The sequence below is a fragment of the Papaver somniferum genome, chromosome 9 (assembly GCF_003573695.1).
Source record: "Papaver somniferum cultivar HN1 chromosome 9, ASM357369v1, whole genome shotgun sequence".
Classification (NCBI taxonomy): domain Eukaryota; kingdom Viridiplantae; phylum Streptophyta; class Magnoliopsida; order Ranunculales; family Papaveraceae; genus Papaver; species Papaver somniferum.
The window spans coordinates 173471497-173543585 of record NC_039366.1 but is presented as its reverse complement, the minus strand read 5'-3'; the positions used below and the strand labels follow the sequence as shown (position 1 = coordinate 173543585).

General features: G+C 38.0%; 3 protein-coding genes and 1 pseudogene across 3 annotated transcripts; 2 read left to right on the top strand and 2 right to left on the bottom strand.

Moving 5' to 3' along the window:
* The first annotated feature begins 27441 nt into the window (after positions 1-27441).
* On the top strand, positions 27442-29200 carry LOC113308752 (NAC domain-containing protein 68-like). The gene is made up of 3 exons (XM_026557216.1): positions 27442-27729; positions 27860-28143; positions 28537-29200. Exons 1-3 carry the CDS (start codon positions 27549-27551, stop codon positions 28960-28962), a joined length of 891 nt encoding a protein of 296 aa, XP_026413001.1. The 5' UTR covers positions 27442-27548; the 3' UTR covers positions 28963-29200.
* A 289-nt stretch (positions 29201-29489) lies between these two features.
* On the bottom strand, positions 29490-31022 carry LOC113312887 (annotated as a pseudogene).
* Positions 31023-31633: 611 nt separating this feature from the next.
* On the bottom strand, positions 31634-36289 carry LOC113308751 (O-fucosyltransferase 3-like). The gene is made up of 8 exons (XM_026557215.1): positions 35620-36289; positions 34413-34480; positions 34146-34234; positions 33752-33914; positions 33355-33644; positions 32860-33064; positions 32582-32739; positions 31634-32375 (listed from the first exon to the last, which is right to left on the bottom strand). Exons 1-8 carry the CDS (start codon positions 35954-35956, stop codon positions 32123-32125), a joined length of 1563 nt encoding a protein of 520 aa, XP_026413000.1. The 5' UTR covers positions 35957-36289; the 3' UTR covers positions 31634-32122.
* A 454-nt stretch (positions 36290-36743) lies between these two features.
* LOC113308753 (transmembrane emp24 domain-containing protein p24delta9-like) lies at positions 36744-45976 on the top strand. Its single transcript, XM_026557217.1, has 4 exons — positions 36744-37020; positions 37138-37356; positions 45342-45418; positions 45505-45976. The coding sequence occupies exons 1-4, from the start codon at positions 36841-36843 to the stop codon at positions 45647-45649; spliced, it is 621 nt and encodes a 206-aa protein (XP_026413002.1). The 5' UTR covers positions 36744-36840; the 3' UTR covers positions 45650-45976.
* Positions 45977-72089: the final 26113 nt, after the last annotated feature.

Sequence of the window (72089 nt, the reverse complement as noted above, 5' to 3'; positions counted from 1 at the left end):
TATGTTGAGCATTTCCGACTAAATTAATCCATAAGGTCTTCTTGTGATTAATTTATTCAAGTTTTCTGGATACAAATTTATGTTTCATGTAATTTGTTAATGTCCAAAGAAATCCTTCTTTTCTTGTGAAAGTAAGGTCGCTCTTGATGTTCTTTCGGGAATGACATATTATTGGGGGGGGGGGGGTGTGTGTGGAGGTGTTAGAGCATAGCTCGGTCGACCTCGCATGCGTTGATATCTCAAGCATGTTTGTCAATGTTAGTGGTCAAAACTATGAGTCTTGATTTCTAGCCTACATAGCTAAGTCTCGGACTAGGATAGAAAAGTGTAGTTGAGCTCAAGGACTTCATGGCAATTCAACGACAACGACGAAGATCTACACAAGGAACCGTGGAACTTCATCAACAAAAAGGTATGTGGAGACTTGAACTTATCTATCACTCAAAAGTCTATCTATTCTATCTCCTACTTCTTATGAGACAAAAGTCGTATGCTATATAGACTAGATCATACACATTTGACATTTCGAGCTGAGCATTCATTGCTTATCTTTTATCTCGAAATCGTGTGTTGGTAAAGCATTTCGCTTTGATCAAGTTTATCTTAACCTAGTGACGAAAGTCATGAAAAGTTTCAATCACTTTGAGAATTGCTCTGGCGTGAATCGGTCTGTGAATAACGGATACATAACGTCCTCTGAGAATGTCTCAATGATTGAAATGAGAGTTTAGATTACATAACCATGTATTCCTTGAACCGAAGTTTTCGAACTTTTTTGATCAAGATAAATCGGGAGGATTGTGGAATTGGCTTTCCAAGTCCGCGGACTCAGTTCGCGAACTGGCGGAAGTTCTCTTTCCGAGAATTTCTGCTGAGATTGGAAAACTCAATCGATTAACTTAAGTCCGCGAACTTGTTTGTGAACTTAAGAGGTTATGATCTAAAGATGTGCTCTGAACATGAAACATTAAATTACTAAGGAATGCTTTATGCAAACCGTGGCTATAATGTTCATGAGCCGATTCAATCGAATCGAATCATCTTTGTTTCAATCGTGTCTTGTGTAGTTACATAAAATCTCATAACAATTGAACAACTCTTTAACTAGTTCATTTGAGTCAATTGAACTAGTTATGGTGAAGAAGAACAAGGTTAATATGAAATGCTCATATGTTTAACCTTTTGGGTTACTATGTTGAACCAACATACACGTACACGTTTGGGCATGGTTTTCACAAACCCAGTAAACGTCTACCCAAGTGTGTGTGACAAGCTAAGTTTTCGATCTAACGGTTGAGAAATATTAGCTTGAATCTAAATCAGTTTTCATCTAACGGTGAATAAGGATTGCTTTGTACCTAAGGCAAAACCCTGATTTGAAGGCTATATAAATGAGACATCTAGCATTGTGCAAAACTAATCCCCACACGTCTGTGTGATACTAGTGCGCTCGCTAGAGTCGATTCTCCTTTAACCTTTGGTTTTCTTCTCTAAAACCAGGTTAACGACTTAAAGACTTCATTGGGATTGTGAAGCCAGAGCGATACTACATTTATTGTAGTTGTGTGATCTGATCTTGCATCTTCTATCGTACGAGTACAATCGATTGATTGGCTTGAGATCGTGAGAGTTCTCCGATAGGTAAGATAAAGAAGTCACAAACATCTTCGTCTCACTGTTTGTGATTTCTCGACAAACCTCATGTGTAGTCAGTAAGGATTGAAGAGAGGTGATTGATTAATCTAGGCTGTTCTTCGGGAATATAAGACCGGAGTATCAATTGGTTCATGTTCACCTTGATTTTATATCTTAAGACGGAACAAAACCTAAGGTTTATCTGTGGGATACAGATTTATCCTTTGATAGACTTTTCTGTGTGAGACAGATCTGTTTATCATCAAGTCTGTGATTTTGGGTTGCAGCAACTCTTGGTTGTGGGTGAGATCATCTAAGGGAATCAAGTGCATAGTATCCTGCTGGGATCAGAGGCGCAGGAGTACAATTGTACCTTGGATCGGTGGGACACTGATTGGGGTTCAACTATAGTCCAGTCCGAAGTTAGCTTGGAGTAGGCTAGTGTCTGTAGCGGCTTAATACAGTGTGTATTCAATCTGGACTAGGTCCCGGGGTTTTTCTGCATTTTCGGTTTCCTCGTTAACAAAATTTCTGGTGTCTGTGTTATTTCATTTCCGCATTATATTTTATATAATTAAAATAATACAGGTTGTGCGTTCGTGATCATCAATTAGAAATCCAACCTTTGGTTGTTGATTGATATTGATTGATCCTTGGACATTGGTCTTTGGTACCGTCCAAGTTATTCCTTGTATTTGATAAAGACTCGATATTGTTTTTAGCTTGAGTAAAAATCAAATCAAGAGAGAGATATTAACTCCTTGAGATGCTTTTATCTAGATTGAGTCTGACTGTCTAGTTGATTCTCTAGCAAAGTATTTCGGAGTTAGTCCATACATATTGCTAAGCAAAATATTGGGTGGTGTGGTTAGACCCCCACTTTTTGAATTGGTATCAGAGCAGGCAAACACGTTTAAGACCTAACAAGTATGTGTTTGTGGCAATCTGAGTCTGTGGACAGAATCTCATACACATACCAAAATGCCTCATAAAGTTGTCAACTTTGTCAACTGTCTCGGAAATACCTCAAAGGGTCACTCCTTAGATGATTCTTCCGAATCCCGAGGTAAGAAGAATGTGTCATCTTGTGTTGATCATTATTCCTTCAATGAGACATTGAACACAATAGCTAATGCTGAAATGGAGCTCACCAGAATTTCAAAAAATTCTATAGAGTTTGTTGATCTCAAGGATCATGTACAGCTCATTGATGAATTTGCAAAGTCTATTGATCGTGAACATGTACTCTATAACATTATAGGGACAATCTCTGAGGAAATTGAGAAACTTCTTCAAGAAAAAAATATACAGCGTGAAAAGATTGGTGATCTTGAAAAGCTGGTTAAAGAAGGCTCAATTAGAGAAAATTTTTTGATCAAGACACATTCATCCGATCTAGACAGACTTTGTGTTGAGAAGGAGAAACTTGAAGCATCGCTTGTCTTATCCCATGGACAGTACAAATCCTTGGAAAAGGAAAACTATGTTTTAAAGAAATATTCTTCTGCACAAACTAATTCTCATGAGTTACTGTACAAAATGAAAGTTTCTCCAGATGAAGATTGTGTCAAGAAAAGTTTTCATAACTTACAATCTTCTCCGGTGGCTATGAAGTTTAAACAAGTGCCTGTTGTTTCTTCACCTCCACGAACCTGTACCTTCTGTGGAAAAGGAAATCACTATGTTATCCATTGTTTTGAAAGAAAGAAACAAATTTCTAAGCTCCGTAATTTGCTTCTATCAACTGTCAATGGAACAAATAGTCAATCGACTACCGCGGTGAACCAAATACCCACAGAAAACCAAAAGTTTTATAAACATGGATCTCTTCCTAGAAGTCGTCACAGATCACAGGTACATTCTAACCATTTAAACTCTTATGTTTTTAATGAATGTATTCCCCATGTTTATGCTTTTGGTAAATCTAAATCTAGAAAATGGTCACTTGACAAAGGGGGAGATTGTTAGAGCATAGCTCAGTCGACCTCGCATGCGTTGCTATCTCAAGCATGTTTGTCGATGTTAGTGATCAAAGCTATGAGTTTTGATTTCTAGCCTACATAGCTAAGTCTCGGACTAGGATAGAAAAGTGTAGTTGAGCTCAAGGACTTCATGGCAATTCAATGACAACGACGAAGATCTACACAAGAAACCGTGGAACTTCATCAACAAAAAGGTATGTGGAGACTTGAACTTATCTATCACTCAAAAGTCTATCTATTCTATCTCCTACTTCTTATGAGACAAAAGTCGTATGCTATATAAACTAGATCATACACATTTGACATTTCGAGCTGAGCATTCATTTCTTATCTTTTATCTCGAAATCGTGTGTTGGTAAAGCATTTCTCTTTGATCAAGTTTATCTTCACCTAGTGACGAAAGTCATGAAAAGTTTCAATCACTTTGAGAATTGCTCTGGCATGAATCGGTCTGTGAATAACGGCTACATAACGTCCTCTGAAAATGTCTCAATGATTGAAATGAAGGTTTAGATTACATAACCATGTATTCCTTGAATTGAAGTTTTCGAACTTTGTTGATCAAGAGAAATCAGGAGGATTGTGGAATTGGCTTGCCAAGTCCGCGAACCCAGTCCGCAGACTCAATTCGCGAACTGTTGGAAGTTCTCGATCGAGAATTTCTGCTGGATTTTCAAAAACTCGTTTGTGTGCTAAGTCCGCGAACTGGCGGAAGTTTTCTTTCCGAGAATTTCTGCTGAGTTTGGAAAACTCAACCGATTAACTTAAGTCGGCGAACTTGTTTGTGAACTTAAGAGGTTATGATCTAAAGATGTGCTCTGAACATGAAACATTAAATTACTAAGGAATGCTTTATGCAAACCGTGGCTATAATGTTCATGAGCCGATTCAATCGAATCGAATCATCTTTGTTTCAATTGTTTCTTGTGTAGTTACATAAGATCTCATAGCAATTGAACAACTCTTTAACTAGTTCATTTGAGTCAATTGAACTAGTTATGGTGAAGAAGAACAAGGTTAATATGAAATGCTCATATGGTTAACCTTTTGGGTTACTATGTTGAACCAACATACACGTACACGTTTGGCATGGTTTTCACAAACCCAGTAAACGTCTACCCAAATGTGTGTGACAAGCTAAGTTTTCGATCTACCGGTTGGGAAATATTAGCTTGAATCTAAATCAGGTTTTCATCTAACGGTGAATAAGGATTGCTTTGTACCTAAGGAAAAACCCTGATTTGAAGGCTATATAAAGGAGACATCTAGCATTGTGAAAAACTAATCCCCACACGTCTGTGTGATACTAGTGCGCTCGCTAGGGTCGATTATCTTTTAACCTTTGGTTTTCTTCTCTAAAACCAGGTTAACGACTTAAAGACTTCATTAGGATTGTGAAGCCAGACCGATACTACTTTTATCGTAGTTGTGTGATCTGATCTTGCATCTTCTATCGTACGAGTACAATCGATTGATTGGCTTGAGATCGTGAGAGTTCTCCGATAGGAAAAATAAAGAAGACACTAACATCTTCGTCTCACTGTTTGTGATTCCTCGACAAACCGCCTGTGTAGTCAGGAAGGATTGTAGAGAGGTGATTGATTAATCTAGGTTGTTCTTCGGGAATGTAAGACTGGATTATCAATTGGTTCCTGTTCACCTTGATTTTATATCTTAAGACGGAACAAAACCTAGGGTTTATCTGTGGGAGACAGATTTATCCTTTGATAGACTTTTCTGTGTGAGACAGATCTGTTTATTATCAAGTCTGTGATTTTGGGTTGCAACAACTCTTGGTTGTGGGTGAGATCATCTAAGGGAATCAAGTGCGTAGTGTCCTGCTGGGATCAGAGGCGTAGGAGTATAACTGTACCTTGGATCGGTGGGATACTGATTGGGGTTCAACTATAGTCCAGTCCGAAGTTAGCTTGGAGTAGGCTAGTGTCTGTAGCGGCTTAATACAGTGTGTATTCAATCTGGACTAGGTCCAGGGGTTTTCTGCATTTGCGGTTTCCTCGTTAACAAAATTTCTGGTGTCTGTGTTATTTGTTTTCCGCATTATATTTTATATAATTGAAATAATACAGGTTGTGCGTTCGTGATCATCAATTGGAAATCCAACCTTTGGTTGTTGATTGATATTGATTGATCCTTGGACATTGGTCTTTGGTACCGTCCAAGTTATTCCTTGTATTTGATAAAGACTCGCTATTGTTTTTAGCTTGAGTAAAAATCAAATCAAGAGAGAGATATTAACTCCTTGAGATACTTTTATCTAGATTGATTCTGACTGTCTAGTTGATTCTCTAGCAAAGTATTTCAGAGTTAGTCCATACAGATTGCTAAGAGAAATATTGGGTGGTGTTGTTAGACCCCCGCTTTTTCAGGGGGGGTTCTTAATTGAACTTGTGCTTAATTGCCAAATATTTGTGGGGAGTGCGGCTGTGGAATATTGTAGGAGTTATTTTGCATCTTTATAAATTCCTTGATGAATCCACTAAGTTTCGACTATGTGAAATCATCGAAACAAAGTAGATATGTTCTCTTTTAGTCACGAATTATCTCTTTGAGAATTTCATTATGATCCCATAGTTTTCGTACCTTTGCCAATTTATATTGACAAAGTTTTGATACAATTGGACTTTGATGCAGTGTAATAATACTATGACATTGGAAAACAATGATTGAGAACATATGCTTTTCATATGTTTTCTTATTGTTATGGCTAGGGATCTTCAACAACAATGATACTGAGTTGAACACGTTCAGAATCGCTAAAGTACTTGGAGTGGCGAAGAATTTAAGGAATGTTGAAGAGCTAAGGAAATCAAGCATGATGGATGAGAAGCTACAAAGTTTATTTATTTTGTAACCCATATGTATTGATAATTTTGTCACTAAAATTGACAAAGGGGAAGATTGTTAGAGCAAAGATCGGTCGAACTCGCAAGCGTTGCTATCTCAAGCTTGTTTGTCAAGTTTAGTTGATCAAAACTATAGTCTTGATTTCTAGTCTACTTATAGATATGTCTCGGATTAGGATAAAATGTGTAGTTGAGCTTTAAACTTCACGATGCTCATCGATTGAAGACGAAGATCTATTGCGGAGAGCTTGGAGGAACTTCATCAATAAAAGATATGTGGAGACTAAAAATTATTTATCACTCAGAAGTATATTCCATTCTATCTCTTAATGAGACTAAGTCGTATAGCTATATAGACTTTTATATTATAAACATTTGATATTTCGAGCCGAGTTTATCTCGCTTATCTATTTCTCGAAATATGTGATGGAAGGTTTTTACTTTAGCTACGTTCATCATATTCTTGACGAGTTTAGTTGGAAACAATTTATTTGTTGTAAACTAAATAATAAGTCAAAAGATGATCATGCGGAAATTTCCTTGAAACATCTTACATGATTTGTGTGAGACAATCATTTGATGTCGACATGGAAAGTTTCGTATTGAAAATTACTAGAAGCTAATAGTTTGTGTGAAACAACTATTGTCGTCTTCTAAATATGTTTCAATGATTAAAATGGGAGTTTAGAACAAAAACCTTTGTCTGGATACAACACAGTATGCGTACCTAGTATGCAAACTGTTTTGGTATGATTCAGGTCCGGGAACCTTGTTTGCATACCTAGTATGCGAACGGTTTTAACTGTTAAAGTCCGGGAACCTTGTTTGCATACTAGTATGCGCAAACAGTTATACCTGAGTTAGGTCTGGGACGGCTGTTTGCATACCCGTTTGCAAAGGGCTGGACAAGACCAAAGTCCAGAAGCTATAGTTTGCATACATGTATGCAAACTTAGTGGTTTAAGTTCTAAAATCGGTTAAGTATGTTTTTCATATTCATGAACTAAAACATTTATGAATTAAGGAATGCAATCTTTTCAAACCGTGGCTTAATGTTCATGAATTGATTCTTACGAATCAATCCGATTTTGTTTCAATAGGTTCATATATATTTCTATGAGATAGTGAACAATTGAACAACTCTATGTGAAACACAATCAGATTCATTTGATTATCTTTCATGATTGATTGATCATCATAGTTGATCTAGATGTGTTAGATGAATGTGGTTAAGACAAAAGTGTTCATGAGTATAATTTCGGTTAACTATTATTGAGCCAACTCAATATATACATTTAGGTACGGTTACCGATATCTAAATGAAGGTATATTTCATTTGTGTGTAACAAGCTAAGACCATCTAACGATGGAGAGATATTGTTTTGGTTTTAAGCAGAATTAGCTTGAATCTTAAATGAGGTTTTCATATAACGGTGAATATTGAATGCTTTGTTACTAAGCTATCTTTACTTTGATTGAAAGCAAACCATGATTTGAAAGACTATATAAGGGAGAACTGTAGCAAATGGAAAACCTAATCCCGGCACTTTCATGTGTCCTAGTTGCGACTAGAGTCGATTCTCCTTTAACATAGGTTTTTCCAAAACCATTATAGGTTAACGACTTGAAGACTTCATTTGGGATTCGTGAAGCCAGATCCAACTATTTTCTCTGTAGTTGCGTATAATGATTTTACTTGTTATATCGTATTGAGTATTATTCTCTAAGATTTGCTCGAGATTTATATCTGATAGGTAAGATATAAAAAGTAATCACAAAGCTCATCGTCTCATTCTTTTTGATTCCGGAGTAACTTCTTCTACTACCATATAGTTAAGTGATTAATGGTTTTCTGGGGTTGTAGTAAATAGGATTCGTTTCAGACTTGTGAAGGAAATGGAATTTTTAGATTTAATAAAAATATATATACAAAAATATTAACAATGGTGAGAGGTACTGGGACTAATGATTCGGCCAATCTTCATAACATAGGGCTCAATGATTTATTCTCAACAATAATCGCTCAAAACATATATGGACTCTTATTTTGCCAAAGTAGATTCTCAAAACATTGATTGTAAATGTTAAGCATGGAACATCAAATCACCTAAGCTAAGCATGACCCATCTAATCAAATAACACCCAATTTAATCAAATCATATTTCAATTAATTTTTAATGCAAAAGTCTTAAAAAGAATTAATAAAATTACCCATGTATGAAGCTCGGCCTCCTCCGTCGTCCCAGTGTTGGGGTTTAACTCATCATAGTAAAAATGCTCTCATAATAATTTATTATGGCTCAAAAATGGTTTACAAATGATGAGAATATGAGAAATACAATAAAACCAGAGAACTACGACCCTCAGTGACAAAATAAGACTGCTGAAGCCCTGTCGCAAACGCTGTGGAAAATAAGACTGCCTGATTACGACCCACACGTCTTAGTCGTTACTACTGTAAAAAACGACTGCTGTTGCAGGTCCGTTCTTCGCGTTCTTCATGTTCATCATCATCAGCAGCAGCAGAAACGGAGTTTGGGAAAACTCGAATTTCTTCTTCTCTGGCTCTCCCCAGCCCCCCAGACTCTCGACACCCTCTCTAGTATACCCAAAGAGCCTATTTATACTGTTTAATGCCTTCAAATCTTCACAATAACTCCCAGAAATCTCCATTAACGTCGGGAATATTTTCTTTGTATTTCATGCAGGATATGGGATTTTCTTCCCTGTTTAACTCTTCTACGCGTCTCTGGATTGTCTTAAATTGTTTGTATAATATCATGAGAGAATATCTTCCCAAATATCTTCTCCCAATCTTCACAGAGCTTCCGTAATTAACATAATCTTCTAAAATATCTCGGTCCCCTGTTTACTTCCAAACTCGGATTTCTGGCCCAAGTTACTCGATCAAATCGCTTGCATATACCCTGTCTAGTGTATTCAGGCCCAGCCCAACCGTTTCTAGCGATTGAATCTCGCTAAAATCCCTCCAACAATCCGACCCAAAATCAACAGCGTCTGCATTAAGTATTTCCGCCAAAACCAAATTCAAACAAAGAAGATGACCTCCCCCTATCCAGTTCAGGGGTGCGAATTGCAAGTGGTCACCCCTTATCAAGTGGGTGTCCCTTATCCAAAGCAGAGAGTCCGAATAACAAATGTCCTCCGGGGATGCTCCGCATAATTTTTCGAGCCGATTTTTCCTAAATTATTTATTTCCAAAAAAATACCTACAAACACACAAAACACCATAATAAGGACGAAAACGAGTACTAACAAAATACACAAAAGAGATGAAAATGGACACATAAATGCGTCTATCAAATACCCCCAAACTTATTATTTGCTAGTCCTCGAGCAAATTTATTCTAGAAAGGAAAATCATTTGAACCCCTAGGTGGCCCTAGTGGCGCAGTGTTGTCTCCGGAGGTTTTACCAGAGGTGTACCCACAAAACCTTAACTCCAGACCCTAACTATCTACGCAAAATCTTGGAAAGCACTAAAGAACCTCCTTGGTTGGCATACTTATTAATTATAGGAGGAAGTACCCTGATGCGAAATTCCAATTACTGTACACGAGTTTTCACTCAAGCATACTAAAATTCATATAAGTGATAGAGCTCTACTAAGATAGTTGCACTATGGACATCATATTCGGAGTCAAACTAATCACATGGAAAGATTAAGAGATGGATATATAAAAACATAGATGGTTTTGATGTTTACTAAGTGAACGGCGTTTCCCATATCTGTCTGAAGGCCACTGCCAAAATGAACCTATCCTAATGGACTGAGATACCGGTCTGACTAATATCAACACAACTGGCATATACAAGGGAACCAGTGGTCAATAACTTAAATCTAGATCAACAAACTGGCAAATACAAGGGAACCAGCAGTTGACTACACATAACAATAACCATTTTTTTTTTAACTTAACGGCATGAATAGATCTTTTTGATCCAAGCGCATGCTTCTTGTCAGCAGATTACACGATAGTTCCCACGGGTCCTGCATTCCACGCTTGCTTAGGCGATGGAAACAGGGAGAACACACGCATATTGCTATCCAAGTGTTAATACTTATTCCGATTGGTCTAACTGGTCCGGTCTTTTTTTTTTTTTAGTAACTCAGTCACTCTAATTCACCCTAGCAGTGGTAACAACTTGAATCGTGTGCCCCACCTAATCACGTAGAGAAACAAAGTTTAAAATGAAAAAAATAAAAAACAGAAATGAAAAGGACTCAACGAGATATGGTGCAACTATCATGTTATTTCTAACACCTGAGCTCTGTGCTTTTATGAATAGACTTTTTCGATGTTTCCATCTAATCAGATTGGTTCCTCAACTCCTATAACCAAGATGTTCCCATCCACTTAGATTGGTTAGTGCAAACCTTAATAGGCATAAATTTCTAGGCTCTGGAGTTTAATAATTGCAACTAAAAAGTTTCTCCCATACCCCCAAACTTAAATCTAACATTGTCCTCAATGTTCTAAAGATGAAACTAAAAGCATGAACAAGGAGAAACTGTTACCATTTGAGGTGAAAGAGTTAAGGAAAGATATTACCGTGTTGCATGAGCATGGGATACCTCCCAAGAAGTGCTAAGTTTAAAGTCTTCATCCAGACTTAGGAAAGGATTAGTCAACTCGAACCATAAAGTAACAGTCGAAATAATTGTGGGTCTTCAAAACTAAATAGAGCTGACCAAAGGAAACTGCAATGAACCAAGAAAGTGGACAAGAATAACATTCCCTTACCTAGTTTCCTGAAAACTATCGCTAATTGCGGTTCAGGTTGAGGTTCTATGAAAGGGTCTAAATAGAATATTTTCATTGGATGCGTTTCTTCATAGATGGGATCCGAATCACTAGGTCTTAGAGTATGTAAAAACTCAAATACGAACTTAGAATCACAAAGTAATAACCTAAATAATTGCGGATCCTCTAAGTCAATCAGATATGACTTACATAGTTGACCACAGTGAGAATAGTGGTCATTATTAGGAAAATGTGTCGATTCTATTAACCTAAAGTACTTAGGCTTAGTCTCAGAACTTAATATTCGACTCATTTGAAACGTTCCCACAGTTGGAAGAAAACTATTTGGTGGGAAAACAAAGTCAATCTGGGTATCATATCCTGGGCAAACCACATCAACCAGAGGATGGGTTTCTAATAACTGAACTCCTTCATGGACATCATTAGGCTCGGGAAAACGAGTATAAAGGTAATCTTGTAAAATGGTCGAGGCACAGATATCAAGTCCTAAGTGTGGGGACTTTCTGAGAGTTAAAGGTAAGGCACTAGGGAAGTGATAATCACCCCCAAACTTAGAGTTTTCAGTGTCTCTAGATAGACCTCTAAGTATTTCTTCAATTTCCGTATCTTCAGAGTCCTTAAAATGTTCAAGAGATTCTTCTAAGTTATTATCAGGTAGTGCATTTTTACTCATCTCTATGGGTCTATGTTCTTCTTCCAAGACTATTGTTTCTAAGTCGCTAGACTCTAAAACAGTATTTTCGAAATGAACCCGTTCCTCTAAACCACTATCGGCTTCGTAATCAAAAGGAAAATCTACATCGTCTAAAACAGTGGTATCCCTAATCAAATCCTCGTCCTTTTGAATAGGTGAATAATCATAAAAATTATTTGGATTTGAATTAGAAATAATATAATCACTATACATCTCAATTGGATTACTAGACTCCTGATCACTATGCCTACATATTTCAGATTCTTCGTCAATACTATCCTCATCACAGTCCTCATTATAATAACATGAAAAAGGTCGAACCTCATCAAAACAAGTAGTGTTACCAATTCTAACCTCGTCATCTTGATTATTTGAATAACTATCTTCATTCTCAAGGGTATTATTGGATACACTATATTGGCAATTCAAGTAATTTCGAGCAATTCTTTCGTTCGTCTCAGCTATCCGCTTGAGGTGGTCTTCTAAAAAAGGTTCACTCATTATTGTAGTTCTTTCGTTTATAATTATACTATTCATCTCAGCTAACTTACGCGTCGACTCAGCTAACTTCCTGAGGGACTCTTCTAAAGGAGGAGTAGGAACAGAGGGATCATAAAAAGGACTACTTTTCAATAGTTTGATTGTATCCTCTACAAACGAAGAACTCGTACTATAATCTTCTTGCTCGTAAGACTGATGCATGTGTGGATAGTAACTGGGATCACCAGGGTATGACCCATATCCTTCCAAAGGATGGCGTTCCCAACCACTATTCCCAACATGGTCATAAAAAGGATGATGTCCATATTCAAATTCAGGTCGATACTCATTGTATTGGCTTCTATCATACCAGTTCGACATTCTTAATTGCAAGGGAATTATACACAATCACAAACAAGGCTGACTCGACCAAATCAAACCTATAAAATCTAGCAAACAAAAAGCATGATGGCTCCACTTAGATTGTTTCTAGACCAGCTTCTATCTTTCGAAAGGGAATTCGTTGCAATTTGAGCAAACCCCTCTGGAATCAATCCGAGCTAATGTAAGTTGAATCGAGGCGAGGGAAGCTTAGTATATCTTTGATACCCAAGGCCTCACCGCATTAGAAGGCGGCACAGTCACACATTCAACTCACAGAAACCATCATGAACTTTGAAGTGTGCTTAAAGAGCAACCAATATTTTTCGAACGAGTTTCCTATTTAGCTCGTTACCCTATCGGTCTCGTTCTATTCCAAATTTTAAAGCTTGGGTTCGCGTTAGGTTTCGTTTTCCTAAGGCGGGCAAGAAGGGAGCGGTGATGAAATCCGAACCCTTATCTTGTATTGGCCAGGCCTTGCCCTTTACTAGGAATTTAAAAACAGTCCAAATTCGTCCTCAATCAATGAATCACCTTATGGAATACAATAAACCCGCTGACAGGAGATTCACGAGTGTTTCGATGGACTTACCTCCCGTACCAGACGGGGGATGAACCGTTGAAGTCGACTCGGGCCACGACTCCTATGTCATGTACGAACCCGAGGGGCCGAGACGATATAGTAATCGTCGTCCTTCCCTGCACACAGTTTATATAAAAAAAATTTTTTTAATAATAATACCCTTCTGTAGGGTTAAAAAAAGAATAAAGTCCAATTGTCTAGAATAAAGTCCAAATAAAGTCCAAAAATTACAAAAATTATGAAAAATAAAGCCTATTTACAAATCCTAAAAAAAAAATTATGTCTTTTTTTTCTTCTCTTTTAGCTTTTAGTTTTTTGTTCCCAAGTCCTTAGTATTCCACTTCGAACCTGTAAATCAAAGACATAAAAAGAAACGTAAAAAGGAACAAATAATAGTAAAAAAAAAAATAATAAAAACCTAAAAATTCTACCTAAGCACAAATCCGCGTCGGCAAAATGATTAATGGTTTTCTGGGGTTGTAGTAAATAGGATTCGTTTCAGACTTGTGAAGGAAATGGAATTTTTAGATTTAATAAAAATATATATACAAAAATATTAACAATGGTGAGAGGTACTGGGACTAATGATTCGGCAAATCTTCATAACATAGGGCTCAATGATTTATTCTCAACAATAATCGCTTAAAACATATATGGACTCTTATTTTGCCAAAGTAGATTCTCAAAACATTGATTGTAAATGTTAAGCATGGAACATCAAATCACCTAAGCTAAGCATGACCCATCTAATCAAATAACACCCAATTTAATCAAATCATATTTCAATTAATTTTTAATGCAAAAGTCTTAAAAAGAATTAATAAAATTACCCATGTATGAAGCTCGGCCTCCCCCGTCGTCCCAGTGTTGGGGTTTAACTCATCATAGTAAAAATGCTCTCATAATAATTTATTATGGCTCAAAAATGGTTTACAAATGATGAGAATATGAGAAATACAATAAAACCAGAGAACTACGACCCTCAGTGACAAAATAAGACTGCTGAAACCCTGTCGCAAACGCTGTGGAAAATAAGACTGCCTGATTACGACCCACACGTCTTAGTCGTTACTACTGTAAAAAACGACTGTTGTTGCAGGTCCGTTCTTCGCGTTCTTCATGTTCATCAGCAGCAGCAGCAGAAACGGAGTTTGGGAAAACTCGAATTTCTTCTTCTCTGGCTCTCCCCAGCCCCCCAGACTCTCGACACCCTCTCTAGTATACCCAAAGAGCCTATTTATACTGTTTAATGCCTTCAAATCTTCACAATAACTCCCAGAAATCTCCATTAACGTCGGGAATATTTTCTTTGTATTTCATGCAGGATATGGGATTTTCTTCCCTGTTTAACTCTTCTACGCGTCTCTGGATTGTCTTAAATTGTTCGTATAATATCATGAGAGAATATCTTCCCAAATATCTTCTCCCAATCTTCACACAGCTTCCGTAATTAACATAATCTTCTAAAATATCTCGGTCCCCTGTTTACTTCCAAACTCGGATTTTTGGCCCAAGTTACTCGATCAAATCGCTTGCATATACCCTGTCTAGTGTATTCAGGCCCATCCCAACCGTTTCTAGCGATTGAATCTCGCTGAAATCCCTCCAACAATACGACCCAAAATCAACAGCGTCTGCATTAAGTATTCCCGCCAAAACCAAATTCAAACAAAGAAGATGACCTCCCCCTATCCAGTTCAGGGGTGCGAATAGCAAGTGGTCACCCCTTATCAAGTGGGTGTCCCTTATCCAAAGCAGAGAGTCCGAATAACAAATGTCCTCTGGGGATGCTCCGCATAATTTTTCGAGTCGATTTTTCCAAAATTATTTATTTCCAAAAAAATACCTACAAACACACAAAACACCATAATAAGGACGAAAACGAGTACTAACAAAATACACAAAAGAGATGAAAATAGACACATAAATGCGTCTATCAAATACCCCCAAACTTATTATTTGCTAGTCCTCGAGCAAATTTATTCTAGAAAGGAAAATCATTTGAATCCCTAGGTGGCCCTAGTGGCAGAGTGTTGTCTCCGGAGGGTTTACTAGAGGTGTACCCAAAAAACCTTTACTCCAGACCCTAACTATCTACGCAAAATCTTGGAAAGCACTAAAGAACCTCCTTGGTTGGCATACTTATTAATTATAGGAGGAAGTACCCTGATACGAAATTCCAATTACTGTACACGAGTTTTCACTCAAGCATACTAAAATTCATATAAGTGACAGAGCTGTACTAAGATAGTTGCACTATGGACATCATATTCGGAGTCAAACTAATCACATGGAAAGATTAAGAGATGGATATAAAAAAACATAGATGGTTTTGATGTTTACTAAGTGAACGGCGTTTCCCATATCTGTCTGAAGGCCACTGCCAAAATGAACCTATCCTAATGGAATGAGATATCGGTCTGACTAATATCAACACAACTGGCATATACAAGGGAACCAGTGGTCAATAACTTAAATCTAGATCAACAAACTAGCAAATACAAGGGAACCAACAGTTGACTACACAGAACAATAACCATTTTTTTTAACTTAACGGCATGAATAGATCTTTTTGATCCAAGCGCATGCTTCTTGTCAGCAGACTAGACGATAGTTCCCACGGGTCCTGCATTCCACGCTTGCTTAGGCGACGGAAACAGGGAGAACACACGCATATTGCTATCCAAGTGTTAATACTTATTCCGATTGGTCTAACTGGTCCGGTCTTTTTTTTTTTAGTAACTCAGTCACTCTAATTCACCCTAGCAGTGGTAACAACTTGAATCGTGTGCCCCACCTAATCACTTAGAGAAACATAGTTTAAAATGAAAAAAATAAAAAACAGAAATGAAAAGGACTCAACGAGATATGGTGCAACTATCATGTTATTTCTAACACCTGAGCTCTGTGCTTTTATGAATAGACTCTTTCGATGTTTCCATCTAATCAGATTGGTTCCTCAACTCCTATAACCAAGATGTTCCCATCCACTTAGATTGGTTAGTGCAAACCTTAATAGGCATAAATTTCTAGGCTCCGGAGTTTAATAATTGCAACTAAAAAGTTTCTCCCATACCCCCAAACTTAAATCTAACATTGTCCTCAATGTTCTAAAGATGAAACTAAAAGCATGAACAAGGAGAAACTGTTACCATTTGAAGTGAAAGAGTTAAGGAAAGATACTACCGTGTTGCATGAGCATGGGATACCTCCAAATAAGTGCTAAGTTTAAAGTCTTCAGCCAGACTTAGGAAAGGATTAGTCAACTCGAACCATAAAGTAACAGTCGAAATAACTGTGGGTCTTCAAAACTAAATAGAGCTGACCAAAGGAAACTGCAATGAACCAAGAAAGTGGACAAGAATAGCATGCCCTTACCTAGTTTCCTGAAAACTATCGCTAATTGCGGTTCAGGTTGAGGTTCTATGAAAGGGTCTAAATAGAATATTTTCATTGGCTGCGTTTCTTCATAGATGGGATCCGAATCACTAGGTCTTAGAGTCTGTAAAAACTCAAATACGAACTTAGAATCACGAAGTAATAACCTAAATAATTGCGGATCCTCTAAGTCAATCAGATATGACTTACATAGTTGACCACAATGAGAGTAGTGGTCATTCTTAGGAAAATGTGTCGATTCTATTAACCTAAAGTACTTAGGCTTAGTCTCAGAACTTAATATTCGACTCATTTGAAACGTTCCCACAGTTGGAAGAAAACTATTTGTTGGGAAAACAAAGTCAATCTGGGTATCATATCCTGGGCAAACCACATCAACCAGAGGATGGGTTTCTAATAACTGAACTCCTTCATGGACATCATTAGGCTCGGGAAAACGAGTATGAAGGTAATCTTGTAAAATGGTCGAGGCACAGATATCAAGTCCTAAGTGTGGGGACTTTCTGAGAGTTAAAGGTAAGGCACTAGGGAAGTGATAATCACCCCCAAACTTAGAGTTTTCAGTGTCTCTAGATAGACCTCTAAGTATTTCTTCAATTTTCGTATCTTCAGAGCCCTTAAAATGTTCAAGAGATTCTTCTAAGTTATTATCAGGTAGTGCATCTTTACTCATCTCTATGGGTCTATGTTCTTCTTCCAAGACTATTGTTTCTAAGTCGCTAGACTCTAAAACAGTATTTTCGAAATGAAACCGTTCCTCTAAACCACTATCGGCTTCGTAATCAAAAGGAAAATCTACATCGTCTAAAACGGTGGTATCCCTAATCAAATCCTCGTCTAATCATAAAAATTATTTGGATTTGAATTAGAAATAATATAATCACTATACATATCAATTGGATTACTAGACTCCTGATCACTATGCCTACATATTTCAGATTCTTCGTCAATACTATCCTCATCACAGTCCTCATTATAATAACATGAAAAGGTCGAACCTCATCAAAACAAGTAGTGTTACCAATTCTAACCTCGTCATCTTGATTATTTGAATAACTATCTTCATTCTCAAGGGTATTATTGGATACACTATATTGGCAATTCAAGTAATTTCGAGAAATTCTTTCGTTCGTCTCAGCTATCCGCTTGAGGTGGTCTTCTAAAGAAGGTTCACTCATTATTGTAGTTCTTTCGTCTATAATTATACTATTCATCTCAGCTAACTTACGCGTCGACTCAGCTAACTTCCTGAGGGACTCTTCTAAAGGAGGAATAGGAACAGAGGGATCATAAAAAGGACTACTTTTCAATAGTTTGATTGTATCCTCTACAGACGAAGAACTCGTACTATAATCTTCTTGCTCGTAAGACTGATGCATGTGTGGATAGTAATTGGGCTCACCAGGGTATGACCCATATCCTTCCAAAGGATGGCGTTCCCAACCACTATTCCCAACATGGTCATAAAAAGGATGATGTCCATATTCAAATTCAGGTCGATACTCATTGTATTGGCTTCTATCATACCAGTTCGACATTCTTAATTGCAAGGGAATTCTACACAATCACAAATAAGGCTGACTCGACCAAATCAAACCTATAAAATCTAGCAAACAAAAAGCATGATGGCTCCACTTAGATTGTTTCTAGACCAGCTTCTATCTTTCGAAAGGGAATTCGTTGCAATTTGAGCAAACCCCTCTGGAATCAATCCGAGCTAATGTAAGTTGAATCGAGGCGAGGGAAGCTTAGTAGAGCTTTGATACCCAAGGCCTCACCGCATTAGAAGGCGGCTCAGTCACGCATTCAACTCACAGAAACCATCATGAACTTTGAAGTGTGCTTAAAGAGCAACCAATATTTTTCGAACGAGTTTCCTATTTAGCTCGTTACCCTATCGGTCTCGTTCTATTCCAAATTTTAAAGCTTGGGTTCGCGTTAGGTTTCGTTTTCCTAAGGCGGGCAAGAAGGGAGCGGTGATGAAATCCGAACCCTTATCTTGTATTGGCCAGGCCTTGCCATTTACTAGGAATTTAAAAACAGTCCAAATTCGTCCTCAATCAATGAATCACCTTAAGGAATACAGTAAACCCACTGACAGGAGATTCGCGAGTGTTTCGATGGACTTACCTCCCGCACCAGACGGGGGATGAACCGTTGAAGTCGACTCGGGCCAGGACTCCTATGTCATGTACGAACCCGAGGGGCCGAGACGATATAGTAATCGTCGTCCTTCCCTGCACACAGTTTATATAAAAAAAAATTTTTAATAATAATACCCTTCCGTAGGGTTAAAAAAAAGAATAAAGTCCAATTGTCCAGAATAAAGTCCAAATAAAAAGTCCAAAAATTACAAAAATTATGAAAAATAAAGCCTATTTACAAATCCTAAAAAAAATTATGTCTTTTTTTTCTTCTCTTTTAGCTTTTAGCTTTTTGTTCCCAAGTCCTTAGTATTCCACTTCGAACCTGTAAATCAAAGACACAAAAAGAAACGTAAAAATGAACAAATAATAGTAAAAAAAAAACCTAAAAATTCTACCTAAGCACAAATCCGCGTCGGCAAAATGATTAATGGTTTTCTGTGGTTGTAGTAAATAGGATTCGTTTCAGACTTGTGAAGGAAATGGAATTTTTAGATTTAATAAAAATATATATACAAAAATATTAACAATGGTGAGAGGTACTGGGACTAATGATTCGGCCAATCTTCATAACATAGGGTTCAATGATTTATTCTCAACAATAATCGCTCAAAACATATATGGACTCTTATTTTGCCAAAGTAGATTCTCAAAACATTGATTGTAAATGTTAAGCATGGAACATCAAATCACCTAAGCTAAGCATGACCCATCTAATCAAATAACACCCAATTTAATCAAATCATATTTCAATTAATTTTTAATGCAAAAGTCTTAAAAAGAATTAATAAAATTACCCATGTATGAAGCTCGGCCTCCTCCGTCGTCCCAGTGTTGGGGTTTAACTCATCATAGTAAAAATGCTCTCATAATAATTTATTATGGCTCAAAAATGGTTTACAAATGATGAGAATATGAGAAATACAATAAAACCAGAGAACTACGACCCTCAGTGACAAAATAAGACTGCTGAAGCCCTGTCGCAAACGCTGTGGAAAATAAGACTGCCTGATTACGACCCACACGTCTTAGTCGTTACTACTGTAAAAAACGACTGCTGTTGCAGGTCCGTTCTTCGCGTTCTTCATGTTCATCATCATCAGCAGCAGCAGAAACGGAGTTTGGGAAAACTCGAATTTCTTCTTCTCTGGCTCTCCCCAGCCCCCCAGACTCTCGACACCCTCTCTAGTATACCCAAAGAGCCTATTTATACTGTTTAATGCCTTCAAATCTTCACAATAACTCCCAGAAATCTCCATTAACGTCGGGAATATTTTCTTTGTATTTCATGCAGGATATGGGATTTTCTTCCCTGTTTAACTCTTCTACGCGTCTCTGGATTGTCTTAAATTGTTTGTATAATATCATGAGAGAATATCTTCCCAAATATCTTCTCCCAATCTTCACAGAGCTTCCGTAATTAACATAATCTTCTAAAATATCTCGGTCCCCTGTTTACTTCCAAACTCGGATTTCTGGCCCAAGTTACTCGATCAAATCGCTTGCATATACCCTGTCTAGTGTATTCAGGCCCAGCCCAACCGTTTCTAGCGATTGAATCTCGCTGAAATCCCTCCAACAATCCGACCCAAAATCAACAGCGTCTGCATTAAGTATTTCCGCCAAAACCAAATTCAAACAAAGAAGATGACCTCCCCCTATCCAGTTCAGGGGTGCGAATTGCAAGTGGTCACCCCTTATCAAGTGGGTGTCCCTTATCCAAAGCAGAGAGTCCGAATAACAAATGTCCTCCGGGGATGCTCCGCATAATTTTTCGAGCCGATTTTTCCTAAATTATTTATTTCCAAAAAAATACCTACAAACACACAAAACACCATAATAAGGACGAAAACGAGTACTAACAAAATACACAAAAGAGATGAAAATAGACACATAAATGCGTCTATCATTAAGTTATTGTGAGGTGATTGATATTTCTAGGATGCTCTTCAGGAGTATAAGACCAGATTATCAATTGGTTCCTGTTCACCTTAATTTATCAAAAGACAGAACAAAAACTTTGTTAGTACTTATGTGGGAGACAGATTTATCTATCAGAATAGACTTATCTGTGGGAGATGACTTGTTTATAAGTCTTCGACTTTGGGTCGTAGCAACTCTTAGTTGTGGGTGAGATAAGCTAAGGGAATCAAGTGCACAAAATCCGGCGTGGTTTTAGAGGCGTAAGGAATGCGACTGTACCTTAATCGGTGTGAGACTTGGTAAGGGCTCAAATACATTTCAGTCCGAAGTTAACTTGTAGTAGGCTAGTGTCTGTAGCGGCTTAATACAGTGTGGTGTTCAAATCTGGACTAGGTCCCGGGGTTTTTCTGCATTTGCGGTTTCCTTGTTAACAAAATTTCTGGTGTCTGTGATATTTCTTTTCCGCATTATATTTTTATATAATTGAAATATCACAGGTTGTGCGTAGTTCAATCAATTGGTAAATCCGACCTTGATTGTTGGATAGGAATTGATTTGCACTTGGGCGTTGGTCTTTGGTACCGTCCAAGCTATTCCTCATATCAACCGGACTCACATATTTCTATCTGTTCGATTTCAGATTGTATTGAGATATTGAGATATAAGTCTTTGATATCTTTCTTGGTTGAGCTCGCTTTATAAGATGGTGCTCTCAGAATCAAATTGGAGTTAGTCCATACAGATTGTCGAATGAATTATTGGGTTTGGTTGTTATACCCCCTCTTTTTCAGAATTAGTCTTAGAGTGCCATGTACCATGATTTTTCAAATATGGGAAATGTATATCATCCATACCAGCAAATGTTAGCTCACCACCCAACTGCGGCATAGCTACTCGACGTTTACAAGGGTCAACTGTGGGAATTCCCGTTAACATGTACCAATCTAAAGGAAGGATGTTGTAAAACCCCGTAATTTTATTAACATGATTTTCGCGTTTATGAGTATGGTTACCAAAAAAAATAAAAAATAAAAAGTTAATTGATTACGCTTTTAGTATATCCTGAAAATATAAATCATTTTTTTTCTATTTTGATTGATTAGGACTTAATTAATTATGGCAGTAACGAGTGTATTGATTGGTAGTGACATGTAGTTAATTTTTTAGACATTTTTTATTAGAGTATTTCCAACAGTATGTCAAAAAAATCCTACGTGGATGTCATTGCTAGATCCCCATTTATTTAGATTTTATCCCTGAATCTTAATAAAACCCTTTATACTAAAACTCATCTCCAGTAGTTAAGGTTGTATAATGTATTTTAGATTTAGATAAACATTAAAAAATAATATTTAGCTTGATTTCATATTAAAAATTATTTTTTTAAAAATAAAATTGATGACTTGGAATTAGTTAAGGGTCATCCCGAAGGTGTAGTTAAGACTTTCTTTAACACCTTCGTATTTAGTATTTGATCCCTCCTAGTTTTTAGGACCTAACCATTGGAGATGCTTTTTTACACCCTCTGTTGGAGATGCTCTTAATGTTAGTAAAGAGATTTATTATTTTAGCTAGCTAACTGTAACATGAATTTTAAATACATAAGAAATTGAAAATCGAAGACTTGATCTATTTTGACAATTTAATATTTGGTTCTTATGAAAAATATGTGTGTTATTTCTTACATTAATTAATAGGTAAGTAAAATATATATATATATATATATTTTTGCATTTAATTTTTAAAGATAAATTAAGAAATTGATTGATTAGTGCTAGTTGCATGCATATGATAATGCAAAATTAGAGTAATTTTCCTTATTTACGTGTGTAATCAAAGTTAGCAAAATTAAAGAAATTTTATTTAATATATAAATGCGAAATTATATTTAGATGTATGAAAGGTATATTTGGATAAAAATAGAAACATCATTAATAACAATTTAAGAAATTTCTTTGTGTTAGGAATTAAAGAGTTATTTTACTTATGTATACATACCAAACAAGATGTTTTATTTTATTTTAATAAATAAGTAGCATGCATAGGTTGTCATTTTATTGTAGGTAATAAAATTTAAATCAGGAAATTAAATTTAAATCAATGGGGTTTATTTGCATGCACTTGGTTTGATTAAAATATTGCCTAATTAATAAGATAAAAGTTATGTTGACATTATGGACTTTATTCTTTTTTTTTAATGAACATTATTTATATAAAAAAAAAACGAAAGAGGTGGACTTGGGACTTATTTTCAATAATGGCATTGTCTTGAGACCAGTTGACATTCTTGTGCATAATTGGGAAAATGGGCGAGACATGTGCTTTGACGTAACTGGAGTTTCACCCTTTACTGGAGGTGGGGTACGCACTTTTACTCCGGGTCTTGCTATCAAGAATGTTGTTTATCGCAAGAATTCCAAATATTTGGAGAAGTGCACATCACAATGATATGGTTTTGGGGTACTTGCTTTTACCACCTTAGGAGAGCTTGGGGGCGATACCACAGATTTTCTGGAGCGTCTGCGAAATTATATAGCTAGTCATGATGCTAATATACGGGCTGGTGATTTTCTTTTTCATAGTTTAGGAGTAGTTATTCAAAAAAGGGTTGTAGCTCAGCTTGTTGCTAGGCTTCCAACTAATTTCCTACCGGATGATAATCCTTCTGATTTACAAAAGAATAAAAATAAGAGAATTTTGTTAAAAAAAGAAAAGAAAAGAGAAAACAAAAAGTTATTCATCACTTTCATTTTTCTATCTTTCTCTTTCTCTCTCTGATTTTTCTTTTCAAACAATAATAAGAAAACCCTTTACCTATCACTTTCAATACCTTCTTATCATAGTTTTATTGATAAAAGAAATCAAAAATAAAAACATCAGATTTATTATTCTTGGAAAAAGGCGTTTGTCCTTGCAACAAGATTTGTGGATTGTATTTGAGACAGGGGGTTTCTACCTAATATAAAAATCAAAACCTATTTTAGCATTACAATTATATTGATTTATTTGTCATTTTGTATATTAATAATCATGATGGTTGTTTTAAATTTATTAAGTTGTTTTCTTTGTATAAATTGATTTATTTATGAATTATTTTTCACATTGATTATTAACCATTATTATTAGATTATTCTAGATTTTTATTTTAACAATTCATCTAGGTAGTAATGTTTTTTTTTTTGTTTTTTTTTCTATTTGTTAAGGAAATTATTTTTTATGCATAATAATTGGGTTTTAATTATTGGAAATGAGTTTGGTGTTTGTACGCGGGTAATTGTGCTGAATAGAAACGAATATATAAGTCTCTTTGTTGTTGAAATGTCAGCCCTTTATGGCATCCCACTACTGGTGGCTACCCCTGGAAGACTGTTCAGGGAACAGTAATGGTTTGTTTACCGGAATAACTCTGACAATTAGAAATGGTTTGTTTACCGGAATAACTCTGACAACTATATTAAGAATCATTTGAAGAAAGAAAAAGAAGACTGTTCGAGGAATAGCAGTGGTTTGTTTACCGGAATAACTATGACAACTAGATTAATAATCTATATTTTAAGGTTGAAGATTGAGTAAGAAAGTGTTAAATATTTATGGTTAAAACGGCGTAAGTATTATTGCAGATTTTTATGCATGGTTTTAATTATATTATCAGTTGCATGTGTTTGATTTTCAATGCACTCTATTATTTTTGGAAACTTCCTACTGGTTTGCTCACCCCTTTTTCCTCCCTTTTTCCACATAGAATGAAGAAACACTAAACGTAAAAGAAATTATTATTTATCATGGGGATTTGGGATTTGCACATTTTGAATTAAACCAGAGTGTTGGTTTGTTTTCATATACTTTGATTTTGTAATTATTATTTTACAATTTGTAATTTTATAAGTAATATTATATTTCATTTTATAAATTTTATTTGAGTTGAGTTTTGTATTTTATTAAAAATCTTTTGAAACAAAAAATCTGGTCTTACACAAGTGGCGGTCCGGAAATTTGGACTTGCTAGTTGGATCAGACCCGACCCACAAGGTTGAATCCGTGTCCGCTGGAAGTCCGAAAATCCGGGCGGTCACAGATGCCAAGCTCAAACTCCTTAAAATAAAAGCTCTTGATTTTTCCCACCATGTCTCAGCTATGGCTTTAACTAAGCTTCTATCCGCATTGGCGAAATCAAACGCAAAAACAGAAGAAAATCCACAACTATCGCAGTATCCTTGTGCTGGTGGATTATTTTTCACTACGATTTTATATAACATTCAACCTCTTTCAAGCTACTTCTAAAGTTTACACTCTGAGGATCACTCATAACATCGTTACATACATGGCTATCTTTATTATTTGTCGATACTATTTCCAAACCATCTAGAAAATTGTCCATACTCATACTACAATCAATAACGAAAGGAAAAAAATATCAATCACAAGACTAACTAAATTTCATATAAATTTACCTATAAATTTCATTCATTTTCATAACAAATAATCATACAAAATTTTATCACGAATAATCATACAAATTTCATACAAGCTCATACAAATTTACTTACAAACTAATCATACAAATTTTCATTCATTTTCATTACAAATAATCAAAATTTCAATTTTTTTCATCACAAATTATCAAATGAAACCCCGAATATTCTAAAAATCAATTTCAATCAAAATCATCTAACTTATCAAATATCAATTTTATCAAAATATCATCATCATAATCAAAAATCAAAAACTTAAAACGTAAAATTTAAAATTCTTACCCTAATGGATTTTGTGGATGGAATCGCACCAAACCACCCTCAATTGATTCCAATTTTGATGTTGATCAAACTCATCGAGCGAATTGAAGAAATGATGAAAAAATCGAAATTGAATCAAACATGTAGTTCTTGGCGGAGAAAGAAATGAAGAAGATGTCGAGTTATGTTGCTGAAATGGTAAATTTATCTGCATTGTTTGGTTCAGTGCAGGCGCGGAATGGTTCAGCGTAGTCAACCAGTTTGACTGGTCAAGCGCTGTTCCACTCAGCGGAAAGTGGAAATACATTTCACACTGAACAATTCAGCGCAACCTCACTGTTTGATTCTGCGACTAGCATACCAGATTAGCACTGCCATAGAACTTAGCTGCCAATAGATTAGAAGATGATAGGACTTAACCTACGTGGAATTGAGATAGCATCCCGACCGTCAGATTTATTCAGATCTATCTACTCAGAATTTTTCAAAACCACGCACGTTTACCTGTATGTTCAATTGCTAACTAAGCTGCAAATTGTCCTATACAAAATTATTTCTTCGGCCATCTCTACTGGAGAATGGTATTTTACCCAAACCCTAGAATAAAAACTTTTAAGTGGAAACCCAAGAGGACTCTTTTTTAACTTTTAACGTTGAAAAAGACGAAGACGACAACAACAGAAAAAAAGAGAGGGAAGAAATCAACGGTAAAGAATGGTTCCAAGTAGTAAGTTGAGTTAAGCAGTGACGCGATAAGTCTTTTTTAGAGTTCAAATACAATGAACCACATGTGATAAAAAGATGGCGACAAGTCGACAACCTAAAAAGAAAAACTTATCATGGGGGTGATGTATCATTATTCAGCTGTCTAATTCAGGAGAATAATTTTCAGCAACGATAAACTCAATATTTGTTTCATAAAGTTACTTGTTTGAATGATCTCAACTCCGAGGATAATATGGCCAGTCATTCAAACTGATAAACTAGTGATCCTTTGGACGCAAAATTGGATTGCATTCCCCTTGTTCTATTACTCAAGAATTAAGATATAGTTTCCACTGCATGAGTTTTGATGATTTAGACAGCTGCTACGCAGATTGCCATTTACAGATAAGGTTGATTGTAAAATACATGCGTTCAATTCCACTTGCTAGCGTTTAGATGGAAGAGGACAGCACAACATATAGTATACAATATTTGTTTCTTGAATGAAAAACAGAATAGACCTCCAAGGCTCCAACCGTTCTTAAATATTTGCATGAATCATATCAATATGCAATTTCATAGATATATTACTTTATTCTCCATAAATGAAAGATATGTTATGAAATTCCAAAATTTTCAATGAAGGTCATGATGACAACAGTTTAAACTTAATAATTAGCAGAAGACTTGGACATGATAATAATCCTAATGAAGTACCAAGTATGAGTAATTAGCAAAGGAAGGTACTCAAGGATAAGCCTTACCTAAAAGACTATACACCAGGACCAAAAAGATCCGGTCAAGTAACAAATAATACTCTCTGTCTAGATTAGACTCAGGAATCAAGAGGTCGGCCATCTTCTAAATTTCATTTCTGACCCTTGCCGCCAGACACCAAAAAGGTCCCACACAATTTGGCAAATTGGCTCACAAAAAGCCAAAGCAAAGTGGAACATTCTACTTCAAAATCACGATTGCAGCTCATAGCCTTCTCATAGCCAGTGGTAAAAGCTACCGAAAGAAATATTATGATAAGAAAATACACCCACGTGAGACCTTCCTTGAGACATGTGGGTCCCGCATACCACCCAGAATTTTCTCTATTTATATAGATGCATGTCTTCATGTTGTTTCAGTTCAACAACATTTTGCACGTTCACAAACACAAACCAGAAGAATCAAGATTCAGATAACAAGAGCAAGAAAAAGAAAGGAAAAACAAACAAGATCAAGGAATCATGATGAGAAGAGATAGAGATGTAGAAGCTGAGCTGAATCTACCACCAGGGTTCCGATTTCATCCTACTGACGAAGAACTTGTGGTTCATTACCTATGTAGGAAAATCAGTTACCAACGTTTACCAGTTCCGATTATTGGCGAGGTTGATCTCTACAAATACGATCCATGGCAACTTCCAGGTATGTTCGGGAACTTTTTAATTCAGTAAGTAGAGTGATCTAGGTCTTTCACTAATGGTTTCCTCTATTTTGTACTATGTTAAGCTTATTAACTTATGTGCTGATAATTCTTGGATGTTTGGATGAACAGAGAAGGCCTTGTTCGGAACAAAGGAATGGTATTTCTTTAGTCCAAGAGATAGAAAGTACCCGAATGGGTCAAGGCCAAATAGGGCAGCTAGAAGTGGATACTGGAAAGCAACTGGTGCTGATAAACCAATCAGGCCTAAAGGAAGTGAAAAGAATGTGGGAATTAAAAAGGCACTGGTTTTCTACTCTGGAAAGGCACCAAAAGGAGTTAAAACTAATTGGATCATGCATGAATATCGGTTAGCTGAACCAAAGCGAACATCCAACAAGAACAGCAGTTTAAGAGTAAGTTCCATTGTCATAGTTCATATAAATCATTTCTAGAACCTCTATCAAATTTATGAGAAGGCAGTTTCCTAGTTATAACATTTCGTAAGTTAGAAACACAAACAAATGATTCATGAACCTTCTATTTTGACTGAGAATGATAGTCAGATTTAGCGGGTTGAATGCATACCTTACTTATCTCTCCTTTAAGACTGACTAGTATCATGCTGACACCTGCACCAAAAATGCATACACAAAACGCCACTGGGTAACCATCATTTGTTTAAACTATATTGCATATAAGAAGTTCTTTATATATGGAGTAATAGTCAGGGGGTTTAGTCAATAACTTTTTCATTCTGGTGACCATACAAGATGTACAATGCTGACGTGAACTTATGTTTCCTGCAGCTGGAAGGCTGGGTTCTTTGCCGTCTTTACAACAAGAAGAACAACTGGGAAATAACTGAGAACCGAAAAGAAGAGCAATCTGTTGAAGAAACAATGGATTCGTCTATGGTCGCTGAAGAAGACACGGGTTCAGACAGTATTAGAACCATAGAATCAGATGTTGAAAATGATCTACCTACTGAGCTTATTTATCATACTGCGTCCCAAAGTAATAAACCTCAAACAGTAGAATTTAAACAAGAAAGATTGGTAAAAGAGGAAGACAATAGTAACTGGTTCACAGACTTGAACCTAGATGACCTAAAGAATTCTTTCACAATGTTCGGAGAACAACCTACAATGGATCTATCATTCCAAGATTACTACTTTGCTGGTCTCAATTCTCCACATTTAAATCCTTACCAAACCAACCTGTTACCATTTTAAATTCTTCTTGAAGTTGCTGATCTGTGTACAGAGTTGGAGGATATGTATATAAACAGCATTAGGAAATAAGTAGTACTAGAATCCGTCACTTTCTAAATAATTAGTCATTTTTCCCCATCATGCAAAAGGGGTAGTATTGAAGGTTGTAAGCTTACTTATACATTGGCAATTGCTGCAGTGCTTGTGCGTAAAATTAATTTATTTCAAGATAATCGCATTGTTACTATTAATGAATTTACTAATGTGCCTCCTAACTCAGTGAAAGCAAAATTCTAGAAAGATTACATATAGATTTGAAACAAATTGGGATAAAATATTCCAACAGAAACTCCATGAGTTGTTGGACTGACAACCAGATCCAACTTCAGCCTCTGCAATCGGAGAGGAAGCTTGAAAGGGAAGAAGGGGGTTTTGATTTTTTTTAGTGCTACCTAATCTCTGTGCTTGGCGGATTAGTATAAATAACATCTAATACAAGGAGGCTTTCCAAAAAATAGTAATTAAACTTAAGAGCTTAAGACATAGTCTGTACCAAGAAACAGAAGCATTTAAAATCCAAATCTTGGAATCTGTCCAGGGGTCAAACTTGGAGAAATATATCCTAAAAAGAAACATACAGCATAAGAGATGGAGCGCACCTGAGGGAATTTGATAGGTACAGTTATATGAGGAAACCTATGCACCATGAAACATGCGCCAGTGAGCTTGTTCCAAAATAATGAAATAAGAGATTCTAATGTTTCCAAAAGAAAGTCCCTTCTCCCTAGCAACCTTTCTTGTTTTCTAGTTGTTCGCAAAATCTCTTTCATGACAGATGATCCCGAGGAGGTGCTCCTGATTTTCGCCAATGGCCCACGATTGCCTTGGTTATCTCTCACTTCTAGCTTTGGCGTCCCAGCTGTTTCTTTACCAGAAACTCAAGCTTGAGGCATATCTTCTGTCTTTGGTTTAGGCGAAACCCCATTTTCCTTCATCTCCTCATGATACTTAAAGGCCTCTTCCGACATCCCATTCAGAATGAGAACAATACGAGCTTTAATTTTACACCATTCTTGTCCATCTCATTCCACAACAAGAAAACATTTTCAAACAGCCACCGACAAAATTCTCTAATCAACATAATGGAAGTATCATTGATGGGGTGGCAACATGTCTCTTTCATCTTTCCCAGGATCAAATACCTCTTCACCAGTCTTAAGGATGCTAAATGATACATGATAAGCCCCAATTGATGGTGAGAAACCTTTTGAACCATGTCAGCAAAGACTAATCTTGCATCATCAATTCGACGCGCTCTGACTAGGGGCTTAACAAATGAGTAGTAAGTGACAGTATCTAGCATTAGCCCCCATTTGTTCAACAAGATTACATGCTTCTTTTACAAGCTTCTCTTTAGCTAGAGCATAAATGATTGCATTATAAACCTTCTCACATGGAGCCATACCCAAATCCTTCATCTGATTAAACAACTGGAGAACATCATTTATTTAACTAGCTTTTGCATAACATGAGATCATACTAGAACACGAAACAACATCGCGGGTGATTTCTCCCACTCATCTCTCTCCTACTCGCTTCACGTAAACTGACCACCATATTAAACCACCCATTGAGTGATGTTAGAACTCTTGGTATTCAATGGAAACCTTTCTCGTCATAAAACAGCAAATTCTCAGCATCTTGAATGGACCAGCACAAGGCACTTAAGATATCTTGGGATTCCTCAATTCTGGTGTCAAACTTAAACCGTTTAAAAGCATAAAAGGTATTGATTGCTTTCGCAACCGCATGGATGGCACAAATTTTTCCTGATCAATCAAATCCCAATCAAATCTCATGCTGTATCAAACTTCCTTTTTGCAGTTACATCACAGTGATTAAGCTTTTGTTTTGCTTCTGGACCATTACTTTCAAAATTTTGCAAAATTTCCCACAATTTAATCAACCCTCTGAATTAACTCCTCACACTTAATCAGCATCTTCTTGTTCAGTTAATTAACACTCCCCAGTAACATTAGTACTAGAAGAACTATAGAAGAACTAAAACTAGAACAACCCATTGCATTTCTACTTCTAAAACCCTAAAATCTAAATTCACTTCTTCCGATGCCATAAAAAGTGGACGATATAACTTGTTTTTGAGATTCTTACCTTCTTAACCAGTCGAATTGTTCAGTTTCTTCTTCTTTTTCGTGATTCATCTACAGCTTGATGATCTGTTATACTGGTTCATTTGATTTTCTTTGATCTTCTCGTTCATTTTTTCTGAAAGAAAAGAGGGGAAAACAAAACCAGCCTCATGTTTACTGTTTAGTCTTTTATAGTGTCTGTTTTCTGAGATGTCTACAGAATATATATCCAACGAAAGGGGGGCAGAAGTACAACTCGGTATGGTTCAAGTTGCACCTGGTTCTTTCACTCATTTTATTTGGGTGTATCTGCCCACATCTATGACTATCATTGATCACAAAGGCTCCGTATGAGCTACTTAGTGGAGGAGACTTTAAACAGCAAAAATAATATAAGCTCGGGGAGTCATTCAGGAATCACAGAAGAAAATGTGCAATTTGATCTACATTCTCGTACAGAACTACGACAAAGACTGTCATGAGATTTGACAGTTTACAGAGGGAGGCAGCCATTACGATAATGATTGGGATACAGTAAAAAATGTCAGAAGGTTAGCGGTATATTTATTGAGCAATTGCCTTATCAGAGATCCGGATCACTGTCAAACAACCACGATGGAACTAATTAACACAATGAAGATCTTTTAAAGCTCTATTCTAACCATAAAAAAGAAGAAAATTGCAATTCACGAAAGACTCGTGGAAAACAGGGAGCAAATTTTAACCAAGCTTCTCCATCAGCTCGCGAATAACCTATAGAAGTCATTATGACTGTAATTGAGAATCATGGCTCTTTTAGAGAATTCAAATCCGGTTTTGAGCTTAGGTTAGTGAATTCTTCATTATTTACCTCTTTCTTTCTTCAAAGAAATTTTTTCTCCTTACAGTCACTTGACAATGGGATACAAAACTCCACCCCTTTTTTCTGTATCTCTCTTTCTTTGTACATGGAAGCAGCAGCTTAAACCAAGCTCTGGCATCAAAAAGTGAGGGCTGCAAACTGAATAAACCAGGTGTGACACCAAATAGCCTCAGATGATACTGGCTTCAGATTGAGGTTGCCAGGGTCCAAGGCATTCCTGAGGATTAGAATAGAAGTAATCCTCTTCCTTAGGCCGGTCAGGTATCACCTGCCTAATCGTGGGTTGACCCATTCGATGCTCATGAACGTGCCTCACAGCATCTGAGAATTCATCCCACGAGAGAGTGTTATTCTGGTGCAAATCTAGCAGCTCCACCAACTCCTTCCGATCCAACTGGATGGTCCTTCTAAAACCCAAGTACCTAAAGGTAGATCATGAAACCAGTCAATGTTTACTGATAAATCAGGGAGGTGAACTTACTTAAGCATAATTGTTAGCCAGGTAATTTTGGTGCAAGCAACTAATTATCTGCTACATTGCTTCTTACCATCATATTGTGGGTTCCACGTATTAGATTCAAAAGTTAAACTAAATATATGAAGAACATCAATTACAACAAGATCAAACCTGCGGTGTCCCTCGACAACTTTCGCCATATTCCCATCATAACTGGGAATAAAAACATCACTGGCAGCAGAGACCATGTAATCCAATGCAGCCATCTGAGTTGAGTGGTTTTGGAAAGGCCTTAAATCATCTTGACTTAGGAGCATCTCCTTCCTCACCTGCAAAACACATATCGAGAAAGAGTTTTGCAGAAAAAAAAAATGCTTTGTCAGGATTGAGGAGTTGGTCAAGATAGTCACTCAATCCGAAATGTATTTCTCAATTAGCATTGGACTTACTAAATTAGGATATGCAGCTCGCAGAGTAGCCAACCTTCTTTCACCACCATAAATTTCACCTGAAGCAATATATATTCGAGTACTCCTTGCAAAACCCAATGCTTGCAGGACCAAAGCAATTTCCTCTGGTGTAAGAGGACAGAGACCTTCAAGTCTCTTCTTTTCCGACACTATCTCTTTCTCCTTCCACCAAGGATATGCATACCTAAAGATTCACAATCATGATGATCAGGAATAGATTGATAAGGTACTAAAGGGATACATAAGGGTTTGGTTATAGAACTTCGCATCCCCACACCGATCTCCATCAATGGGAAAGAAAAGGATTCTGCTGGGATCATTTAACAAGAAATCCAACATTGGATTCATGAACTTCTGATTAAAGTTTTCAAACCATCTACTGGGTCGTATCACTTGATTTACAGCATACAAGATAAACTGAGAGAGTAAGCATTAGAGTTTATGTGTCACTTAATTTCGTGTGACAGCACAGACCTCATTTCTGTGAGCTCTTCTGTCTCTTTAACAGAGCATCCATGAGTACAGCCAGAAAAAGCCAGCATATCCATTTCGTATCTCAGATGCAGAACAACAAAGACTCCACTCTTCTTCAGAATTGAAATGAGCTTATTACCTAAGGCCTCAAGCTGAGGAGTAAACCTCAATGCCTGATAATTAACTCGGCAACGTAGCTTCTGTAGTTCAAGAGGGAGACCGTTATTTGCCAGGCGAGCATCCGTTTTGTTAAAATGGATGACTTTGTGTCTGCGGAAAAGTGGCAAGATCTGCAATTGAAAGACTGCCATTAAACTAGCTGATTTACTCATAATAGGATAAGGAAGCCTTATTTAAAGAACAAAAAACAGAGATCGTTAAACATATTTAGCTCTACCTGTTTGGTGTAGTATTTTTCAGTAGACCAGCTTACAGGAGGCATTGAGTACATGGTGCTGCGGGTTTTCCGGTTAAACTTTTTCGGAAGCGATTTGACTATGCGGACTTCATCTCTTAATGAGTTTACGAAGTGCTTGACATTGAATATATCCTTGAAATCACTGAAAAATAAACGAGAACAATATAACTATGTCTGAATTTGACAACATAGCTTCAGTGACTTAAATTAGAGAAACTCGATGATTTGTTCATGTTAAAGCCACTCTAAAGTTACAGATCATAGAGTAAGCTGAATCAGAAAAGTAACTTAAATGCAAGGTATTTGTAATTGGCTCGATAAAGCCGTTCTGAGACACTCTCTTAGGAAGAAAATTCTTTAAAAAAATCCCTACCTCGGATCAGCCCAAAATGAAGTTTTATCTAGCTCCGGAACTAGTAAAGTCAGGTTAAGGTAACGAGCAACAGTAACCATATCACAGATCTGCAAATAAGCCAGCCAGAATAGTTGAGAATCCAAAAGAATAATTCACAAAGAGAAAACTCCAAAAGATGCAGCCAGATGATCAGGGTCACAAGATATAGGTTCCACAAAAAATAGCAACAGACATGAAGTACAGAGCCTCTAAAAATGGAAAAGAAAGATGATAAGATTCACATACCGCAGCTCGCATTTGGTTCAGTCCACCATTGCAAGATACTCTTAGGTAACCATTACTTTTGTATATACCTAAGTCAAAAACAGTGCACGCAATTATCAAAAGACTATACTTTTGTAACATACAATAACTTCACTTTGCTTGTGCTATGTTAAATATGTGATAACCAGCTAAACTAGTTTTAATCCTTTAACATCAGGATATAGCCTTAAAAATGGATGCAGCTAAACACCCATACCCCCTATTTAAAACCTTTCTCCCTTATGTCTTTTAGGAAGTCAAAATTTAAAATGTAAAGGCACAGAATGCATGCAGAATAAGCTGTACTGCAAAAACACAATTCGCATAAACCTTTGAAATGAGAAAGAAAACTTGGTATAGACTAGGAAGAATATTATAATACCTTCACTAGGCCCACATTATACTGAGAAAGCCATTTTACGGGGCTAACGATTTTCTACTAAAAGATAATTTCTCATGAAAAAAGAAGTCATTTGATTTTAACAACTGGCATTTGAATCAAACCAGACAAATATGCATCAGCCAATGGAGCTAATTAGCAGCTCCTTTATAAGTAGAAATTCGTAATCACATTGTATAAAGTTGAGTTACATCTTATACTCCCGGTATAGTCGTATAACTGAAGCATGTTTAACATGTTAGATTTGTTTGAGTTACATGGAGTACAACTGTAAGTTAAAAGTGAGAACAGTTTTTTCATTTATTCTAAATTTCTAATACTATATTATGAAATCCAATTATGACTTTCCAAATTAGAATTTCAAGTACGAAGGCCTGGTCAGTGTTGAAAGAGATGGTTTGAGAGCCTTTGACCCAATCAACCTTAAACATATCTTCTACTTGCTCTTACCTCCTAGTTTTTGCTGACATCTATCTTATCTAATTTGTGTAATAGAGAATTAAACCTGACATGCAAGTTTCAGGTATTCAATAATTCCATTAATCCATTTTTTATTAACCATGATTAGGTAATGGCTGCCATTGACTTTTTAATACAATGTGGAAGCTTTCAATATCACAATTCAAATCCTCAAAGAACACATCGTTCATATGCCTAATCAGTAGTTTACAGTAACCAAATAGAGAAACTAATTGGTTCTGAAAAACCCTCAACATATATTCATATTCATGACAAAATTAAAAAAATAAAAACCAAAATAAACTAAAATGTAGGTTAAGAAAGACTTACGATTGGGGAGAAGGGAAGGAGGAGAATGAGGAGAGAATTGATGTTCAGAAACAATTGAGAAGTTGGTTGAATTCTTAATATCATCAGATGTATGCAGAGGACGATCAATACATGCAGTAGGCCATCCTTTCGGTAAATGTGGATGCCAAAGTTCAACCATTGAAGTAAGCTGTATAATTCCTGTCCATACCAAAATACTTGTACTCAATCGAAATATCCATACTCTAAAATTAAACCCATAACTTCCACCACCATTGCTACTCTTTCCCCCTTTCTTATTATTATAACCACCCCCATTCATACTACCACTACTACTGCCACTACTACAACTCTCCATCTCTTTATAAATCACACTCTTAACCCAAAAATTAAACCCTAATTTGGTGCACAAAAAGATTAGAGGTGCTTTTAAGAATTAGACTGAGTTGAATTTGGTAACCCTAAATTTCTCTTTCTTCTCTTCAACCTTGATTCCATGAAAGGTGTGAGGAGATGAGAGAGAAATGGGTAAATGGAGGTGGTGGTAGTGGTGGGAGAAGGAATTCTCCTTTGTTTGTTTGCCTGTATTTTGTTTCTCAAAAGCTAAAAGAAAAAAACTACGAGTCGACTCACAAAAGTACATAAATACGCGCACACAATAAGCAAAACTTTAACCGCTTCTTAATACTTATCCGAGTCGAGCGTTATCACGCCTTTATCAAAACTAATTTCCATTTTATCCTCCACTAATATAAGACATCTCAGTTACAGATGAATTGACTTTACAATATTTTTGATTTCCCTTTTCTGATGATTATGTGCCTGGTTCTTGTTAGAAACGGTTCAAATGAATCAAACGAACTCGTGTTCGGAACAGTGATCTAAACAGACTGGAGTTCCTCTAAATCTCACGAAATCTCGAAAAACACGAGGGAGTTGGGACATACCTAACGACCACTTCACTTTATGCCCCTGCCCTTAACTACTCCACGTGTGACCGGAATTCTTTCCACGTTCCCCTGCTCCTTTACATGGGGTACGTGGCAGTTAAATATACTCATAATTTGGTAATAACAATCCTCGAGAAGCACACGATCAAACCAAGATCACTGTCGCTTCACTCTTCAGCAAACTTTACCCGCTCTTTTCCCTGAACTAGTCACAAAAATAGTAGAGAGTGAAAGATTCGTGAGAGTGCGATATCCTCCTGGTTTAAGCTGGAATCTTTGGGGGTTTATCAAAATGCTTCAAATCAGAGTAATTTTGATTCTTTCTTTACTGATTCAGATTGAATCTTTTGTATTCAACCTTGAATCAGGTCGAACAAAATGTATCTCTGAAGATCTATACATCAACTCAGTAACTCATGCTCATTACTTCATCAATGGCACTGCTTCTCACAATTACAAGATCTCTGCTAGAGTAAGTAGATCTTATTAACTTCTTACGGATTCAAGTTCTAATTTAAGTAAATCATTTCCGTTTTCCTGTTTGTTTAATTAGGGTTTCTTTATTTTGTTGTTATTGTTGTTGTTTTAGGTGAGTGATCCAGATGGGGAAAGCTTACATTATGCTGAAAGTGTTGAAAAGGGGGAATTTGCATTTACTGCAACTAAAAATGGAGAACATAATGTTTGTTTTTGGTCTCCATATTTTGATCCTTCGGTTCCGCCTATACCTATCGAGTTTGAATGGAGAACAGGCGTGGCTATGAAACAACAAATCAGTAATTCCATTCTCAGGAAAGACAAAATCAGTGTATGTATCTAAACTCTACTTGTAAATGTCTTAATTTTTTTCCGCAATTCCCATGTATATGAATCTATGATTACTTGATGTTATTAAGCTTTTGCAATTAAACTTGCTTGATCTAAACCAGTATAAAATGTGACATCTTTGAGTGAACACTAGCAATGTTTATAGTTCTGTGTAGATTATCAGCGTAGAGTATAGTAGTTGTTTCTGGTGCTGTATCTGATAATTGGTTTCCAAGGAAATTTTAATAGTTTCTGGTTGAGTACAATTATTTAGAGTTCTGATTCCCCTGTACAACATGCTTATTGAAATTCCCAAGAAGTGTAGGTGAAGGTGCAAGCTTGCATGAACCTAGGCATTGTAGACAAGGAATTTAAACCCCGGTAGACGAATGTGGTTCTGCTCCCATTAGTAGAGTTTTGATTGTTAACATGTTATATACAAATACCATAACCATTCTGAAAATATCCTTCCAGGCTACACAAATTCAGCAATCGTCAATGGCAGTAGTTGCTAATATCCTTAGAAAGACTGCAACTATTGGCAAATGGAAGAATAATACAGTTAAAGAAATAGCAGTGTGTTCATCATTCCTTTGAAATCATACTAGTCGCGGGAGGCATAGGTGTGGATGAAACAAAATAGCAGAAGGCTCTGGTTAACTAGAGATGTTAAGATTTAGTGGACTAATTACCATAACATTTTATGAACTTTGTTAGGAATTACACTGTATGCTAGTTCTGTTATTATCAACGTACTCTTGTTGATCTAGCGAAAGTAAAGAGCAATCCCTGCTGACTCAAACAATCAACATACTTAGAAGATTGATTGTCTCAACCTTGATGAGGTAAAAACAGTAGAAGTCCATGCTTCTCTCTTGTAGTACTTGGGTACTGAACGACTTACCTGCTGGGGGTCTCAGTGTTGAAATATAAGTCTCATGGTCAGGTTACATAAGGATGTGTAGTATGTGTGCACAAGGATTGTTTACATGTCTGTGTACATATGGTTATGCAGAGTAGGAATTGTGGTCAGTGATTCATGAACAGTGTTTAAATATTTTCTTCCTTTGTACAATTATAACTGTACGAAGTTAATGTATAATGTTAGGGGTTTACACTCTTCCATTCACTCTCCATTGAATTCTACATGGTATCAGAGCTCAAGAGAGAAGAGAAAACCCAACCTAGATCTACTGTAGCATCAATTGAGATTCAAATTCGTAAGTTAGATCCTTAAGCTGTTTTTGAAAAAGCTGTGAGATGTTCTTGAATAACCTGTGGCTGTTTGTAAGTTGGTTTCTCCTTTAAAGTTTGTCTTTGTTGTTGAGTTAAAAGTAGAGCTATGTCTAGTACTTCTGAAAATAATAGTTTGTCTCAATCTAGGAGTTCAGCATCTCTAGACTTTTCTCATAATAATAGTATAAATATCAAGATGACATCTTGTAAGTTGGATGGATGATACCAACTATCTTGGCTGGTCTCAAATGTCAAGATGGCATCTTGTAAGTTGGACGATACCAACTATCTTGTCTGGTATCATCGGGTGAAACTTTACATCATTGGTAAAGGAAAGATGGGGTATTTAATCGGTAGCAAAGTCTGTCCAACAATCACAAACCCTACATCATAATGATATGGTTATTACTTATTAGATTCAGTGTCTCTTGATCCAAGGAGTAGCTTTATGCGCCTAGCCACTGTAAAAGAAGTGTGGCATTCAATCGCTTAGATCTATGTGTGGTGAGTGGTGATGCTACACAGATCTATGATTTTAATCATTGAGTTGTAGAGACACGGCAGAATAATAGACCTCTTGATCCAAGGAGGTCTATTATGCGCCTAGCCATTATGATATGGTTATTACTTATTAGATTCAGTGTCTCTTGATCCAAGGAGTAGCTTTATGTGCCTAGCCACTATAAAAGAAGTGTGGCATTCAATCGCTTAGATCTATGTGTGGTGAGTGGTGATGCTACACAGATCTATGATTTTAATCATTGAGTTGTAGAGACACGGCAGAATAATAGACCTCTGTCGATCTACTATAGTGCTCTTCAAGCTTTGTGGCAAACACTTGATTTCCTCCTGCCATGTGACATGGAGAATGTAGCTGACACCATCAAGTCACAGAAGAGAATGAAAAAGGGTCGGGTCATTAAGTTCTTTGCTGGTCTAGGCTCTTATTTTGACCCCATCAGGATTCAAATAGGGAATGGATCCATTGCCAACACTTGGGCCAGTTTATGGAATTGTGAGGTCTGAAGAACTTCGCAGAGTTGCTTCACGTCTCATACTTCAATAGAAACCTGTTTTGAGGCATACTGAATTTTTTTGAGGCATACTAAATAATGCCAAAATAGGGTCACTAAATAAAAAACAACATCACCCCTTATCTACTCTTTTTGATAATGGCATAACTACCCTTACATAAGAGGTTCAAAAAAAAAGAGATTCGGCTGATAGGTTATCAGCCGAACTTCACTCTGTAACTGACGAATTTTAGGTTCGGCTGATTCTAACAAAATCTAGCAAAGTCGCATCAGCCTAACATAGTGTTTCTCTAAATCATACACTAGGTTCGGCTCAAAATTTATATTCTAAGATCAGCCGAACTGATCTTCTGAATTTTAAAACGAAGAAGAAGGCTAGGTTCGGCTGATTCAAACAAAATCTAGCGAAGTCGCATTAGCCGAACATAGTGTCTCATTGTTGTCATATACTAGGTTTGGCTCAAAATTGATATTCCAAGATCAGCCGAACTGATCTTCTGAAAACCCTAATTCCATCCTTGAAATCATATTCAAACAAAATTAAATCAATTAAAAACAAGATGGGTTTGTTACAAATACATTCTAAAATACATCTAAGAGCAATTGAGATTTGGATTTCGTACTCCAACATTGCTCACTTCGATTCGTGTTTCGTTTGCTTGATTAATTGCTTGATTGAATTGGAGTCCAGGATGTTTAAGTTTAAAGGTTACTTTGATTTTTGATTTTATGTTTTTGAGGATAAGGGCATTCTAGTAATTTAAACTATTTAAGGATATATACGTAATTGCACTACCTTTAGACACCCCTTATAAACCCACCCTAGATGGGATAATGAATGAGTATGCCTCAAAAAAATGCAGTATGTCTCAAAACAGGTTTCCTTCAATAGCCATACCAAAAAAAAAAAAAGCCTGGTGAGAAAGACTCGTTATATTGTGACTATCGTAATAAAAGAAAACATACCAGGAAGACATGAATGGACGTTCACAGTGGAGGAATAGTAATAGGAGAGGGGTTATTCTAATGGCAGTGTTGAAGGAAGAAGAGGTCACAATGGTGGCCCAAAAACATATTACACGGAAGAAGAGAAGGTCATAATGGTGGCCCAAAAACATACTGCACAACTGATGAGGAGTTTCAACCTACATCAACCAGCTCTTTTTCTCAACCATCTCCTCAACCATCCTAAGGCCAAATGAGTATGCTCGAATGTTGTCTCCCAAGGAGAATTCTGTTGGATCTACTTCTATGGCTCAATCAGGTAACAAAGGCACTTTTGGTAATCCAATTAGATCTGCATGTGATAAATCTAAGGATCCTTAGATTGTTGATAGTGGAGCAACAAATCACATGTCTACGAAATCTAACATGTTTTCCACTTATAATCCCAATCCCAGTAAGCCGTGTATCTTGACTGTTGACAAATCTCCAACTTTGGTTAAGGGTTATCCCAATAACTCGCTCCATATTCCTTTCTACGGTGTTACATGTCCCAAATCACTCTTGCAATTTCCTCTCCATCAGTCAGATAATTAAAGTTTTAAAGGGTAGTTTTACCTTCTTTGGCACACATTGTGTTTTTCAAGATCTGATTAGGAAAGGCAACTCTGGTTTGGGTAAGGAGGAAGGAGGCCTTTAGTACCTAGAATTACAAGAGACTGAACAAGAGAGCAGCACACGAGCTTACAAATCAACAAGTTGATCTAGTTGTGAAGAACGAGTCTGGATGTGGCTTAAACGACTAGGACATCCTTATTTTGGGTATTTGCAAAGGTTGTTCCCTAAGTTGTTTCCAGAACTTGATATATCTAAATTTCATTGTGAAACATGTGAGATAACTAAACATCACCGTGTTCCTTGTCCTTTAAGCATAAATAGAAGTATCTCCTTTTGCTATCTGTACATAGTGATGTCTGGGGTCTTTCACGTGTCATTGCTGCTTGTGGCTTTCGTTGGTTTGTTAATCTTATTCTTGGGTTTACTTACTGAAAGATAGGAGCAACATCCATGCTGTCTTCAAGAACTTTCATAAGTTTGTGCTTACCCAGTTTAACAGGAAAATTCAAGTGTTAAAATCTGATAGGGATGGTGAGTATGTAAAGCAAGGTCTTTCATCTTACTTCTTGGACATGAGATTTCCCACCAAACCTCTTCTACTAATGCCCCTTAGAAAAATGGAGTTGCTGAGCCAAAAAAATGGCACCTATTAGAAGTCACTAGATGCTTGTTGTTTCAAATGAGTGTGCCAAAGAGGTATTGGGGCGATGATGTCCTTACTGCAGCAGAGCTACTTAACAAGATGCATTTTCGAGTTCTAAATTTCCAAACACCTGGTGTTGTCGTTTCTCTTGGCCTTTCACTTCAACCTCACACCTGCTCTAATAAAGGTTTTTGGGTGTGTTGGTTATGCTCATGTCCATAAAAAAGATCAAAATAAACTGGATCCGATAGCTCTTAGATGTATATTCTCAAGATATTCAGCTACTCAAAAAGGCTACAGGTATTGTCACCCTCCTACGGGAAAGATCTATGTATCTGAGGGTGTAACTTTTGTGAAGATCAAGCCTACTTCTTAGGGTATTCAGATGCTTCTCTTCAAGGGGTAAGGAAAGATGATCAGCCTTGGTTTGATATTCCTTGATCAGTAACTAAGGAAAGATGTACTTCATTAGGCATGGCTCCTCAACCTCAGGTTATTCCGCAGCTTTAGGTTTACAAACGAAAAGATACAGCTCCTCAGGTAGCAAGTAAATTCGAACAAGAACCTTCTAAAGTTCCTGCTGAAGCTACCTTAAGAGCAAATGAAGATGATCTTTTAGATGATGAGTCCAGAAATGTTGTAGGTGTACATTCAGCTGATGATCCACAAATTTTGTGGAAAATAGGTATCCTAGTCGCACTCGCATGCCTCGGACTCGATATGGATATTCTACTGATCATCTAATCTCTAATTTTGTATCTTCTTATCATCTGTCTCCTTCTTATGCTGGTTTTGCAAATTATCATCTGTTACAATTCTTACAAGGGTTGAAGATGCTCTTGTTGATCCAAAATGGAAGCAAGCTCTGATGGAAGAAAAGAAAACTCTAAAAGAGAATTTCACATGGGATGAGGTCGAGCTACCTGAAGGAAAAAAGACGGTTGGTTGCAAGTTGGTATGAAATTCAAGTCTGATGGAACTATTGAGAGATATGAAGCAAGATTATTAGCCAAGGGTTATACTCAGACTTATAGAATTGACTATCAAGAAACCTTTGCACCCGTTGCTAAGATGAACACGATTCATGTCTTGTTATTTTTGGCAGCAAACAAGGAATGACCACTTAACAGTTCGATGTGAAGAATGTTTTTCTTAATGGTGATTTGGAAGAGGAAGTATACGTGGACATTCCTTCCGAAAACAACCACTAATGAAGGAAAAGTATGCAAATTGAGTCTCCAAGGCATGGTTTGGCAAGTTCACCCAAAGTATGTTAAGATATGAATTTCGGCAAAATCAGGCAGATCGTATCCTGTTCCTCAAACGTGCATGGAAGGAAAAATCACCATACTTATTTTCTATGTGGATGACATTATAATGACAGGTGATGATGTGGAAGAAATGGGGAAGGTAGAATCTTAGATAAAGGACTGAGGAGAGTTGTGCTACTTTCTAGGAATTGAAGTGGAAGATCAAAAAGAGTATTTACATCTCCCAAAGGAAATATGTTTTAGATCTTCTAGCCGAGACAGGGATGTTAGGCTGCCGGCCTACTGACGCACCAATATAACCAAATCAGAAGCTGGGAAAAGCACACGACACTGCGCGGACAAAGAAAGGTATCAAAGGCTAGTGGGAAAAATAATTTATCGTCTCACACTCGTTCTGACATTGCATACTATGTGAGTGTTGTAAGCCAGGTTATGAATGCTCCATGGGAGACGCATATGGTTGTGGTGTATATAATACTTCGCTGTCTAAAGTCTGCACCAGCAAAAGGGTTGTTATTTCTAGGAATAACTACATGGAGGTTGGGGCATACATGGATGCAGATTGGGCAGGGTCCTTGATTGATCATAGATTTACCTCTGGCTATTATTTTTTTGTGGGAGGAAACCTAGTAATTTGGCGCCGCAAGAAGCGGATATAGCCAGATTTAGTGCATAAACAGAGTTTAGGGTTATGGCTCGGAATCTGTGAGTTATAATTGTTAAGAATATTGTTGACAACCAGAGTTTAGGGTTATGACTCGGAATCTATGAGTTATTATTGTTAAGAATATTGTTGACAGATATTGGGTTCATGAAGTTATTATGATTGATCATAGATCTACCTCTGGCTATTGTGCTTTTGTGGGAGGAAACCTAGTAATTTGGCGCCGCAAGAAGCAGTTTTAGCTAGATTTAGTGCAGAAGTAGAGTTTATGGTTAAGGCTCGGGATCTGTGAGCCCTAAAGGTCTACGAAGTTATATTGCGACAACAAGGTTGCCGTTAGCATTGCTCATAATCCAGTTGAACATGATAGAACCAAATATGTAGAAGTTGATAAACATTTCATTAAAGAGAAATTGAATGAAGGACTCATCAGCACTCCCTTTGTTAGAACTGAAAATTAGATTCCTAATATTTTGACAAAATGAGTTCCGTGTCGACCATTTAACACTTTCCTTGATAAGCTTGGTATGCTAAATATCTACGGCTTGAGGGGAGTGTTGAAATATAAGTCTCATGGTCAGGTTACATAAGGCTGTGTAGTATGTGAGTACAAGAATTGTTCACATACATATAGTCTGTGTACATATGGTTGTGCATAGTAGGAATAGTGTTTAATGATTCATGAACAATGTTTAGATATTTTCTCCCTTTGAGGGTATTGCTGCATGTACAAAGTTAATGTCTAAAGTTAGGGGTTTACTATCTGAGTGGTTTAGACTCTTCCATTCACTCTCTCTTGATTTCCATACTAAGTTGTGGAAATTCCATCCTTTGCTTCTTGTTGGTCAATTTGGGTGGTTGCATAGTGCAAATTCTTATTTTACAGTGTAGTGAACTTTTCATGAAGGTTTATTTCGCAGTTCAAGGATTTCGCTGGAGTAGTTTCTATTTACATGAGATTCTTTTTACAGATCTTTCTACGGGATATCTTTGTAGCTCATCCCCATATTGGCCCAAAATTCTTAGGTACTGATGTTATGATCAAGTTTTTAGTCTGAGCCCACTGAATATTAAAGTATCCCATGTGATTATCAATTTCATTTATCGAATTGAAAGAATTAGAGTTTTTTTGTTTTGACACCGGAGAATTAGAATTAATATTGTACTAAATTGAAATTTAGTGCACTCAGTCTTAACTGATGTGAAGTGCGGCTCACTTGAGAGGATATGTATCCTGTTGAACCTATACGTATATCTCTATCTCTATTTTGAAAAAATGCCCTACCAATATCATAGAAATGCTTGAACTATTATTACCGCTTTTCTAAAAAAAAGTTGCGCACCCTTTGGCCGCCAAATGCAGAGCCCTACCCAAGAAGAAATCCTAGGTTCATCCCTGATTGGTCAAATGGTTCTTTTTATATTTGTATAACTTGTAACACAAGACTCATCCAGTTAGTGGTCCAAATCAGAAAGCAAACCCCAATTTTGAAAAGTAAATCTCAGGACAATGAGTGTGGTATGTATATAAAGTTTTTTTTAGTTATGATCCTGATGCCTTACACCACTATCTTCCAGTTCACTGAACTAGAATTGAAAAAGCTGGAGGAATGGATCCTATCTATCCATGAAAGCATGAAGAACCTTAGAGAAAGGTACATATGTGGCATCTTCGTTTCACAAGTTAGAACTCATGATTTGATTAGAAGATGATTAACCCTTTGTATTCTTTGTGGTTAAGGGAGGAGGAAATGCAGATGCTTAACCAATCAACCAACTCAAGAATGGCCTTGCTGAGTATGTTATCGTTGTTTGTTTGCTTGGGTGTTGCTGATCTGCAATTATGGCATTTAAAGACTTTCTTTGAAAGAAAAAAAGTTATTTGAATGGGCTTCGCTGAAAGGTTGTAGCATTGTAGCTGAGTACGTTTCTCTCTATTCTTCGATTGCCTTGGGTGCTCTTCATTACTTTCTCTCTATTCATCGATTACCTTGGTTTTGTCTCTTCAGATGTTTGATCACTTTCTGATTAGTATGAAAAAAAAAATTGTACATGAATTACATATATACATCACTCACTCAATGGATTAGTGGGATGCTCCATCTATGTAAATTTGTTATAAACATAGATTTACTTTTTGTACATTGCCATATGCAGTGTGGTTGTTTCAATGCAAATTGATGGTTATGATCTTCTAATGTTGTTTCGCTTGGTATTTTATGACCCGTGCATTGTCTTCTAAATATCAGGGCAGTTAAAGTGAAACCAGTTGGGAGACAGAAAGTGGGATTTGAACAAACTACATTGCTTGATCATTTGTCCACCTTAACAATGTAGATGGATTTCGTGAATGCCTGAGTCTGATGACGATCATTAAATAACTCTTATGCCCGAGTTTGAATGTGAAAATCTCATGATAACTTTATTAGCTTTTAGAAGTTGGGTTGCTTTTTGGAGATCTTTTAAGGGGCTAAAAACTATAGGCCTAGTTAGATTTACACAGTAGAGACCAAGTTGCTCTTTAAGAATATGGGACCAACTGTTATTGTTGACAAGTTTACATCACATGAGTGATTACAAAGAACCAAAGATATACAAGTAACATCCATATCATACAAAAAGAAAATGTTAGTCTCTTAAGTTAAGGATGTTTTATGGTTTAATTGATTAATTGTTGGAATGAGTAGTCATTAATGAGTTGCATAATCTTGTAACAAAATAAGCACACAACATGGAGTAAAGAGTTTGTTTGCCAACTCAATTAACTAGGAATATTATCTACAGATGAGAAAAGAAATGAAAGAATGCATTTAACAAGGAAAGAAGAAAAACTTTAACTTTGTGAGCAAACTCATTTTGAATTTTGAGAGATGATTTTACTGTCAGGGAACCCATAGTAAAATCAGGGGAGAAAAGAAAGACCGAAACACACCGCGTCGCTACCAGCGTACAAGTGGTATGTCAAAAAAATGACATTGTCCAACTTATTTAGTTACCATGGATTCAAAATAAACATATCAACGGAACCTACTTCCAAACGGTGAAATACTAATCTGTAACAAGTTAATTACCAGGTTTCTCCTATAACAGGCAAATCGATTCATACCTTAATTTGTTTTGCAACATCCAATCAGTTCCCATTGTACAGTAGTGTACTAGTGTGTGGGGAACGGGAGCTTTGAGCTCGTACATAATAAAATCTGTTTCTACGTGCAGCGCATGTGATACCCCTCGGTCAGTGTGATACCACTACAAATCCATCCACGAGAAGTGAAGTGAGAAAAGTTGTTGAAAACATTTGCAGTTATTTAATAAAAGAAATGTCAGCTTTAAAGAAGCAAGGGCCCGTTTGGCTCCATTAAAAATGAAAGGGACTCTTCGTCAACCAGTTTTATTGATTGAAGAAGAAAGCTTTCTTTTTGTTGCATAAACAGAAGCCCGACTGAGAGAATCTGATCATCACCACCACTATCATCTTAACACACGCCACGTTGCTACTATATACAACATCTAAAAATATCTACTGATTAAATCCAGGTTCTTTATAGAAAAATATCAGAGAAGTTGTCATCAAAATTTTGCTTGATACTTAATCAATATATATAAAGCTTTGGTTAAACTAACAAAATGGATTTGAATTTAGTGTGACGAGAAAAGACAAATCCTAGCTAGTGTATAGAAACTAAAAAGAAAACTTTGTTTGATCATCATTGGCGGAACTGGAAATATAACCTAGGGGTAGCTTTGGGTTTTTAGGGGTGGCTTAAGCCTAGTACGTGGGCTTAATTTTAACAGCCCAACTAAAATAGGTAGTGGAAAACAAGTTTTTTTGGGCTCTCAGTGGTGGCTTAAGCCAGCCCTTGTCTGGCTGTAGTTCCGCCCCTGTTGATCATGCCACCACTACTGAAAAAGCATTAATACTTTAAAACAACTAGATTTGTGCCTTTTTCTTTTTGATTAGGTGTGCGCGGGCTCCGTCCCATGAAGATGCATTATTAATTTGGTATGTACGTGATTTCGTCCTGCCCCGTGACGATACATTTTTTATTTTAGCGTGGCGGACCTAATATATTAAATAAGTGGAGAAAAGATAGGAAATATGTGCGAATTTTGTTTATTTATCTTGGTAGAAAATATTTGTGAAATATTTGGGTTTTTTCTTTATACTTGACTTCCGAATAGAATTTGGACTTCCAAAAAAATTCCAAACAGAGTAAGTTAAGTTTTTCTTTTGAAACCGTAATTTTTATACTAATCATATGTTGTCAAGTGTCTTCGCCAAAATTCTCGTTTCACAAAAGCCACATTTAGGGATTTTTATTTTTCATTTCATAATCATAAACCACGAATTTCTTTCTCCGTTCTGCTATAAATTTTGTTCGTTTTCAATCTATTATTTATCTATCTATCTATCTAGTATTTTACAGGTATATTCTAGTTATCAATGCGAATTATGCCATTGGTTTGAAAAAAAATTGTCGCGCCTTGTGGCCACATTGGTAAGCAAAAATATTTAATCCCTAGCCAACTATAAATTCTGGTCAGTCTTATATATGGGTGTCATGGCGACTTGCCAAAGTAGGTAGATCAATCATAACCAAATAATTTTTTAATGAGATGTTTTAGCTACATTGTCGAAGGCTAAGCCATAGTGACTATAAACTCACATGAACAGTCAGACGATTAGATCATGAGTTCAATCCTTGGTGAGTTTGACGGAGATTTTTAGTTAGAATCCTAATGGGAGGTGTTTGCCTTTCTTTAATATTTTAAGGCTTGATACAAAGATCACGATAGCAGTATCAGCTTGTGCTTTGTTTTCAGTATTAACCATCTCCACTCATAACTTTCCTACATCATGCATCATTAATGCGATCAAACTCTTATCCATGGCATGACTTGCTCGAAATTATGCACATGGTTTTTCTTCAGTTGCGGACCTGTACACCCACTACTCCATAAGCATATATTGGGTAGGTTAACAATAACCGTTTATTCCACACTTTCACGGTAAGAGGTTTTGGATTCCTAATGTAGTTTTGAGTCCAAATATGGTAGGTTCAGGACTTCCCAATTGAATTTAGTCTTTTATGGAATACCAAACACGGTAAGTTACGTGTTTTTTTATTTTCTTTTTAGATTTGTATTTTTTTGCAATCCAATTATGCGTTGCCAAGTGTCCTCACCAAAACACTCGTTTCACAAAACTCAAAAAAGATCTATTTCGGCCAATTGAAAGCGAGAGTTTCCTCACGGTTCAATGTGAGAGTTTTATTTGTCTAGACCTTTAAGTCTTTAGATGGAAAAGAAAAGAAAATGATTAAAAAAAAATTTGAAGAAAAAGAAAATGATTAAAATTGAAACAGAAAAGAAAATATATATATACACAGTATCTTTTGAATAAATTAATTAAGATTACTTAATTAGCAGTTAACAGTAGTGAGCAGTAGTGATGCTCAGGGAAAGGCCCAGTATTTGCACATGCAAATCTTATGCTCTCTGATTCTGCAATGGCTATAACTCTGAAAATTTTGTTTTGTTTTGTTTTGTTTAATTCTTTCATCAAAAGTTGTAATATCTTCTTACCAGAGATATTGTTCACGTTTAAGTGAGCTTCATTTTATTCTATTTAAATCTGTCAAGAGAAAAAGGGTTATCATCAGATTGAAGTGGATCTAGATTCTGGAATGAATGAATATCTATTGTAATGGGAAGTGGAAACAGTAGTACAAGAACTGGCAGAATGATCACATGTAGGAACCAGATTAGAGCAGAAAGTGAAAATTAAAGTCAGTGAATTTCGTATAAACAGTCACCAACCCAATCTATATCGGTGTACTTCCGTCGTCTCGTTATGATGGTTGTTTTTGTAGTGACTTCTGGGCCTGGAACTGTAACAGAAGTTCACTCATTACATTGCAATTGTAGGACCATCATCATTTCTATAACTTATAACTATGTACGGGAAAGCAGTAGAAGCCGTTTTTAACTGTTTTACACAGTTTTCCCCCAAATAGAAGTTGAAAACGCGACTGTTCTTAAACATCATTACGCCCGTTTTTGTCAGGTGTCACTCCTCATTGTTTCTAAAAGAGTTGCTTTCAGCTTTTTGGCTAGTGCTGAATCTGTCATTGGCCCGACCCCATCCCCTGTGTTGCCTTTGTACATCTCCTCCCCCTGTGACTTGACAACCTCCCCCTGCAGATGGTTTTCTTTGAAAGTACTTGATACCTCCATCTTGCCCTCTCCATTTTCTCCCATGATTCAGCATTATCTAAACACAACTAAACCTAAATCTAAGAAGCTATGAACCCTATTTGGGAAGTAGTGGGTCTTGACTGAACAACAGTTAATGTCAGTGAGTTCGGTTTCATCTGGGTACAATTGGAGGGGTAACTCCCGACAAAGATCGGGTCTGGTTTCTAACCAGGATCGAACCCAATAAAAACCTCCAATACGTATCGACTTCGAACCCAAAAATAAAGTTTCTTTTATAGCATATTATAATGGTCCCTAGACTGTATCTAAACTCCTTTAAATTGGAGTTGGTCGAATTGAAGTTTAATAAATGTAAGAAAAAGATATGAAATGAGAAAAAATCAAAATTAAATAAATATTTTGAATTTTGCTACAAAGATTTGAAAAAAAAAAATGGGAACCCGGGAGGGTATCTAACTTATTAACTGGGACAATTTTAGGACACGAGACCAAGCCTGAATTAATCAGTTCCGAGCCAGTTCGGTTTTGGAAACATTATCATCAACCAGGAATTGAAGGCCAACAACTGAAGGTGCAGGAATGGACACCCATGTTCGAATCAGAGAAAGAGAAAATCACCAAGGCTACGACATGGTGCAGATTTCTTTTTTTTTCCAATTGAATTTTGGGATAAGAAATGCTTTTGTTGATGCTAGAACATCAAAACATGAATACATATATTTTGCTAGTGCCCTGGTAGATATTAACTTTGCAGAGCCAATCAAATATGAATTCATCATCGATCCTAAAGGTGAAGAAGGATTTTGACAAGGTGTTGATATTTGAAAAATGCCTAAATTTTGTGATCATTGTGAATCTATTGGCCATGATGAGAATGAATGCAAGCATAAACAATATAATGATTTGAAGAAGAAAGATGGTATTGAAGCTGATCCATCAAACAACAAGCTTTTTTGGTCAGATAGCGGAGTTGCAGAACGAGTGGCGTAAGAAAAGAGTGCCAAAAGCTCAAGCTACTTGGCCGTAATCAACACATGTGGTTGATCTTGGGGTTGTCACGGGGAAAGGAAAAGAGGTCGTTTTTACAGGCATTCACACTTACTTGGAGAGTAAAAGTAATGATGCTTTCAGTGTATCAAAGGTGGCAGAGGTTTCGCTACACAATGATAGAACAAAATCCCAGCACGATGATAGCACAACATCGTCGGGCAAGGATGGTGCGACATGTCAGGTAAATACTCGGCACAATGTTTACATAGCTTCAGAAAACAGCAATCTTGGCGCGTTACTGATCGCTGTCGTATGCGTCAAAAATAATTTCACTTTCTTACTTAACTAAAATGAATGAAGTATGTGATAAGAAAGAGTTCGTTTCCACAGAGAGGCAATTGGTATTATGCAATTTTCAGTTTCTTAAGTAACCAAGGGGGGATTTTTGTTTATCAATGAAATAAAAATAATTGAAAGCAAAGTAAATAATTGGAATAATCAATAGAAGAAGATATTGGTCACGTGATAATATCATTCACAAACATGTATTTTCATCAATGACTAGAGTTGGAATTTTAATCTCTCATTTATTAATAGTCCTAGGATACCTTGATCGCAAGTATATCCCGCTAATTACCTGATTTCATCACAACCACATTAAAAGATGCATATGTGAATTCTTCCTAGAAAGCAACCTAAAGTGTAAAAGTACAATTAAGTTTAACTCCTAAAAGCACTAAGTTCTATGGAATAAGACTAATCAAGGCAATCAAACGTGTAAAAGCACTAATTCAATTTAACCAAGGTTATGATTCATTTGTGACTACTAGGATATATCACTACAAGCACTACCCACAATTATGCTACTTAGAATCAGGGATAAACAACTTTTTCGTATTGAAAACCCTAATATAGCTTTAGAAATGAATGCAAATCAGATTGATTCCGGACTCAACCAAACAAACAATCAAATCATATAACAATATAAACCATGAATCATAAACAATAAAGTTGAGACAAAACTAATTCATTGAAACAATATCATATTGTGAAATCAACTTTATCCCATAACCAATAATAGTATTTAGCTACTCATAACTTTTGAGTTCATCATAATCATAATCAAAAATGAAATGAAGAAGATGAAAAATAAACGAAAGCAAACCCTACTCGCCGCTCTCCAAAACTCCAAGTAAAAAATACGTGATCTCCAAAAATAAAAACTTTCTCCTTTTGTAGCTTCTCTTCTTTCCAAAACTAGGTCTTCAAAGCCCAAAGTCCAAGTGGTCCAACAAGCCCATAAGTCAGAAAAACCCAAGTAGAAAATATGTCCCATAAGTAGTCGCCGGAAAACTGGTAAAATGGTCGGAACTTGGCCGGAGAAATCGTCAGAGAAGTGCTCAGGTGACTGTAAAAGTCACCGGTCAAAACTGTTCAGACAGGTCAACTCGGGTCAACTCAGAAGTCAGACCGAGTTGAAGGCTGAGTGAGCTGAGTCAGTGTCTAACTCAGTAACTGACTGGTCTTGGCCAAAGTTGTTGCTTTCACAGGCCTAACCCTTTGTTGCGACATGACTGCGCTACATCACTTCCATCATCTGCATTTCTTCTCAGTAGCTCAGTCCACTACACTGCCAACTTCACTTCATCATACCAAGTACCAGTCGCTGCATACCGCACTACCACCAGCATCATTTCAGCTCCTCTTGATTGCAACAACAACTGCACCCCAGATCTTCCAATCCCATCACCTGCAACGCATTCATTCCATAACTCCACTAACTCTCACAGCTACAGCAGCTGCAACTGCAACCTCAGATTAGCACAAGTATCTGTAGATTTAACTCCATTTGTAATCCCAGTTCCGCTTAAATCCACCAGCGCATTCAATTCCAGCATCATTCCCTTGAGCCCAAGCTTGTAAACCAATTACAACAGCACTAATACCGCCTGCAGTTCATACCAGCTCGCACCTTCTATCGATTCAATCTTGGAGCAACACATCAACAAACATCACCAAACAACACCAGTTCCAACTCTTAGCTGCAGAACAGTCCCAGTTCACCTGCAACATCTCCATTAAGTTCAATCCTGCAACCACAGTACCACCAGTTATCCGTTGACCACCACAACCATTTCCTGAGTCTTGCACTTCTTCCATTCTTAGCACCAAGAACAGCCTAGCTCTCTGCAATATTAATAACCATTCATTCTCCACTTCTCTATAAATCTCAAACTCCAGGCAATCACCACAACTGAACCATTCTCCACTGCAATTCAGCTCAACTGCACCATCAATAGTATCTTCTTAATCTCGTGACTGCAACCCTAGCCATCATCAGCTCATCCTCTCAAGAACCCTAAATTCATCTCACAGCTCGACCACCAGCAGCTGCATTGTAATTAAACCAACAACCCCACCTGCATTTTAGCTTAGAGCTGCAACAAGCAAACCCATCACTAGACCTACTGCCACCTCCATCACAAAACTGCAGCTGCGATCCAAAGTCATGCACTTCACCAGCTCAAGGCTTCAACTGGTTTAAGTCCTAACATTCATCTAAGCTCATTCTGTAGCTTCAATCTTCCCCAGTTTCAGTTCCCTGCACCTGTTATATGCCATCAACTCAGCTGCAACCAAACAAATACATTGCAACTTCAGATTCCCTCTTGTATCTCATGTACCATCAACTCTGAAATCTTCAACTGCGGCTTCTATGCGTCTGCAGTTTCTCATACACAGTAACACCATATCTAGTTGCTCAAATGCCTTCATTCCAGTTCACAACTGCAACATTCTTCAACCAACATGAATCCAGTACCACCATCGATATCCTACAATTCATCTTCTCTACCAAATCCAACGCATACCCACTTCAATCTGTCGAACCCATCTTCTAATTTCACAAACCCTCATCACCAAAACCTCCAATTTTATTGAATCTGAACCAAAATGAAATTGACAGATCCTTATGTGAACCCAAGAACACCCAATTCAGCTTCAGAAACCCTAGTTTCTTCATCTGCACTTCAAATCTCTCTTTCAGTTCTTCACAAGCTCAGAAATTCATCACACAAACCCCATATGAACAGTAAAAGATCCTTGGTCTTCTCAGCCTTGGAACTGGTTAATATCCATTCAATCTCTTCCATTTTCTTCCCCTGAATCTCTCTGGTTTATTCTTGAATTGATTCAGCAACTGAGATGTTGCTTCTTTTCTTTTCTCTCTAAATTCAGACCACCTTGAAACACAGCAGCACAAAAATGAATGAGAAAGCATTTCTCTTAGGTCTCAGTAATGATGAGAATTGATATTGGCACCCAGCAGATCAACACGGCCAACCAAACTCATATTTGATTTGTCAGTTTCGCAGAACTGACAAGCTAATTCCTTTCTCACTCAACTGTCAGTTTTGAGGAACTGACAGTTGATTCTTTACCTCATTCTCGGGCACCTTAGCCTGTTCCAATAGCAATTGCACGCTAATTGACTCTTTTTTCCCCTTTACGCTCCAAATGAATGTTTTCTCCTTCTTTTGCTCCAAGTGACTTCAAAGTACCTAAACACTCAAAAATAAACATAAGATACGCAATTCACAAGGATAATAGCAAAGAAAGCATAAATACTAAATATGAAATTAGGTGTTTTACAACACCTATCAGTTACCTGAACCCGATGTGGTTATTGGTGGTAGTAATGTTGATGTTGATTTAGAAGTTTTGGATAAAGAAAATGTTTTTAAAGCATATGATGAGAGCGGAAAAAGGGATAGTGAGCTAGTTGATGCGGCTGATTTAGCAAGAATTGAACAGGATTCGAACCCAATTTCGGAGGGGTGACTCCCGACAAAGTTCGGGTCTGGTTTCTAACCAGGATCCAAACCCAATAAAAACCTCGAGTATGTATCGACTTCGAACCCAAAAATAAAGTTTCTTTTGTAGCATAGTATAACGGTCCCTAGACTGCATCTAAACTCCTTTAAATTGGATTTGGTCGAATTAAAGTTTAATAAATGTAAGAAAAAGATACAAAATGAGAAAAAATCGTAACCAAAACTAAACAAATATTTTGAATTTTGCTACATAAAAAAAAAGGATAAAAAAAAGAATGGGTACCCGGGAGGGTATCTAATTTATTAACGGGGACAATTTTTAGGACACGGGACCAAGCCTGAATCAATCGGTTCCAGGCCAGTTCGGTTTTGGAAACCCTATCATCAATCAGGAATTGAAGGCCAACAATTGAAGGTGCAGGAATGGACACCCATGTTCGACCCAGAGAAAGAGAAAATCACTAGGGAAATGGTATGGTGCAGATTTCCTTTTTTTTCCAATTGAATTTTGAGATGAAGAGTGCTTATTTCATATATTTAGGGTTCTTGGAAAACCTGTCGTTGTTGATGCCTGAACATTAAGACATGAATACGGATACTTTTCTAGTGTCCTGGTAGATATTAACTTTGCAGAGCCAATCAAATATGAATTCATCATTGATCCTAAAGGTGAAGAAGGATTTTGACAAGGTGTTGATATTTAAAGCATGCCTAAATTTTGTGATCATTGTAAATTTGTTGGCCATGATAAGAGTTAATGCAACCATAAACAATATAATGACTTGAAGAAGAAAGCTGATTCTGAAACTGATCCTATCAATAAACAAGTTTTTTTAAATCAGATGGCGGAGTTGAAGAACGAGTGGCTTAAGAAAAGAGTGCCAAAATATCGAGCTAATCATCCGTAATCAACACATGTGGTTGATCCTGGGGTTGTCACGGGAAAAGGAAAAGGGGTTGTTTTTACAGGCATCAACACTTACTTGGAGAATAAAAGTAATGATGCTTTCAGTGCATCAAAGGTGGCAGGGTTTCGCTACACAATGATAGCACAACATCCCAGCGCAATGATATCACAACATCGTAGGGAAATGATGGTGCAGTAGGCCAGGTAAATACTCTGCGGAATGTTTACGTAGCTTCAGAAAACAGTAATCTTGGCGCGTTACCTAAACCCGATGTGGTTATTGGTGGTAGTAATGTTGATGTTGGTTTAAAAGTTTTGGATAAAGAAAATGCTTTTAAAGCATATGATGAGAGCAGAAAAAGTGCTAGTGAGCTAGTTGATGTGGCTGATTTAGCAAGAATTGAACAGGCCAATACTTTGGAAAAGTTGGAGAAGGCGAAAAAATTAGTTACGGAGAGAAAAAAGAAAGCCGGGGAGAATAAAAATAAAGGCACCGCAAATGACACACGCATTGAGAATATTGGCACTGGCACTTTACCAACAAATTTTGCGTTAAAGAAAATCACAGATAACCATGGTTTTAGTTAGTAAAACAACAAGAAGGCCATCACCGGTTAAGAGTCAAGATGGACTTGAGACATCTAATAGGTTTGAAACTGGAACTGAGGAGAGAGTTGAGGAGGAGGAATTTTGGGAGGAGCTTGCTACTGACAATCCAAATCCTGGAAAAACAATTAATCAAGATCTGATGTTGTAGAGAGTGAAGCTGGAAAACTGGAATAGGGAAGTGAAGCCGATCAAGCTACACGGGAGAAGAAGGAACATGATGAAAAGAAAAAGCGTGATGCTTTGGACAAGAAGGATGGAAAATCCAAACCACCCACAGAGACTAATGAAACTTTACAAACTAGAGGTCGAAGTAAAGTTAGAAGTTCACAACAATCAAAGGGTTCGGCATGCCCTACTAAAAAGAAGGGTATTTGATGCATGTGTTCTAATGAATTATCAAGGATTGGCTAAGGATGGTACAAGGTCCAACAGTGGCATTGTTACGGGGTAAGCATGAGATGGTGACAGGCGAGAGCAAAATCGAGAGAGCAACATGTGAAGAGATCGCCAAGGAAATTTAACTAACCTTTAGTGGAAGGCATGAGAAATCCGTGATCCTTGTCCTGGCGGGTTTTGCATAGATTCATCTTGGCCATGGGTCGTTGGTACCGCTAGCTTGAAGTAGCGTATGGGCGGCTAGATGAAGTAGCGTATGGCGTGGCTAGCTTGGACATGGCTTGGCTTGGCGCGGCTCGGACGCGGCTCGGCTTGGACACGGCTTGGACGCGACTTGGCTTGAGCGTGGAAGGCTTGGCCCGGAGATGACGCTGGCTAGGCGCGAAAACGATGGTGTTGTCTTGAGACGCGCGCTTGGGATAGGAGGATGTCGCGGGCTAAGTCAGAATGACTCGGACACCAAACCCTAATTGTTCCGTATAAGAAATATCTAATCCAGCTGGTATCACGCGTGTGAAGCCTTAATTCACGACTGGTAAAAGATTATCTGTTGAATTTAAGAGGTGACCCTGAATCCTTCTCCCATACAAATCATCATAAAAATCGCGTCCATCTACCCCACAGGTATTGTACCGTGTTTATTCCCCTAGTTCCACTTTGTCTTCCTCGTCATGTAGATTGCTGGTACAAACGTGGTAAAAAAATTGTAGCATATAATGGGATCTTTCAGTGATGATCGTACCTCTTCGAAAAGAAATTCTGAACTCGACGAAAACCAGTCTTCTTCTCATGAGGAGGTATTAGACAGAATTGATTCTCTGTTCAGTGAGGCTGATGAGATTATACGATACATTTCTCTCGCCCATTTATGTAGAGTGTGGATGTGTGTTCAGACTCTCTTGGCTTCAGTGGATATGGAGGAAAGGTGGAGGCACGATGAAGAATCCCTTCTTGTCGGGAGATCTCAGAGCAACAAAGCTTTTCTACAACCCATTGCTAGGTCTGAACGATTCTCCGCTCGGTTGAAGCGGCGGAAGACTGAGTCCATGAAACTTTTAGGTGAGGACCAGTTTAATTACCCTGTCCATGATGGTATCGTAATCCTTGACTTTGACGCGGAAGAACCGGGACATCCTCAAGAAGTAGCTGGAAAGGCTCATGGGGAAGACATCGACACGATTTAAAAAACTGAAACAACTTCTGGAGTGGACGCTGAAACTGCTGTCAGGGGTGTTGACGCAAACGCTGAGGATGCTGTCAAGGCGGACGAGGAGACGTAGGCAATGTATGCTGGAGCAACTGGAGAAGCTACGGAAACATACGCTGGGACTGCTGTTGAAGCAAACGCCAGACAGGAAGTGGAGGTTGCTGCTGTGGTAGCTTCTGGATGGGACGATGCGGTTGTTGCTGTTGAAGCGGCTTCTGGATGGAACGCCGAGGTTGCTGCTGCCGAGGCGGCGTTTGGATGGAACGTTTGCTATCAGAAAGCATGCTGGGGAGAGTGCTTGAAGAAGCTCTGATGAAGGCGCTATTGATCCAGACGTCTCCCGTTAACGACCAATTTTTCCACTTTTGCTATTTCTTCTTAACGTGTAGCCTCTTTTGACTTTCCAGAAGTTTGCTTTTACTTTCTTGCTTTCATGGTGGAGTTAGGGTTTCGTCAAGTAACATTCCGTCATTCAGCCTTTATGGTTTCACATCTTTGAATGAATTAATAAAACCTTCATACTGTTTCTGAGATTTGGAGCAGAATATTCTTGAAGAAGATATCTGTTTTGTCGCATGATGATCGTCTTCCTTGCATATTTCCTTCTTGAGTATTTTTGAATAGGTATTTTTATGGTGGTTTGATTTCTCTGGTTTTCAATTGACGGATAATGACTCTGTGAGATTTTTAGGTTTACTTGGTATTTTTTCTTTAAGGGGAAAACTTTTCAATGAAAGATGTTCTTTAATTGGAATTGAAAATTCTACTCATGAATGCAAGCAGTGCAATCATTTTTGAGGAGTTACAAACATTGCATGAAAAGGAAAATGCTGAAAGAAATGCTGAAGGAGAACGCTGGAGGTGAAGGTAGTACAGCATTTTAGGTATTGAAGGGTTTGAGCCATCGCGAGTCAATCGTGACACCTTCCAATTTGTCGGTATTGATGAGCTTGCAGTAACCACCCAAGATAACATCTGCCACCAGATATGGCTCGTCTTCCTTTTCTTTAGGCGGACCGGGTCTAGTGGCCATCTTTACTGTTATGTTCCCAACTTGAAACGAGGTCATCTTGACTACTACATCTCCAATTTGAAATGGGTTGGAGCGTTGCGCAACCACTTGATTGAACTCGTCATGTTTGGATGTGATAGCTTCCAAATTTTTGACAAAGTACTTGACATGCTCAACATCCCATTCACATCTCTTAATGACGCCTGGGTTGGTAATCGGACCGAGTCCCCATGCTTGGCCGAGAGGAGAGGTGACTGGGTGCAGAAAAGATTTTTTAACCAGACTTACTTGTGTTCGGAATATGCGGATGAACATCGACGAGCTTTCTCCAGGCAATTAAGTTACATTGGTAAGTTGTTGATAGGCAGCATGTAATCTTCAAAGTTGGACGACTTGTTGGAAATTATCTCGGGCATCGACATCAGCAGAGGGGATACCTCTAACTTTGCTTTGTTACCGTGTACCCACGTGCGCCCCAGAATCATGTCGTAGCTTGAGAGTTCTTTGACAATGTAGAATTTGTCGTGTGTTAGAGTGTTTCCACCTTGATTTCAAGATTGATGTAGCCATACGCGTCTATCGCCTCTCCTTCCAAGTTTTTGACCATGGTTGGGGAATGGGTAGCCTCTTGCTTCAAAACTCCCGCAACTCTTAGAGTTTTGTAGTAATGATGTTGAAGTCAGAATCCACGTCGATGAATGTGTTATCGAGCTTGGCATTCCTCAGATGAACTGTAGTCAGCAGTCCGCAGTTGTATTTTCCAGCACCGCTTCCTGGGAGAGTTTGGAGTTCTGGTGTGGTTTCTTCAGTAGGAAAGAGTCGCTTGCCCGATACAACACGATTAAGGGCCGTGAAGATGTCTTGATGTTGTTCCTTGGAGAGGTAGAGAATTTCGCACACATGTTGCATCATGGATTGCACAGTTTTGTGTACGGAGTCCCCAGAGACCATGCAACTCCTGACTAGAAGTGGATCTCTGTGAACTCCTTCATTGTCTAGTCGAAGCTCCCCTGCTTCTATCTTTTCTTTAAAGATATGCTTCAGCTTGTTGCAGTCACTGGTCGGGTGGTAGACAAATCTGTGGTAGCGGCAATATTTGGGGTTCGCCATTTTCGCTTCGGTTGGTGGGCGCCTGATAAGAGGTATCCTGATGGCGTCATCTTGGATCCGTGCTTCCAAGAGTTCAATCACTTCTTCGATTGGGAATGGGAAATCCAAGACATTTTCTCCAGCCTCTTGATGTCGCATGGGAGCTTTAGCGGTGGTCTTCCGTGACGGAGCTACCTGTCGTGCTGGCGCTGCGCGTTTGGATGGTTGTTCTGCTGTTGGAGCCTTCCTTTTTCCTCATTCGTATACCACGCTCACAGAGGAGGGACCAGTGTTGTATGCTCAAGCGTCTATTTCCTCGAGTTTCGCGTGCGTCCTCGCTTCTAGTTGGCCTGGTTCTTTCCAACAACGCTGGTGTTGTTGTGGCTGACCGTTTTGCGGCTTCATGAAGCTTAGAGAATGTCTGGAATCGCAGATTCTATAGTAAGGCGCGGTAGATGGGAATCATGCCATTGATACAGGAGTCCACCAATTGTTGTTCGGTCACGTTTGGGTCATGACAATCGAGCGCTTGAATTCTGAATCTTTTGACAAAATCATTCGGATGTTCGTTGTTTCGTTGAAACATCCTTCCTTGATCTGAGAAGGTAATTTGCTCAGACACAAAGAAGTATTTCTTGTAGAAAACTGCAACCATGTCAGACTAGTTGGAGACGTTGCCTGGCGTAATGTTGTTGTACCATGTGTATGCTCTTCCAGTAAGTGATTTCGGAAATTCCCTCAAACAGAGAACGTGATTATATTCGTGTTCCCCCAGGACTCCAAGAATCGAGAGACATGTTCACGCGCATTGCCGGTACCGTCGTACAGAGAGAATTGAGGGGAAGAGTAACCCCTTGGAATAGGAATTCTTTGTACTTCAGGAGGATACGGGGGCTGATGCCGATGCATGTCTATGAAGTCGCTTTTGTCTCGGTTTCGGAGAAGTCGTTCCAAATCTTCTCTCGTGAAAAAATTGGGCGGTTGATTTATTTAAGCTGAAGTTCTTGGGCGAGTCTCTTCGTCTACAAAAGTGTGCCTATTGAGGTGCTAGCGCCAGGGGTATTGGATGTGTTACTCATTGGCTGTGGCTGGCGTGATTCTTGTGGAAGCCGCTCTGTTAGTGTCTTGAAAAAAGCAAGCACCTCCTTCTTGGTTGAGGCCATGTCTGTTTTGGCCCTGGCGAGAACCTCCTGCCTTTTCATCAAATCAGCAATAGTAATGGAGGGTCGGATCCCTCTGGCTCCAGTTTCTCGTCCTGGCGGCGGAGTAGCTGCAGTTCTGGTAACAATTGGAGGTGTCATACTTGATGAAACATTGGGAGCGGCGGCAACAGCTCTGGCTATGGTGATTGGAGGTGTAACACCTGAAGGAGCATTTTCCGCGGCAGAGGCTCTGGCTCTTGTGATTGGAGGTGTAACACCTGAAGGAACATTCTTCATGTTGCTGGTGTTGACAGATGGCGTATTAGCACCACTGGGAGAAATGTTAACACCGAGAATAATTTCGGCGCCAGTGCTCTCGGGGTTTATTGTTGATCCTGACCTGAGTTCTACCATCTTGACATCGGGGTTGAAAAAATGAAATCGGGAATTGAAAATTGATATTGTAACCGAGAGATTAATCTCCCACTGTGGTCGCCAATTGTTTGTGGGTGAAAATTGTTTATGTTGATTTCGGTAATTTCGTGTGAGTGCGGGTGAGAAACGAATCTAAACCCAAAACAATGTACTGCACGGGAGTACTTTTGATTCGAGAGATCAATCTATACATTCCTGGCCTAAACCAAGAAATGGTCGTTCCAGGTTTGCTTCGGTCACAAAGTGAAGGAGATGGGTTGGTCTTAGGGAGGGAAGTGAAGAAAGTGTTGAGACCAGAATAATTGATTCTGGAAGTGTGGGCGTTTTTGTGTCTTGCATCAGAAAGTTGAACTGGTAAGCTGGATGGAAAGCTACCAGGTGATTTCAAGATGTGGTATTGTTCTCCTGACCAAAACTTGTCGTTTGGTGGAAATAGGTGAAACCTATTTATACAAGTCGTAATAAAACGTACCCTGGCCTCGTAAGAAGTGGAAGCGGTTGAGTGGTGGAAAAGTGGTAACGGTTAACTCCTGGAATTGATGTTTCTATAATGAAGATGCGTTTCACCACTTATTTCTTGCCATTACTAGCCGCCTCACTCTTATGACACTTTCTTGTAGCGGGCGTATTGCACGCCGCACGCCGTAAACCGCCAAACCAATACCCTGATGAGTATCCCCCAGTTTGTGACATGTTTTGATGTCTCGAGAGTTTTCGTGGAAAACATTTAGCACTTTGCTACGTGTGGCAAGTTAAAATTGAGAGGTTTGCCGTAAGTAAATAACATATGTGATGCTAGGCTCATTTTGGCTAGTAGTTGTGGCATGGTGGCATGCCAGTGACTGTGGCATAGCGACGTGCTAGTAGTTGTGGCATGGTGGCATGCCAGTGGTCGTGGCATAGCGACGTGATAGTAGTCGTGGCATGATGGTCTTCCAGTGGCCGTGGTGTTGTAAGTGGCGCTGGCATGCGCGTCTGGGAAGCGTGTCTGGTAAGCGCGTCTGGCATGTGCGTCTGGCATGCACGTCTGGTAAGCGTGTCTGGTAAGCGGGTCTGGCATGCGCGTCTGGCATGCGCGTCTGGCATGCGCGTCTGGCATGCGCACCTGGCATGTGCGGCATGCGCGTGCGGCATGCTGGCGTTTTTTAGGAAGCTAGCGCGTTTTTGGGAAGCTGGCGTGTTTTTAGAAACCAACTTAGCATGGCGACCTTTTTGAGACTGTGGCAGGTTTGAAGCGACCTGATTGGTCAACGGTAAGAGGGCCGGCATGCTAGGGCGCGGCCGCACTTTTAGCGCGTTGTGGCGGATTTGGTTGCCTAGCTTGTTTAAGCATGGTTTCGACCAACGGGGTCCAGCATACTGCGCGGGAAGCGAAACCCTAATTTGCAAATTAGTTGGGTTTATGAGTTCTTTGCGAGTTATCACAATAATTAGCTGGATTTTGTATGCTGCCACACAAAATCTTTATATACAGAATGCAGTGTGCTTTCTGTCTGAGCATTTCGTGCAATGGCCTTAACTTTGGTACTTGGAGGTTCATGCTACTCCGCTGCGAGTGAACATAAATCCGTCACGCCATACCGATTAAGGTTTCTGCTGGGGAACATAGCACAGGAAAGTACTTAGTGAGTCTCGTATTGGCGAGGTGCCTAAATTTACATAGTGTTATGGATAAAAGTATATTGAGCGGCTCAATAAATGTGTCGGTGGAGAGGTTAGTACTCGCAACACCGTTTCCTTGCAGAGTGACGTCACATCTGATGCAAGGTTTTACGATTTTAACCCTAAGCTAAAAACCACCATCAACACCTTTACACTTGAAGCACTGTGTCATATCCTCATCATCAGATTCGACAGTATTTTTGTTTTAGGAGGAACACGGTCGTGAGGCTTAACTGATGACCTAGGCTTATCTCTGATTAAACAGTTTACTCCTCTTTAACAGAATATCTCTAAACTGTGTTGTGATCAGAGAAACTGAGTTATCAAGATCTTCATCTGAAGAGTCAGTCTCAATTGGATCATCCACCGAGTTGCCAACACTTTTACTTTTATCAAGTAATTTGGTGCTCTTTTGTGCTTTAAAAGCAATATCCTTTCCAGTTTTGGATGTAAGCTCATGATCAAAGATCTTTAGCTTTCTAACAAGGTTATTCCTGGAAAGTGTATCAAGGTTATTTCGTTTAACGATGGCATGTTTCTTAGAATCGAATTTGGATGGAAACGATCTGAGAATTTTTATCACAATGTCCTTTTCAGGAATGGTCTTACCCAATGCAAAAGATGCATTTACAATATGAGGCACTTTGTGATTAAACTCATCAAATGATTCTTCATCATCCATACGAAGGTTTTTCCAATCAGAATTTAGGTTTTGAAGCCTAGCTTCTTTCTCAGAGGAATTTCCTTCGAATATCGTTTCTAAGATATCCCAAGCATCTTAGACTTAGTGCACGTAGTCACATGGTGATGAAGATATGGGGTAATGGCATGGATGACAGCATTTAATCCGTCAGAATTTTGCTTTGCAGCGAGAATCCCGACAGGATCATATGCACCAATATCCTTTGGAACCGTTACATCGCCTTCTGTAACAACCGCAGGATTATAGCCATTAACTACACGAACCCAAGATTGAAAATCACGTGCTTGGAGAAAGGCACGCATGGAAATTTTTCACCATAATTAATTCGAGCCTTCGAAGGCTGGATGTACGTTTATAAAGATAACACTTCTTCCCTTAGAGTCAGATTCCTATAAACACAAACTTGTGAGGTCTTTAACGTGTTTGCCATCTCTGATACTAATTGCAAAAGCGAGGGTCTAACAACCACACCCAATATTTCGTTCGAAAATTTGTATGGATAACTCCAATACAATTCCAAGAGAATCAACTGGATAGTCAGATTCAATCACGGAAAAGCATCCAAGATTTATATCTCAATTTCTCAATGTAATCATCAAATCAAACAGATAGAATTCGTGAGCCTGATTATTATGACAAACAACTTGAACGGTACCAAAGACCAATGTTCAAGTGTCAATCAATTTCAATCAACAACCAAAGTTTGGATTTACCAATTGATTGAACTACGCACAACCTGTGATATTTCAATTATATAAACAAATATAATGCGGAAAAGAAATAACACAGACACCAGAAATTTTCTTAACGAGGAAACCGCAAATGAAGAAAAATCACGGGACCTAGTTCAGATTGAACACCACACTATATTAAGCCGTTACAGACACCATCCTACTACAAGATCAACTTGTGACTGGAATGTAGTTGAGTCCTAACCAATCTCACACTGATCAATGTACAGTCGCGTTCGTTACGCCTCTGAATCCCAGCAGGAATCTACGCACTTGATTCCCATAGTTGATCTCGTCCACAACTAAGATTTGTTACGACCCAAATTCGAAGACTTATAAACAAATCTTTCTCCTACAGAAATGTCTATTCTGATAGATAAATCTGTCTCCCACAGAAATACCTATGAAGTTTTTGTTTCGTCTTATGATAAATCAAGATGCACATGAACCAATTGATAATCCGGTCTTATATTCTCGAAGAACAGCCTAAAAATATCAATCACCTCACAATAACTTAACTATATGATAGTAGAATAAGTTATTGTGGAATCACAGAGAATGAGACAAAGAGCTTTGTAGTTACTTTTTATATCTTACCTATCGGAGATAAATCTCGAGTCAATCTTAGAGAAGATAGTACTCAATATGATAAAACAAGTAAGATCAGAATACGCAACTACAGAGAAAATAGTTGGATCTGGCTTCAGAATCCCAATGAAGTATTTAAATCGTTAACCTAAATGGTTTTAGGGAAAACCTAGGTTAATGGAGAACCGACTCTAGTACGCAACTAGTATCACATAGGAGGTGTGGGAATTAGGTTTCCCAGTTTCTAGAGTTCTTCTTTATATATATTTCAAATTAGGGTTTGCTTAGTTAGCTTAGAAACAAAGCATTCATTATTCACCGTTAGATGAAATGCTGATTTAAGATGCAAGCTAAGTTTTGCTTGAAACCAAAGCAATATCTCTCCACCGTTAGATGGACTTAGTTTGTCACACACAAATGAAATATACTTCATTTAGATATGGGTAACCGTACCTAAACGTGTACATAAGGTTGGTTCAATAGTAGTTAACCAAAGTTAGCCATATGAACAATTTTGTCTAATCCACATTCATCTAACATATCTAGATCAACTATGATGATCAATGATAATTGTGTTCTTCATAGAGTTTTTAAATTGTTAACAATCACATAGAAGTATATATGATCCAATTGAAGCAAAATCATAATGATTCGAAAGAATCAATTCATGAACATTTAAGTTACGGTTTGCAAAGATTGCATTCCTTATTATATAAATGCATTTGTTCATGAGTATGAAATCATAGTTTGCCGATTTTAGAACTTGTACCACTTAAGTTTGCAAACGGGTACGCAAACTTAAGTTCCAGACATTGGTCATGAACCAACAATTTGCAAATGGGTATGCAAACTTTAGTTACGGACCAAACTCAGGTGAATAAGTTCGCAAACGGGTATGCAAACTTAGTTCCCGGACTTCAACAGTTAAATCATTTTGCGAACGGGTATGCAAACTTAAGTACCCTGACTTAACAGTTGAAACAATTCGCGAACGGGTATGCAAACTTAGTTTCTGGTACTGAATTATATCAAAACAGTTCACACACTTAGTACACAAACCGTAATGTACCAGAAATGGGTTTTAGATCTTAACTCTCATTTCAATTATTGAAACATTCTTAGAAGACGACAATGGATGTCTCACACACACCGTTAGCTAATAAGCAATTTTCAAGTGATCGAATGATCAATACGAAACATTCCAAGTCGACATCAAATGACTGTCTCACATAAATCATGTAAGATATTTCAAGGAAATTTCCCCATGATCATCTTTTAACATAAAGTTAAGAATAATGATGAATGTAGCTAAGACATAAGGCCACCAACACGTATTTCGAGAAATAGATAAGCGAGTTATACTCACCTCGAAATATCAAATGTGTATGATACGAAAGACTATATCATACACGACTTTTGTCTCAATAGGAGATAAGTAAGAATACAATAGACTTCTTAGTATAGATAAGTTTTAGTCTCCATATACCTTTTGTTGATGAAATTCCTTCGAGTTCTTCAGTAGATCTTCGTATTCAGTTGTAAGCACCGTGAAGTCTAAAGCTCAACTATACAATCTATCATAATCAGAAACTCTTATAGGTAGACTAGAAATCAAGACTATAGTTTTGATTAACTAAACTTGACAAACAAGCTTGAGATAGCAACGCTTGCGAGTTCGACCGAGCAATGCTCTAACACAACTTTGGGCCTGCAGTTCTGAAAGATCTGGAGGAAAGAATGTTGCGCCACTAAAGACCAAATGATTAAGAAGACTGGCATAGAAATGCCAACTCGGTGTAGCTTGTGCAAGAATGACAATGAGTCTCTTATCCATATCGTTTGGCACTGCAGATTTTCCAAGCGTATTTGGGCATGGGCATGGGCAGCTGGAATTTTCAATGTGCAGCCAAAAAAAGATATTGTGGCCTGTTACAAGGATATAAAAGTGTAGATGGTGGATTTTCAATAAAGGTTAAAATCGTAAACTCATAATTATACGAAGCTCTGATTCATCAATCAGACGTGAGTATCGAGACACGACCCTCTCATCGAATTCTCAACGGAGAGTACTTTCTCTCAGAGTACATGTAGATATGTAGTCTCACGACTGGACAACGACATATCTCATGAATACTGATCACTTTCAGTGATTATTTCTATATAGTATCACGAGATGGACGGCTCCTAGAAAGCTTGCTCTGCTAGTATAGAGCGATAACGTCTTCAGGAACAAACAACGAGTTTACCCTGACTATATAAAGGATATGACTTACTGATAAGCTCATATCGGGATAATTGATGCTCCTAGACAGCTTTCTCTGCTAGTATAGAGCCACAAAGTTAATTATTCCTAACTACAATTGCTCCTATTCCATGGTCGAATCCACGACTGGTCCCATGGAATGGCAATAAACAATTGTTCTGATTCTATGATCGAATCCACAGCTTGATCTCATAGAATATCAATAACTATATTATCTCATTACTCCGATTTCATGATCGAATCCACAACTGGTCTCATAAATGGTAATAGATAAATCTTAATTACTCCGATTATATGGTCGAATCTACGATCCCATGGAATGGTAATGCTCACTTTATTATTCTGAATTCGTAGTCGAATCCTCAGCTGATCCTATGAATTAATAATAAACATCTTATTGCTCAATTTTGTGAATTATTCTCCACCGAATTCCACAATTAGTAATAAATAATCAACAACCGGGAGTCTGAGCTACCTCTAAGTAAGCCCCGATTCAAATGGTGAAGGTGTATTCAGCGACGATACGCTAACAGTCACCACACGAACGAGTATTTCAAAAATACAACGAAACGATGAGCCTATGCAAAATAGAGAAGAAAATAATAAATAATTAAAAATATTGACCAGGGTGCTGGGAGCACGGACACACGACCGACCGACCGTGTCGTGGCCAATCCCATGCCAGTTTTATATTTTTAATGCTTTTTTATTATTTTCCATGATCTGATGAAAATTCTCTCATTTTATCAAATCTCCTTCGTCTCGAGGAAACTCCTCGGTTTCATGGTACTTCGATAAATCCATAAAAAATAATATAAAATTAAGAAAAGGAGTGCGGGGCGTGACCATTGGCCAACCGGCCATGCCTTGGTCCCAACCGGCCCCACACCTCACGGTTTCTTATTATTTTATTATTATTATTATTTCTCTAATTTCATGAAAAAACTCCTTGATTTCATGGTATTTTGCACAAATCATCAACTAATAATAAAATAAAATAAATTATGAAAACTTGTGGGACCGGGCCTTGGCCGGCCGGCCATGCCCTAGCCGGTCCCACACGCCCCTTTGTTTTATTATTTTATTATTAGTTTTCCTTGAATTCATTAAATTCTTTGATTTCATGGTATTTCTCTCAAATTAGGAAAAATTCCCTCAAATCATCAAAAATACCTAAAAAATAATAAAAAATTATGAAAACTCGTGGTACCGGGCCCAAGACGACCGGCCATGCCTTCCACGGTCCCACATGCCCTTGTTTTTATTATTTTAATATTTTTTGCTTCCTTGAACTCATGAAAACTCCTTCAATTCATGGAAACTCCGTAAATTCATCAAATTTCTCAAAATTCATGAATATTTCATAAAATCATCAAAATATTATAAAATTAAGGAAAAGGCACCACGGGACCGTGGTCACGACCGGACGACCATGCCTTGACCACGGCGGTCCCACGCCTCCGAAATTCCTTATTTTATAATTATTTTTCATCATCTCATGGTGTTTTCCTCAGTTTCGTCGAAACCCTAATTTTGGCATATTTTCTCGAATGGATGCTCAATTGCACGTCAGACAATATCAAAATTCTCAGGACTGAGACTGGCCTTTGGCTCACGGAAGCCGGTCCCATCAATTTTCACAGTTTTGACCTAATTTGCACAATTGCTCGTATTAGGTCAAAAACTCTTCCAAACACTTTGGATTTTCATGAAGTGATCATCAGGCGGTCACATGACAACCTATGGTCGGTTTCATGACTCCATGGTCGGTCCCTCGCCTCGTCATAATTAATTAGGTTTTCTCACCTAAGGCTCATACGAGCATTTTTGAATAAATGATTAAGCCAGCATTTAATCATTCTTCCACCAAAAAATCGTCAACTCTTCAGGAGTTCTTCGTATTTTCTCACGTGAGCATATGGACACTACACGGTTGATCCACGGTCCCATGTAGTAGCTCCCTCCTTCGTCCTATGGTTAAACTTCTGACGAACCATGAATTGATCATCAATTGATCAAATTAGGGTTTCTGAATCCAAGGATCATCATTCCAGATTCCAACCTTAATAATATTACGACGGCCTCATGGTCATTAATTTTATTAATTATGCTCGGTTCAACGACCAGTATTCTAATTAATATTTTTGGTACGCTGCCAATAATCCATCAGATGAGCAACACATGCTCAGACGATCAAATATTCAACAATTCATCACATGAGCAACACTTGCTCAGATGATAAATATTTGCTCAAACCAAGGAATATTGGTTCAACAATCAATATTCAACGATCCATCGAATGAGCAACACTTGCTCACTTCATCGTAAGAATTATACCTCTGTCTCATGGCATGTTCGATTCATGAGTTTCAGAACATCATGTTCGACACTCAGAAACTACATGGACTCATCGTCCCATCAAACCACGAAGTCATCAATTGACTAACAATCCACGAGACGTCAATCGTGTCACTTGGGGGGATATCACTTAGGCTTTTGGTCTGGCGGTCTACGGCACGTGTGTTCAAACACACGATGGAATGTGAGCAAGTCGTGCAATCAGTTGAAGGAATTCACCAGGTAGTGGGTGGAAAATCGACCAAGTCTCCACACGTTGAGCAACTAGTTTCAAACACGATCTCCACTTCCCCACTCCTTAATTCCATCAACTATCACACTTCATGGAATCATGGTGTCTACAATTCCAGCAATATAAATAAGTCTCTGAATTATGATTGAATCATCGGTATCATCAGTATCATCAATCTCACGTCAAACTGACAACACGAGATCATCAACTCATCAATTGAGCAACTACTCTCAATTAAGAAATTTCAATCACTCAGAGCTTATCGTATTCAAAATTCACACACCCACAATCTTTGATTACCATTGATTCCACACATTTCTCAGCTTCCCTCCTACAGATCAACCCATCCTCTCTTGTGACCGAATTTACTCTGGAACGGTCATTGTCTTGATTTAGGCCGGAGTACTACAGATTGATCTCTCGAATCTAAAGCACCCCCTTTGCAGCGGTGCATCTGTGTGAGGTTTAACATTTCGCTCGGTTCGAGGAGTCTCCTCCGTACGGCCGTCTCCTCAATTCCTTAAAAACCAGCAAATCGTTTTTCCCCATCTACAGATTGGCGACCACAGTGGGAGATCATTCTCTCATTTGCAATCTCACAATTTCATAAGATGGTTGATCTCAGGTCGGGTTCAGTTACGAATCCTAACACAAACCGTGCTAGCACTAGCAACAACAACAATTAGAATATCCCGGAGACAATTCCGACCTCCAATACTGATGGTGGTGACATTACTCCTCCTCACGTCGAAGGTCATCCACTGTCCGGACGACACCCTGAAGAAGTCAGAGGAGATACACCACCTACCATTGCTGATCTTATCAAAGTGCAGGAGACTCTTGCAAAGAATCAGACTGACATGGCTGCTACACAGAAGGAGCTGTGTAATTATCTCAAAACTCTTACTGACAAGATGTCAGAGAAAACTCAAGAGAAGGGAAACGAGAAGGAGAAATCCTCAGACGACGAACCTCAAGTAATTCCAATCCATACAGTGGAAGACGACGAAGTCCGCAGTACTACTGCAGACAACTCATCAGCGAAGGGATCATCGAACTTCATTACTCGCGAGGATATGGAGCACCTCTTGGAGAACCGTGGAAAAGACAAGACATCGCATGACCATCGTCATCAACCTCCTTATCCTGCCGCTACGCAGAGGATTTCACTCTCCAAAGGTTACGTTTCTCCAACTTTCACCTTGTATGATGGAACTGGAAATGCTCGGGAACATGTCTCTCGTTTTCTCGAAGCCCTGGGAGAACATGAACATAATCATGTCGTTTGTCTCAAGGAATTCTCAAAATCTCTGAAAGGCAGAGCATACACCTGGTATAACAACATCGCACCAGGGACTATCAATAATTGGGGAGAAACGGTTAACGCATTCTACAGGAAATACTTCTTCGTGTCAGAAAAAGTTACCCTCTCCGACCTTGGTAGGATGTTTCAGAGGGTCAGTGAAAATCCCAATGATTATGTGAAAAGGTTTAGAGTCCAAGCCCTATATTGTCATGATCCAAACGTCACTGAGCAACAACTGGTGGACTTGTGCATCAATGGCATGCTCCCGGTCTACAAGGCCTTGCTAGAAAACCTTCGATTCCAGACTTTCTCAGAACTTCACGAAGCTGCGAAGAGGTCGGCAACCACTGCACCCACTCTTTTGGAAAGAGCAAAGTCTACAAAGACTGAGGATTCAAAAGACACTCGAGGAAGCAGGCATTTGATCAACAATCAATACAACCTGCAACCTTCAACAAATACTGTCACGGAAGGGAGTAAGTGAAAAGCAGAACCACAGCACAAGCAGACTTCCTCCACCCCTTCAAAGGCACACAAGAAGGAGAATTCGAAGATCCCTCCTCAGCATACGGAAGATCCAGAAACACTTGATTTTTCCTGTTCAATGGAAGAAGCTAATGAACTACTCGATGCCTGGATTCAAG

Bases quoted from the DNA above. Each gene is read 5' to 3' on its own strand.
- LOC113308752 (XM_026557216.1), top strand. From the start codon at position 27,549: ATGATGAGAAGAGATAGAGATGTAGAAGCTGAGCTGAATCTACCACCA. The intron at 27,730-27,859 runs GTATGTTCGGGA...TTGGATGAACAG, and splicing joins CGATCCATGGCAACTTCCAG to AGAAGGCCTTGTTCGGAACA. The intron at 28,144-28,536 runs GTAAGTTCCATT...TGTTTCCTGCAG, and splicing joins ACAAGAACAGCAGTTTAAGA to CTGGAAGGCTGGGTTCTTTG.
- LOC113308751 (XM_026557215.1), bottom strand. From the start codon at position 35,956: ATGGAGAGTTGTAGTAGTGGCAGTAGTAGTGGTAGTATGAATGGGGGT. The intron at 34,235-34,412 runs GTATGTGAATCT...GCTTATTTGCAG, and splicing joins TGAACCAAATGCGAGCTGCG to ATCTGTGATATGGTTACTGT. The intron at 33,065-33,354 runs GTCTGTGCTGTC...GTGAATCTTTAG, and splicing joins GAAGAGCTCACAGAAATGAG to GTATGCATATCCTTGGTGGA.
- LOC113308753 (XM_026557217.1), top strand. From the start codon at position 36,841: ATGCTTCAAATCAGAGTAATTTTGATTCTTTCTTTACTGATTCAGATT. The intron at 37,021-37,137 runs GTAAGTAGATCT...TTGTTGTTTTAG, and splicing joins ATTACAAGATCTCTGCTAGA to GTGAGTGATCCAGATGGGGA. The intron at 45,419-45,504 runs GTACATATGTGG...TTTGTGGTTAAG, and splicing joins ATGAAGAACCTTAGAGAAAG to GGAGGAGGAAATGCAGATGC.